Here is a 72,089-nt window from a genome sequence, read left to right on the forward strand (position 1 = left end):
CAGGGCATGTCATCTGCTGAAAGACACCCATGTTGTTCATTCCCTCTTCCTGAAGGTCTCAGCTGAAATAAAGTCACTCTGCTCCAGAGGCCTTCAGGACACACTCCCTTCCATGAAATAACCCCCTCTTCTCCACCCTTCTCACTATTTTTTTTCTTCCAAGATGCTGGAACTTTCTGGAAATTTTGATGCTGACACTTTCCTTCCCCCCTTCCTTCCTTCCTTCCCCCTCTCCCTCCCTCGCTCTTGCCTTTGTTCCTTCCTTTCCTTCTTCTCTCTCTTTCCCTCTCTCTCTTTGTAACAGCTTTATGGATGTATAATTCACATACCGTACAATCCCCAACTCAGTATTTTTTTAGTATAGTCACAGAGTTGTGCAATGAGCACCGCATTCAGTTACAGAACACTTCATCACCTCAAGAAGAAACCCTGTGTCTCCTTCAGCTATAACTCTCAAATCCTCTCCATCCACTCCAGCCCTAAGCCCACTCCTAACCAACCACTAATTTGCTTTACGTCTCTCTGTATTGTTTATTCTTGCCATTTCATATAAGCAAAGTCATATAATATGTGCTCTTTTGTTACTGGCTTCTTTCACTTAGCATGTTTTCACGGCTTCTCCATGTTGTAACATGTCCCAGTACTTCATTCCTTTGTATACCTGAATAAATATTCCAGTATATGAATATACTACATTTTGTTTATTCATTCATCATTTGATGGGCATTTGGGTTGTTTCCATCATTTGGCTATTAGGAATGTTACTGCTATGAACGTTCATGTGTAAGTTTTTATGCAGACATGTTTTCATTTTTCTTGGGTACATATCTAGGAATGGAATTGCTGGGTCAAACGTAACTCTACGTTCAATCATTTGAGAAACTGACAGGCTGTTTTTTGAAGTGCTGCAATAGAAGCTTCTGATTTTTCCATATCCTTGTCAATATTTACTAATGAGACAGGCTGGGACCTGGGACCTGGGACCCTTTGCTGCAGTGCTTACAGCTGGACAAACGTTTCCTCAAGCAACAGAATACAAAGAAACTATAAGGGACTAAAAATAACTGCACGCATGTGCAGTTGGGGCAAATTATGAACAACAAATACAATGAGACCAAAAAAAAAACCCCACCCAACTGCCACTTCTGAAGAGCCAGGAGCAAAAACAGGGTGCTGGGAGCAAAAGCGGCACACTGCACATGCCCCCTGCACTCAACACCACCAAGGGGGTGGGCAGACCACCTAAGCCACGCCTCTGTCCCTATCCACTGAGCTGCCCCTACCGTAAACCCCATTTAAGGGACCAGCTCACACACACCCCCACCCCCACCCCCCCACCCACCTCTTCTTGCTTGTTCTCTCTCCCTCCTGCTACAGCTCGAACCCTAGTAAAGCCTTGCCTGAATTTCTTGTCTGGCATCTTATCAGTTTCTATTGATTGGGGAAGGCCAAGAACGCTGGTTGGTAACACTATTATCTGACTTTTTGATGATAGCTATACGGATGGGTGTGAAGTGGGATATCTTTGTGGAAAACCAAAGATTGGGAAAGCAAAAGATTTGCACTTCCCTGATGGCTAAGGATGCTGAGCCACTTTTCATTTATTGTCCATTTGGATATATTTTTTGGAGAAATGCCTATTCAGATCCTTTGTCATCTTTTAACTGGGTTATTTGTCTTCTTATTATTCATTTGTAAGAGTTCTTTATATATTCTAGATGTAAGTCCCTTAACAAATATTCGATTTGCCATGCGTTCTCACATTCGGTGAGTATCTTTTCACTTTCTTGATGGTGTCCTTTGAAGTCCAAAAGTTTTAAATTTTAATGAAGTATCAATACAATTGATGTATTTTTGTTGTTGTTGTTGCTTGTGTTTTTGGTGTCATATCTAAGAATCTAATGCCAAATCCAAGATCAAGAAGATTTACCCCTATGTTTTCTTCTAGAGTTTTATAGTTTTGGCTTTACATTTAAGTCTCTGCTTTATTTTGAGTTAATTATTGTATATGGTGGGAAGAAAAGATTCAAATTCGTTCTCTTCCATATGGCTATCCAGTTGACCTTAAGTTTATCTTAAGCCAGTACCACGCTGTCCCAATTACTGTTGCTTTATAGTAAGTTTTGAAATTAGGAAGTGAGTCCTCCAACTTTATTCTTCTTTTTCAATTAACTTGACTATTCAGGGCTCATGCAATTCCATATGAACTTTAGGATCAGCTGGCAAATTTCTACAAAGAAGCCGATTAGGATTCTGATAAGGATTGCACTGAGTCCATAGTATTGAGTATTGCGTCCATAGCATTGAGTCCAAGGAAGTATTGCCTTCTTAACAATATTAAGTCTTCTAATCCATGAACATGAGATGTCTCTCCACTTATTTGGATCTTTCATTTCTTTCAACAATGTTTTATAATTTCTAGAGCATATGTTTTGAAATTCTCTTGTTAAATTTATTCCTAAGTATTCCATTCTATTTGATGCTGTTATAAATGGCATTGTTTTCTTAAATTTTCAGGTTGTTTCTTGCAAGTGTATACAAATACAATTGATTTTTTCATATCTTATATTCTACAATGTTCCTAAACTCCTGTATTAGTTCTTACCATGTTTTAGTGGATTCTGCAGGATTTTCTATGTACAAGATCATGTCATCTACAAATAGTTTTATTTAATTATTTCTAATATGACATCTTTTATTTCATGTTCTTGCTTCTGTCATTCTTGACCTTTCTTACCTCTATTATTTTTCACCGGGCTGACCATTACCAAACATATTGTTTGTCTGTTTATATCTGCACTTTCTGGTATATAAGCTCCCAGAAAGGAGGTGCTTCCTCTTTTCTGCTCACTGCCTTCCCAGGTTTTCTAGAAGAGAGCCTGTTAGCTTGCAGGGTAAATCCTCCAAAGGGACCTCCTCCTGATCTCAGCATGCTCTCAAGACCTAGCACCACCTGTAGTTAAGGCCATAGCTGAGTGGGCACAGTTCAGGGCATCCAGGGCCACTGTACCAGGATGCATACCTTTTCAGGGATCAGTACAGCCATTGCAAAAACAAACAATAAAATCCCTTTCCATGTCTATCTATTCACAGCAAATCAGCTTGCATCGCAGGCTCCAAGATGGGGGTCTACAAGATCCTTTACCGTTTCCCTGACCATAGTGACTGTGTCTCCTTCTACTACCTGACAACCTAGGGCAGAGGGACCTCTTGTGGCCGCAAAGCAGTGGCAGGAGCTAAGAGGCCTTTTGAATATTACACCGTGGTAAGAGTCTCTAGAATGAAGACTTATTCAAGAGTTTCTACAGACACTGCATTGGACAAATTCCACGTGTACAAAGACCTGTCCACATGCCTCCCTATCATATTTCCTGCCAACAACCTCTTCCTGGCCAGTGTTTCTGTGGCATCCGTTATTATTAACAAAAGATCATTAATCAGAGCCATGAAGAGTGAGAAGAGGAGGTTTCTGTAAAGCTAAAAAGAGGAAGAGCTAGTCTGGAGCAAAGAGTGTGTGCTCTGGGCTCCACGACACAAAGTAAGATCTTTGGAATCTGGGCAGGCAGCCAGCGGCGACCTAGGGAGATGGGCTTTTGGTGAAACTGTATCCCTCCCCCTCCCACCCACCCAAGTCAGGCAACCTAGGGAGAAGGCACTACAGGGATTCTTTTGACTCTATTTCATTTATTAAAGGAAAATAAGTCATTTTAGGTAACCTGACAAAGCAAAGTCAAGATTATGAAGCAAAGTACAGGAGACATTTGCAGACATTTAGAGTGTGTAAATAGTTGTTCTCTCAAAAGTTTGTCCCCAGGCTCTGGCTTTATTTGACCCAGATTAAGTTCAGGAAAAGTAAGTGCAATTTTCATGTCAAATGTAAGAAAGAAAAAAAGGGAAATCCAAAGTATTCCTAAGGAAATGGAGGAAAACAAGAATTGATTGGTTACAGATGATAAGGTCTTTCATAAAGTAGTTTTTGTATGTTGATAGGTTTTGTCTGTTCTACCCATACTTTGGCAATTGAATTATAGAATAAAATGTTGGGATTTTTAAATCTTAAGATTGAAAATATCTTGTAAGCTATTATGTTTAAAATGTCAGGCTCAAATTTTATAATTAAGAGAAGAAACCTAAAATAATAACTAATACATGGAGTGCTTGATATGCACCATGTACTATGCATTTAGTTCTCCACCAACCCTCAGAAGCAGTTACTTACTATTAACCCATTTTCTAGACAAGCAAGTTGAGACGAGTGATGGTATGAGCAAATTGCCCAAGGTTTCACAATCAATCTGGCAGGGCCTAAATTTGGACTTAGTCATCAAATTTCAGAGTCTGGGTCACTGCTGCAATTTATTTTCTATGCCATTATAGTTTATGATAAGTATTCTACCCAATCTAAATACTCTTGGTATGTAAATGACCACGTATCTGTTTTCAGATAGAAGAGTGTCAACCAGCCAAATGTCTCGGTTTGTGGGCTACTGAGAATTTGCCCACAAGATATACTTGTACGTTGGCCAAACACCAGTATGTATACCAAATATGTTCATTATAGGATTATTTTCTTTTTGGTAATAGCCAAAGATCTATCTTTGTATCCAATGGATACAAAGAACCTAAGTATCCATTAATAATTATTTAGGTAAATTATCCATAAAAATGGAATATTCAGCAACCATTAAAAAGAACAAGCAAGACTGCCCTATGCTGATGTAGAAACTTTAAAAGATGTGAAAAGATGCGTTTGTATTAATAACAAAGAAGGTGCATATAATTTTCTGAAAGGACATAGAAGAATATAACTGTGGTTAACACTAGGGTTAAGATAAGGAAGAAAACACAGTCATGTGAATATACTTAACACTATCAAACTGAACACTTAAAAGTAAAGATGGTAAATTTTATGTTATGTATATTTTACCAAAATAAAAATAAAATAACAGAGAAGAGACATTTACTTCTCACTTTAGATCTTTCTACTCTTTGATATTTGCACGTATTACTTTTATTTGCATAATTAGTCCAGTAAAAAATAAAAGAAATGCATAAAAGAAAATTGTGAGTAGTCAGAAGGACTAAAAATCACTTAGCATTTCCATCCAGCTGTATTTTTATTAATGTCCCATACGAAGAGCTCTGAGTCAACAATACTTAAAATTTATGTGTGATTTCAAGCGACCATGTGGTCAACTTAAATTTCTCAAATAAACAGCCCAGGGCTTCCCTGGTGGCGCAGTAGAGAGTCCGCCTGCCGATGCAGGGGACACGGGTTCATGCCCCGGTCCGGGAAGATCCCACATGCCGCGGAGCGGCTGGGCCCGTGAGCCATGGCCGCTGAGCCTGCGCGTCCGGAGCCTGTGCTCTGCAACGGGAGAGGCCACAACAGTGAGAAGCCCGCGTACCACAACAAACAAACAAACAAACAAAAAAACAGCCCAGCTCCCTGAGAACTTCACATCCCATCAAGAGAAGAGGGTTTTATTGAATGTGGTCTGTGTAAAACAACATCAGACTCAGCACCCACCTGACATACTGTACTGGAATTTGTTTCACATTATCTTGTTTTGAAGAACAGGTAGCTCCTCTGTAATTTCAGACTGTCCTTCTGAGAACACATTATCCTGTGTCCTCTCTCTTCTTGACCATGCAATTTCTTCATAACCTTTTATGGCTTTTGTTTTGTCTCTGCTTCTGCCTTCAAAGATGAGCCAGAATATAAAAATGCACAGGGAGTGTGCTGCACATCGTGAATATATGTGTCAGGGCGAAAGGCAAAACAGAGGCAAGCATCTCACAGAGAGCTGTGCCCTTTATTAGTTTTACTTTGATCGTCCCTATCTTTATATGAAAATATTGACTGAGCCTGAATCTCTTTATCTTTGCCTCACAGGTTTTAAGACGCTATGAGTCGCAGGTTTTAAGATGCTATGAGTCAAGGAGTCTCAACTTCTGGAGGAGACTTTGGAGATCACCTGGTTTCCGGGTGAAACTTGCAGAGGCCGGAAGGTAAGTCAACAGTGATGATGGCCAGTGGGAGATGGGAAAGCCTGAGGACTGGGAGACCCGTCTAAAGAGAGGGCCGTCCCTCAATTCCAGCCCACGGTTACCTATGGGACCCGGTAGGGCAAGACTGTCTCTTCCAATTATTCAAGAGAAGCTGGAAATCTAGACTTTATGTAAAATGATTCCAATATTTAAATGTTGGCAATTAATTCAAAAAATGTGAAAGTGAGGGCCAAGCAAAACATGTCTCTTGGCTAAACTGAGATGTGACCTCAGATGGGATCCAACTCTCTTCATTTTACGGAAGAGGCTCAGAGGGGAGTGAAATCGCTCGCCAGAGTCTTCGGGCTGGTTTGGGGAAGGGGTCGGGACCAGACACAGTGTGCCTTCCCATCCCGTTCTCTTTCTTCAACTTTTTGGTCCAGCTAAGAGCAGCAGACTAATTTTAGACAAGCATATGACAAGTCTCCACCCCAGCACACCTGTCCGTAAGCCTTTCCGCCTGATGGGCTGGACCTTGACCACAAATAGAAGATACGACTGACAAACTACACCCCCTCTCCACTTAATTCCGGCTGGAGTCTAGCTCCCGACCTTTTGGGGTGGCTATGGGGAAGAAAAGGAAAGGTTGAAAATTCTCCCCTCAGACAGTCTGTGGGAGGAATGGGAAAGTCTGCATGTTCTGCTAGAATTTTTTTTGCATTACTAATTATAAATGTGGCATTGCTTGGGAAGATCTTTTACTCAGCTTCCCAGAAAGCAGCTACAGGGTCTCCATCCCCAGCTCTGTGGCCACTTTACAGTACGGGGCTTTGCCAAGAACTTATGTTTCCCACGTCACACAAGGAAATGAACCTGCTGGCTAAGAGCATGGGCTCTGGAGCCAGATGGCCTGGATTCAGATCCACATCCTGCAGATTACCAACCGTATGAACTTGGACAGAGCATGGAACTCTGCAGTGTCTCCATCTCCTTGTCCGTAAAATGGGAACAGAATCTGCACGCCTCTCCTAAGATAGCTACAAGGATTCAATGTGCGAATATGCATAAAGCGCACGGCAAGCACCGTGTATGTCAGCTGCACCATGCAAGCACCTGGATGCTTGGGTCTCGCCCCCAGAGATTCTGGTTTAACTGATCTGACGTGTGCCTGGGCATCAGAGCTTGTCAAGGGTCCCCAGTTGACTCCAACGTGCAGCCAAGATGCAGAACCTCTGATGTAAGTGCTTATTAGATGAATGATGACCCTCTTAGTGATTAATTAACAATAGTAATTTATTGTCACACAAATCTGGAGGCTAGAAGTGCAAAATCATGTGTCAGCAGAGCCACGCTCCCTCTGAAACCTCTAAGGAAGACCCCTCCCCTGCCTAATCCTAGTGACGGTGTGGGCCGTCAATCCTTACCATTCTTTGCTTGGCAGCTGCATCTCTGAGGGATCGACCTTAAAGACACTAAAATCCTCTCCTTCATTTAAGCACATATTTTGTAACCTCTTTATGACGTTTGCCAAGTGGTCGTCTCAGTAGCATTCAGCATGGAGGGCCACAAGGTCCCAGGCAAATTTGCAAAGAAGGTGAAGTTCCTCTGGGAGCCTGCCCATCTCCTCTGTCTTCCTTTCCCACTTCTGCCCCTGGCTTCAGGGTATTCAGGCAGCCCCTGGAGGTCCTGATGCAGCTGGGTGGTAGAAGATATACTGCCATGAATTCTCATAAGCTGAATAGGCATGCATTTTTTTAAACATCTTATTTATTTGTTTGTTTATTTTATTTTTTTCTTTTCTGGCTGCACCCTGCAGCTTGTGGGAAAATTAGTTCCCCAACCAGGGATTGAACCCAGGCCCTCGGTAGTGAAAGCATGGAGTCCTAACCACTGGACTGCCAGGGAATTCCCTAGGCATGCATCCTTTTTTTTTTTTTTTAATGTATTTATTTATTTTTGGCTGTGTTGGGTCTTCGTTGATGCGCGCGGGCTTTCTCTAGCTGCGGCGAGCGGGGGTTACTCTTCATTGCGATGTGTGGGCTTCTCATTGCGGTGGCTTCTCTTGCTGTGGAGCACGGGCTCTAGGTGCACAGGCTTCAGTAGTTGTGGCACATGGGCTCAGTAGTTGTGGCTCGCGGGCTCTAGAGCGCAGGCTCAGGAGTTGTGGCGCACGGGCTTAGTTGCTCTGCAGCATGTGGGATCTTCCCAGACCAGGGATTGAACCTGTGTCCCCTGCACTGGCAGGCAGATTCTTAACCACTGTGCCACCAGGGAAGTCCAAGGCATGCATTCTTAAAAGGAGGATCTACAAATCCAAGTAATCTTCAATGAGTGAAATAAGCCTGTGGAGGCACGGGGTATGGGGGCGTTCACTGGAGAGTCGGGGGGCATGTCTTTTCCCACATCCCTGAACTTTCCAATTCCAATGACCCAGGCCAATAGGAGAGCAGAGGCCTCCAACATGGCTCTCCAGCCTTAAAAGATAGCACCTTTGAAATTTTCATCTGACAGATGCTGACAGATTGACTCAGGAATACTGCTGATATAGCAAACTATTACCAGTTGACTGAGTTACATCCTAAAAATGCAGTATGCTCTCAAATTAAAATGCAATCATTACGACTTGACTCCATCACGGAGGCTTGTTTCTAAGTTTCCTGTCCCAATATCTTCAGTGTTGTACGTGATTGGAAATTCTAATGCCACTGGATTGGGGTGGCAGGGGAGACAGAGAAGGGGAAGATTTTCATGTGACAGTACATCTGCCCTGAAATGGGAAATTTGGGGGGAAGCTTTTAAACAGACTGAAACCTTGATGAGGGGGTGGCAGCATCTGCGGTCTGAAGCACAGATTAACCAAGTTCCTCTATAAGTACGTCTGGTGTTTTTTATCAGCCTCCTTCCCTGGGCTTGCTATCTTATTAGTAACCCCTCTGTTGCACACACTTGTTCTCACGATAGGAATTTGAAGATTTCCGTGGTGATTCCAGAATGTGCCGCTAGAAAAACGAGGAAGTTAGTTGACCAAAGGGAGATTCATTTTTTCACATCTCCAAACAGAAGCATCATGAATATCTCTGTGCTCCAGCCACTGGACTGTGGGGCTCAGCCTAGAGAGGCCTAGACCACTGGTTACTACCATACCCTTTCTCTGTCCTCGGCTGTCAAGATTTCTGGGATTTCAGGAAAACTAACAACAATTATAATAGCTAATACTTGAATAGTGTTGATTATCCTAACCCCAAGCCCTCTCCATAACCTAACAGCCCTATGAGGTAGGTAACGCTATTTGTCAAATGAGGAAACTGAGACACAGAGAGGGTAAGTGACCTACCCAAAGTCACACAGCTAGAATTGGCAGAGCTTGGACTAGGATCCAGCCAGTCCAATTTCAGCTACACTGCCTTCCCAGAGAGTGTGTAGCCTGACTCGACAAAACTTTTATTAGATTGTGTGGTCAGGGACACTGTTTCAAAAACCAGCTTCTTCTTTATGAGCCCCTAACAAGTACTACCCCTCTGCCACCTGCCTCTCAACTCTTCCACGAGTGAGAACATCTACACTATTTCCCAGGAGATCCCTCAACTGCCCTCATCTCCCTGCCCCCTTATACTCATAGGTCCTCTTTCTCTCCTGTTTCAGAGAACGAGTTCCCCCAACCCAAGACAAACACTCTGGCTGTGCTTTAAATCCCCTCTTCCATCATTTCTTTTTGCAGCAGCGTCATTTCTCACGTTCTGTATATTGTTTCTCCCCATCCTTCCCGAATGCCCACAAAGCATCTCGAAAAGTGTATAGAACAGACTCAGAGCCAAGTTGTTGGGGTTTGAATACTGGACCTGGACTTTTTCTCTGTGTCATCCTGGGCAAGTGACTTAACCTCTCTGTGCCATCTGTAACTGGAAGGTAACAAGAGTACCCATCCAAGCCGATTGCTATGAAAATTAAAAAGAGTTAATCCAAGGAAGCACTTAGGATAGTGCCAGGCACATAGTAAGTGCTCTAAATGTCAATATATTATTTTTATCTCCTCTATTGGAGATACATTTTTGGTCCCATTGCTCTTTGCAGTTACCCACTTTTGTCTTTTTTTAAAAAAAAGATTTATTTATTTATTTTTGGCTGTGTCGGGTCATAGTTGCGGCACGCGGGATCGTCACTGAGGCATGCAGGATCTTTCATTTCGGTGCACGGGCTTCTCTCTAGTTGTGGTGTGTGGGTTTTCTCTCTCTAGCTGCGGCATGCAGGCTCCACAGCACATGGGGCTCTGTAGTTTTGGGCACGCAGGCTCACTCGTTGAGGCGCGCGAGCTCAGTAGTTGTGGTGAGTGGGCTTAGTTGCCCCGTGGCATGTGGGATCTTAGTTCCCCGACCAGGGATTGAACCCACGTCCCCTGAATTGTAAGGTGGATTCTTAACCACTGGACCACCAGGGAAGTACCCCAGTTTTGTCTTTGATCCCAGTGACCAGGTCACTCTTCAACTCAAAATCCTTCAATGGCTTCCTGTTGTCTACCCAGTAAGATATGCTGGTGTTCAGGGCCCGTCCCTTGCTCTACCTGGAATGCTTCATCCCTCCTTCCCTGCCTGATCAACTCCTACCTATCCTTCAAGGCCCAGGTTCCATGACACCTCCTACAAGAAGCATTCTGAGACTGTGCCCTCAGTCCCTGCTTCCGTCTTGGGAGCCTTGTTCCTGCCGCCCTCCAGCTCTTCTTGAGCAAAACCCTCTCCTACGTGCTTGCCTTCCGTCATCTTGCATCCACTCCTTTCCTTCTTCTCTCCCTACAATTACTTCTACAACCAGAACCTACTGAGCCTCGGGGCTAAACACTGAAGTCCATGCACTTCTCAGCCAGTCCCTATGAAAACCATCGAAGTCATTAGCCACATTTTACGCGTGACACCTGGAGAGCTTCCTAATGCACCCAAAGTCCCACAGCCGCTGAGTGACAGAGCCCAGACCTGAAGCCAGGCCACGAGCTCATCATATTCCCCACCAAGCTCCAGGCTGTTTGACTGACTGTGTGCCTTCCCAGCTGTAACCCAGAACACGAGTGCGGCTGAGCACTTCAGCAGGTACTTAGTAACGATAATGATAACACAACAGCTCGTCTGAGTGCTTACTGAGTGCCCAGCCCCTTTTCAAGAATTTTATGTCTAGTAACCAATGCAATCCTCACAACCACCATTTGAAGTAGGGACAGTTTTTACTCCCATTTTACAGATAAGGAAACTGAGGCACAGAGCATTATGTAACTTGTCCAGTGGCAGAGCTAGGATGCAAACCCAGGAAGCCTGGCCCCGGAGCCCAGGCACTTAACCAATGTGTTGCCTCCTTGTATATCTATTTTGAATAAATAGATTTAAATGAGGAAAAAAATAAAGAAAAAGATATGTCATTTAAAAATAGAACTTAGGGGCTTCCCTGGTGGCGCAGTGGTTGAGAGTCCGCCTGCCGATGCAGGGGACGCAGGTTCGTGCCCCGGTCCGGGAAGATCCCACGTGCCGCGGAGCGGCTGGGCCCGTGAGCCATGGCCGCTGCGCCTGCGCGTCCGGAGCCTGTGCTCCGCGACGGGAGAGGCCACAACAGTGAGAGGCCCACGTACCGCAAAAAATAAATAAATAAATATAAAATAAATAAATAAATAAATAGAATTTAATGAATTTGCACTTTGTAGACATCCCCTAAACCAGAAGATGGGGACTGAGAGGGACATTTTAGCCACACGCCCTATTCTGAGGCCAGCATCCAAGAGCAGGGTGCTCACAGCCACAGAGCACCTGGAGCACAGCACGGAGCACCGGGCGGCACCCCTCCTCCACCACCACCACAGCTCCCTGCTTCCTCCACCCTCAAGGCCACGGACACTCACTCGGGTGGCCTGTGGCGGATCCTATTTGGCCTCTTCAGGGGGAAGTCCAGAAGGCCTGCCGCCCAGCTCCAGCTCTGTGCCGGGAACACCAGTGCCGAGTGCTGCGGTGACTCTGTGAGCGTGAGCCAGCGTGCCCACAGAGGCAAATCCCATGCAACCTCCGGGCACCCGCCCAGGGTTTGTGGTGTCAAGGTTGCCACTCGGCAGGGGCTAGCTCAACACCTCCCTTGGGTTTCATTCAGGATGGGCCAAATGTGCAAATGGAAGGGAAGGGAGGCATAAATCCTATCTTAGTGACTGTTCTGGACTCAACTCGGCCACATATTGACAGTACCAGCGACATCTCGTTGATATGCATGAAAACTGCTTGCTTTGCTGATACTGAAGCACCTTGTTCTTTCAGGATATTTATCCCCCTTCACTGTAACTACTCTTTAATTGTCATTTACTAGCAAATGGGAAGTAAGCTCTGTAAGGGCAAAAATCATGCCTATATCCCCAGGCTCTCTGCCCTCAGGCTCACCACCATGCCCAGCAGAGGTTCAAATATCTGTTGAATAGATGCCCAAGTAAGTAAAAGAGAAAGTGATCGTATCAACAGACCTGCTCCCTGATATCCACTTTTCCTCTCTGAAATTACTGTTCCTTGACAGCTGGGGGGATTACATGACTTTTTGTGAATGGAAAGGGCATGTCATTTCTGGTTGGGGCATCAGTCGTTGGTACAATTGACAATGTTCCAGAGGGTGTTTTTTTTCTCAACCCGGATCCTGGGTGGGATATGTAGGTTGAATAACAAATAAACCTATGTTGTTTGAAGCCATCAAGCCTTGAGGGTCATTTGTTATTTCAGCAAAGCCTAGTCTAACCTGACTAATAGATATTCAGCCCATACAAGTTTGTCAGGGGCCTACAGAACTGAACATACCCAGCCAACTATCTTCTAGAATTGCTCAATAAAACTGTCTGCAATGACAGAAATGTTCTATATCTAATCTGTCCAGTACAATAGCCACTAGCCATATGTGGTTACTAAGCACTTGAAATGTGGCTATTGTGACTAAGACTCTGAATTTTAAATTTTAATTAATTTAAATGTGGCTAGTCAGGGACTTTCAAGATGTCAGAGGAGTAAGACGTGGAGATCACCTTCCTCCCCACAAATACATCAAAAATATATCTACACATGGAATAACTCCTACAGAACACCTACTGAACGCTGGCAGAAGACCTCAGACCTCCCAAAAGGCAAGAAACTCCCCACGTACCTGAGTAAGGCAAAAGAAAAAAAGAAAAAGAAAAAACAGAGACAAAAGAATAGGAATGGGACCTGCACCAGTAGGAGGGAGCTGTGAGGGAGGAAAAGTTTCCACACACTAGGAAGCCTCTTCATTGGCAGAGACGGGGGGTGGACTGGGGGGAAGCTTTGGAGCCATGGAGGAGAGTGCAGCAACAGGGGTGCGGAGGGCAAAGCGGAGAGATTCCCGCACAGAGGATCGGTGCCGACTAGCACTCACCAGCCCGAGAGGCTTGTCTGCTCACCTGCCAGGGGGCTGGGGGCTGGGGCTTCAGGCTCGGGCTTCAGGCTTCAGAGGTCAGACCCCAGGGAGAGGACTGGGGTTGGCTGCGCGAACACAGCCTGAAGGGGGCTAGTCCATCATAGCTAACAGGGAGGGAGTCCGGGAAAAAGTCTGGAGCTGCCGAAGAGGCTGGAGACCATTGTTCTGGGGTGCACAAGGAGAGGGAATTCAGAGCACCGCCTAAACCAGCTCCAGAGACGGGTGTGAGCCAAGGCTATCAGCATGGACCCCAGAGACGGGCATGAAACGCTAAGGCTGCTGCTGCAGCAACCAAGAAGCCTATGTGCGAGCACAGATCACTATTCACACCTCCCCTCCTGGAAGCCTGTGCAGCCCACCACTGCCAGGGTCCCGTTATCCAGTGACAACTTCCTCGGGAGAATGCATGGCGCACCTCACACTGTTGCAATGTCAGGCCGGCCTCTGCCGCCAAAGGCTCGCCCCGATTATGACTACTGTACCCTTCCCTCCTCCCTAGTGTAAGTGAGCAAGAGAGCCCTAATCAGCTGCTGTTTTAACCCCCTTCTGTCTGGGCAGGAACAGACTCCTGAGGGCAGCCTACACACAGAGGCGGGGCCAAATCCAAAGCTAAACCCCAGGAGCTGTGCGAACAAAGAAGAGAAAGGGAAATCTCTCCCAGCAGTCTCAGGAGCAGCAGATGAAACCCCACAGCAACTTGACGTACCCTGCATCTGTAGAATACCTGAATAGACAATGAATCATCCCAAAAATGAGGCAGTGGACTTTGGGAGCAACAGAAGACTCGGGGTTTGCTGTCTGTGACTGATTAGTTTCTGATTTTTATATTATCGTAGTTTAGTTTTTAGCACTTGTTATTATTGGTGGATTTGTTTATTGGATTGGTTACTCTCTTCTTTTTTTTTCTTATTATTTTTTAATTTTTATTTTATTTAATTAATTAATTTATTTTTTCTTTCTTTTTTTCTCCCTTTTATTCTGAGCCTTGTGGCTGAAAGTGTCTTGGTGCTCTGGCCTGGTGTCAGGCCTGAGCCTCCAAGGTGGGAAAGCCGAGTTCAGGACATTGGACCATCAGAGACCTCCCGGCCCCATGGAATATCAATCAGCAAGAGCTCTTGTCTCAACGGTAAGACCCAGCTCCACCCAATGGCCAGCAGGCACCAGTGCTGGACACCCCATGCCAAACAACAAGCAAGACAGGAACACGATCCCACACATTAGCAAAGAAGCTGCCTAAAATCATACTAAGTTCACAGACACCCCAAAACACACTGCCAGATGCAGCTCTGCTGACCAGAAAGGTAAGATCCAGCCCCACCCACCAGAGCACAGGCACAAGTCCCCTCCGCCAGGAAGCCTACACAAGCCACTGAACCAACCTCACTCACTGGGGGAAGACACTGAAAACAACAGGAACTATGAATCTGCAGCCTGTGAAAAGGAGACCCCATAGTAGCCTGGACTCCTTGCTTGGTGCCCTGCAATAAACGTTGCACTTTCCTTCACCACAAAAGAAAGAAAGAAAGAAAGAAAGAAAACGAAACCCCAAACAAAGTAAGTTAAACAAAATGAGAAGACAGAGAAATATGCAGCAGTTGAAGGAGCAAAGTAAAAACCCACCAGACCAAACAAATGAAGAGGAAATAGGCAGTCTACCTGAAAAAGAATTCAGAGTAATGATAGGAAAGATGATCCAAAATCTTGGAAATAGAATGGAGAAAATACAAGAAACATTTAACAAGGACCTAGAAGAACTAAAGAGCAAACAAACAATGATGAACAACACAATAAATGAAATTTCAAATTCTCTAGAAGGAATCAATAGCAGAATAACTGAGGCAGAAGAACAGATAAATGACCTGGTAGATAAAACAGTGGAAATAACTACCTCAGAGCAGAATAAAAATAAAGAATGAAAAGAATGGAGGAGAGTCTCAGAGACCTCTGGGGCAACATTAAATGCACCGACATTCGAATTATAGGGGTACCAGAAGAAGAAGAGAAAAAGAAAGGGTCTGAGAAAATATTTGCAGGTATTATAGTTGAAAACTTCCCTAATATGGAAAAGGAAATAGTCAATCAAGTCCAGGAAGCGCAGAGAGTCCCATATAGGATAAAGCCAAGGAGAAACACGTCAAGACACGTATTAATCAAACTACCAAAATTAAATACAAAGAAAATATATTAAAAGCAGCAAGGGAAAACCAACAAATAACATACAAGGGAATCCCCATAAGATTAACAGCTGATCTTTCCGCAGAAACTCTGCGAGCCAGAAGGGACTGGCAGGACATATTTAAAGTGATGAAAGGGAAAAACCTACAAACAAGACTACTCTACCTAGCAAGGGTCTCATTCAGATTCGATGGAGAAATTAAAACCTTTACAGACAAACAAAAGTTAAGAGAATTCAGCACCACCAAACCAGCTTTGCAACGAATGCTAAAGGAACTTCTCTAGGCAGGAAACACAAGAGAAGGAAAATACCTACAAAAACAAACCCAAAACAATTAAGAAAATGGTAATAGGAACATACGTATCAATAATTACCTTAAATGTAAATGGATTAAATGCTCCAACCAAAAGACACAGACTGCCTGAATGGATATAAAAATAAGACCCATATATATGCTGTCTACAAGAGACCCACTTCAGACCTAGGGACACATACAGACTGAAAGTGAGGGGATGGAAAAATATATTCCATGCAAATGGAAATCAAAAGAAAGCTGGAGTAGTAATTCTCATATCAGACAAAATAGACTTTAAAATAAAGACTATTACAGGAGACAAAGAAGGACACAACATAATGATCAAGGGATCACTCCAAGAAGAAGATATAACAATTGTAAATATTTATGCACCCAACATAGGAGCACCTCAATACATAAGGCAAATACTAACAGCCATAAAAAGGGAATTTGACAGTAACACAATAATAGCAGGAGACTTTAATACCCCACTTTCACCAATGGACAGATCATCCAAAATGAAAATAAATAAGGAAACACAAGCTTTAAATGACACAGTAGACAAGACAGACTTAACTCATATTTATAGGACATTCCATCCAAAATCAGCAGAATACACTTTCTACTCAAGTGCTCATGGAAGAGTCTCCAGGATAGATCATATCTTGGGTCACAAATAAAGCCTTTATAAATTTAAGAAAATTGAAATCATGTGAGGTATATTTTCTGACCGCAACGGTATGAGACTAGATCTCAATTACAGGAAAAAAAACTGTAACAAATACAAACACATGGAGGCTAAACAATACACTACTAAATAACCAAGAGATTACTGAAGAAATCAAAGACAAAATCAAAAAATACATAGAAAGAAATGACAATGAAAGCATGATGACCCAAAACCTATGGAATGCAGCAAAAGCAGTTCTAAGAGGGAAGTTTATAGCAATACAATCCTACCTCAAGAAACAAGAAACGTCTCAAATAAACAACCTAACCTTACACCTAAAGCAATTAGAGAAAGAAGAACAAAAAAACCCCAACGTTAGCAGAAGGAAAGAAATCATAAAGATCAGATCAGAAATAAATGAAAAGAAATGAAGAAACAATAGCAAAGATCATTAAAGTAAAAGCTGGTTCTCTGAGAAGATAAACAAAATTGATAAACCATTAGCCAGACTCATCAAGAAAAAAAGGGAGAAGACTCAAATCTACAGAATCAGAAAAGAAAATGAAGTAACAACTGACACTGCAGAAATACAAAGGATCATGAGCGACTACTACAAGCAACTATATGCCAATAAAATGGCAACAAAAAGAATAAAATACCCAGGAACAAACCTACCTAAATGAGACCAAAGACCTGTATGCAGAAAACTATAAGACACTGATGAAGGAAATTAAAGATGAGACAAACAGATGGAGAGATATACCATGTTCTTGGATTGGAAGAATCAACATTGTGAAAATGACTATACTACCCAAAGCAATCTACAGATTCAGTGCAATCCCTATCAAACTACCAGTGGCATTTTTCACAGAACTAGAACAAAAAATTTCACAATTTGTATAGAAATACAAAAGACCCTGAATTGCCAGAGCAATCTTGAGAAAGTAAGATGGAGCTGGAGGAATCAGGCTCCCTGACTTCAGACTATACTACAAAGCTACAGTAATCAAGACAGTATGGTACTGACACAAAAACAGAAATAATAGATCAATAGAACAGGATAGAAAGCCCAGAGATAAACCCATGCACATATGGTCACTTTATCTTTGATAAAGGAGGCAAGAGTATGCAGTGGAGAAAAGAAAGCCTTTTCAATAAGTGGTGCTGGGAAAACTGGACAGCTACATGTAAAAGAATAAAATTAGAACACTCCCTAACACCATACACAAAAATAAACTCAAAATGGATTAAAGTCCTAAATGTAAGGCCAGACACTATAAAACTCTTAGAGGAAAACATAGGCAGAACACTCTATGACATACATCACAGCAAGATCCTTTTTGACCCACCTCCTAAAGAAATGGAAATAAAAACAAAAATAAGCAAATGGGACCTAATGAAACTTAAAAGCTTTTGCACAGCAAAGGAAACCATAAACAAGATGAAAAGACAACCCTTAGAATGGGAGAAAATATTTACAAATGAAGCAACTGACAAAGGATTAATCTCCAAAATATACAAGCAGCTCATGCAGCTCAATATCAAAAAAACAACCCAATCCAAAAATGGGCAGAAGACCTAAATTGACATTTCTCCAAAGAAGATATACAGATTGCCAACAAACACATGAAAGGATGCTCAACATCACTAATCAGTAGAGAAATGCAAATAAAAACTACAATGAGGTATCACCTCACATCAGTCAGAATGGCCATCATCAAAAAATCTACAAACAATAAATGCTGGAGAGGGTGTGGAGAAAAGAGTACCCTCTTGCACTGTTGGTGGGAATGTAAACTGATACAGCCACTATGGAGAACAGTATGGAGGTTCCTTAAAAAAACTACAAATAGAACTATCATACAACCCAGCAATCCCACTACTGGGCATATACCCTAGAAAACCATAATTCAAAAGGAGATATGTACCACAACGCTCATTGCAGCACTAGTTACAATAGCCAGGGCATGGAAGCAACCTAAGTGTCCACTGACAGATGAATGGATAAAGAAGATGTGGCACATATATACAATGGAATATTACTCAGCCATAAAAAGAAATGAAATTGAGTTATTTGTAGTGAAGTGGATGGACCTAGAGTCTGTCATAGAGAGTGAAGTAAGTCAGAAAGAGAAAAACAAATACCATATGCTAACACATACGTATGGAATCTAAAAAAAATGGTCTGAAGAACCTAGAGGCAGGACAGGAATAAAGACGCAGACGTAGAGAATGGACTTGAGGACATGGGGAGGGGGAAGGGTACGCTGGGATGAAGTGAGAGAGTAGCATGGACATATATACACTATGAAATGTAAAATAGATAGCTAGTGGGAAGCAGCCGCATAGTACTGGGAGATCAGCCTGGTGCTTTGTGTTCACCTAGAGGGGTGGGATAGGGAGGGTGTGAGGGCGATGCAAGAGGGAGGAGATATGGGGATATATGTATGTGTATAAGTGACTCACTTTGTTATAAAGCAGAAACTAACACACCATTGTAAAGCAATTATACTCCAATAAAGATGTTAAAAATAAATAAATAAATGTGGCTAGTGATTATGGTATTCGAGAGCATAGTTCTAGAATCTACCATGGTAGCAGACACTATAATGCAGCCTGCCAAAGCCCCTCATTCCATGTGACCCAGTGAAGCTGTGGTGGACAGTTCCACGCCTAGGAGCTGAGTCCCCATCAAGGACACTAATTGTAACCCTCTCGTCTGCCGCCTTCTTTTTTTTTTTTTTTTTTGAATTTTTATTTAGTTTTTTAAATTAATTTTTATTAGAGTATAGTAGATTTACAGTGTTGTGTTAGTTTCTACTGGACAGCAAAGTGAATCAGCTATATATATACTCACTCTTCGTTGGATTTCCTTCCCTTTTAAGTCACCACAAAGCATTAAATAGAGCTCCCTGTGCTATACAATCTGTTCTCATTAGTTATCTATTTTATACATAGTCGTGGATATGTGTCAATCCCACTCTCCCAGTTCATCCCCCTACTTCCCCCCTTGGTATCCATACGTTTGTTCTCTATTTCTGCTTTGCAAATAAGTTCATCTGTACCATTGCCTTCTTTGAGGTTGTCAGGTCCACACAGCCGTACCCGGAAGCTCAGAGCTGTGATGACGAGGTGATGCTGCCAGAGGGAGTCTTCAACAGTGGAGGACAGAAGTCAGTGGGGCATTGCCCCAGCCTCCCTGTCATCCCATGGGAAAAATCTGAGACCTGTCTGACACGGTTTCTTAGAGAGATTCCAGAGAAATGAAACCGCTCATTCACACGCCTTTTAGTGGCCTTTCTCACGTTCTCTCCTCCTTGAGTTCTGCTGTCTGGGATCACCTCCCACAGAAGCCACCTGCACCCCAATCCTGGCGGCAGAGTGCTTTCAGCAGGAACCCAAACTAAGATGAGTGGTTCGCATTCCCTAAGAACCCCACAATGAAAGCTGCTAGTTCATTCCTTTTGAAAAATCTTTTAAACTTTGACTCATTGTCCCATAATGGTTTGTCTTTCCGCATTTCTGACCCTGCCTCTGTGACAGGGGAGGATGCTGGGGGCTGGCTACCAAAGGCAGGTCACAAGAGGACTCACAGTCTGCACCACCAGCCTTTGGCTTTAAAATGCAAACAAAAGACAGTGTATCCTTATTAAACGCCATCTGAAACACAGATCTTAGTTTTTATCAGCTTTGGGGGAAAGAGACAATTCAATCCCAATGTAATGTTTAGAGGCCAAGCTAAACATTTCAAAGCTCCGAATTCCATTTCTCCCAGCCTGCAATTTAAAAACTGTATCCTAATGGTGATGCCTTCGCTCAGGATGCTGTCTCCCAGGCCCCTGCGGGAGGGGGTTGTCCCTTGAACCCACGAACTAATTTGCCCTATAAAAGGGCAGTATTTCCCCACTTGCTAAGGGAGAACAATTTGTGGTGAGAGGGAAGGCCGGCAGAAGTGGCTGATTCCGTGGAGGAGCCCTGGTCAGGGAAATCTTCCATGGATATAATTATTACGCAATTCGTATGTGTTATTTTAGGGCCCGTGACATCCTGGCTGCTGCCATCGGTGTATACAAGCATATATCCCTGTGAAAGGAAACTCAATATTTGAGGACACATCATGGCCACAGACTCTGTACTCTGTTTATATCCAGGATCTCACTTAATCTGAGAGACAGAGATTATCAGAGCCATTTTGTAGCTGAGAACTGAGGTCCAGAAACAACAAGGAAGTTGGGATTCAGATCCAACTCAACTTGATCCCAAATTTCCCGTGTTCTCTCGCTGTCTTTTATACTATATTTAGGATAGTGGCGCTCCCATCACTCTTTGGACAAAACTGTAAAACCAAAGAATGGCAGTAACCAGAGGGGCTTTTGAATTAAGGAGAAAGGCTTAGGAAGAGGTAGGAGAACGAACACTGAGTTAGAAAATAGATGTGGGTTCCAAACTTGGTATTCGCAAGACCTGATGTGAATGCCTCCTTCCCTCTGGGCCTTGGTTTCTTCTGTAAAGTGAAATGGTTTGATGGTGCCCTCTCTATGGTTTCTACCAGCTCAGTATTTCCACCCATCCAGCTAGGCAGCCCTTGAGACTGCCAACATCAACCTCCCTGGAAAATCACCCCAAGTTAGATTTTGTTTGTTTCAGCTGCTTTTAGACTAATAACATTCAGGGTCAGTGTTGGGGGTACTATAGTCACAACCAGTCTAAATCAGGTGAGAATTTTATGGTTCAATTCGAATATTCGCCATTCATTTTTTTCTTAACAAACTTTTAACTTTAGATTTAAAGGAAACTTACAAGGCTAATACAGAGAGCTCCTGTATACCCCATACCCAGATTACTCTATTGTTAGCATCTTATATTAATTACTATGGTACATATTTCACAGCTAATGAGCCAATAGTGATTCACTACTGTTAACTAAATGCCATGCTTTATTATTATTTCCTTCATTTTTACCTATGCCCTTTCTCTGTTCAGGTTCCCATTCGTGATACCTTATTTCATTTAGCATCTATGTTTCTGTAGCCTCCTCTAGACTGTGACAGTTTCTCTAATTTTCTTGTTTTTGATAATCTTGACTGTTTTAAGGAGTACTGATTGGATGTTTTGTAGACCGTCCCTCAGTTTGGGTTTGTCTGGTGTCGTGGTTAGACTGTGGTTATCTATATGGCGGAGGAAGACCAGAGAAATAAAGTGCCCATCTCATCGCATCATCTCAAGGGTGCATGCTGTCATCATGACTTATCACTGTTGGTGTAACCCTTGATCCCATGACTGAGGTAGAGTTTGCCATGCTTCTCCACAGAAAGGTCATTTCCCTCCCTTCCATACTACACTCTTTGGAAGGAAGTCACTAGGTGCAGCCCACGTGTACTCCGCTTCCTTGATGGGGGAGCAGGCGTTTTTGTAAAGTACATCCAGACAGGCAATTTCTGCTAGGGAACAGATTCAGTGCTAAACCTTATTGCCCCAAAATGACCGAGCCAAGATGTGGGTGAAAGGTAATCCTTGTATCAAGCCTTTGAAAGAGGCATTCCCTAACAAAGGAGGTAAACTGCTCTCTCAAATTAGAACCCACAGAGCACCTTGCACAAAATATAGTACTGCTCAGTAGAGGGTCTATTCCTATTCCTGTTTACACAAGGCTTGTTTACTACTCATGACAGTCTCTCTCTCACCTACAAATCTAATGCAGCTAAGTCTTACATATAAAGAGCTCTTAGAAGTCAATATGAAAAAAGTACAATTTATCTTTTCAAATGAGCAAAGGAGATGAACAGTAAATTTACACAAGAGACACAAATGGATAATAAATATACATACGTGTCTACATGCCAAAGAGTCTAAGCTGGCTATCTCTGAGGTGGGTGTGGGGACGGAGACATGACAGAGTACTCTCACTCTCTACTTTATGATTTCTGAGTATTAAACAAAGAACATTTTGCAATCATTCTTGAAAAGCAACAAAATAATTTAAAAGTAATAATATTAAAATATATGTGGTGTGGTTTCTAATCCGATACTGGCTATAAAACCTAAAATTTGCTTTAGGCTTTCTCTTTCACTTAACTGTTTCTTGCAGTGAAGAGGAATCTGCAAGGCTTTGGGAACAGATGGCTGGTATTGTGAAACAGGATGGACTATTTGTTTGCATCTTTTCATTGGAAATTTAGCATGCAAGGTCACTTCACCTTATATGTTTATAATAAGAAATCACAGATACTTTTCTCTGCTAGGTTTACAAGATTCATCAATTAAGCCTATGATAGAGGAGGACCATTGTTCACTAGGCAATTCTAGGTCTACTTACCGTTAACTGGAAAAAAAAAGTAGTCATGCAATTTCTGAGGAAGGATTATTGTTATTATTATTCTGCACATTCTTGTTTTGGTTATATTATATAAGAATGTGTGTAGATGTCCTTCCGAATGAAGAAGATGTTAAACTAAGACCATTTAGATAGTCCAAAGGAATCAAATCTGTCAGCTCTATTTAACTTGTATCAAGAAGAAGAAAAATTTAGAATAACTGGATCCAAAATTTAAGTATAAATTTATGTTTCTGAAAAAAATGATCCCTAAATGAACACACTGATATTTGGGGGCATCCAAATAAGAGAAAAATGATGTGATGTTAAAACTCACCCTATCACGATGGAGTACTAAGCTTGCGCTGTGGGCTTGTGCTATTGAAATCTTGTAGCAGAAAGAAGTGTGTTGGACTTGTTGGCCAGGCAAGGGCAACACTACTTCTGCATTAGCCCCAGAGACAGAGCCGAAGATAAACACAGACGGGAGCAAGAGATGTCAATGCCCACTTATTTTAAGGTGTGATTTTATGTGCAGAAAAGATGCACACGGAAGTGCTATGCATTTGTTTGTCTGACAAGCCTTGACCTGTGAGGGATTGCATTAGCTTTGACGATACTGTTCTGGGCCTCTGAATACCTTCAAGTCTGCCATTCACTGATTAGCTGAAGAAAATACGTTCGCACCCATAAGGAAACCTCTTCTATCATCCAGTTTCTATTTAATGGTCAGGCCAAAATACTTGAGCAGCCAAAATAACTTGAGAAGCTATTGAGGGTGTGAGGCAGCTACACTTATTGAGGCTTAAGGGAGCCATGTGACTTAAGCCACCCTGGATACCTCCAGACCTTTTGAAGCGTTCCTTCAGGAAATCCTATTGGAAAATAGTTTGGGGTTTTTTGTTTTGTTTTTTGTACTCGGTGCTGACTCCATTTGGAACATTTAAATCTTTGGGATGTTATTTTGGAACAAAAATTTTCTCCTGCAAATTTTACTCAGAAAGAGTTGAGATGAAAGGAAGGAGCCCCAGCATTATTTTACCAATTCCAAACCTTCAAACAACATTGGACTATTTTTATTGGAGATCCACAGGGCAACATTACCCAATTTGGCTACAATCTTTCCACTGCAGCGGATTGTCAGGCTGGAAAACAACCAGGGCAGTGATGGGAAATTCTTTTTTTTTTTTTTAATGTGGCAGAGACCAAATACAAAATAATATTCTGTAAAGTGTCTAAATCAGATCTTCAACATCTCTGAAGTTCTGATTCATCATCAGAACCCAGCCTAAGACAAAGCCTCTTTAATTGTTGGGCAGTTTGTTTTGGAGAACGACCTCCTCGGATGTACATTCCGTATAACCAAATGTTCCAATGATTCGTTTTCCAATCTCTTGCACCAGCTCCAGCCAGAAAATAGTCTTAATGTCCCACGAGGCTTATGGGGTTTCTGTCGGTATATCTGCTAATGTGGAAAATACTCTTGCTGTTGGGAATCAAAGAGAACCAGACACGTTCTCCCTACAAAGACCAAAGTTCTGCCAGCTCTCCCAAGTGTCTGATTTGCAGCAAACCTGGAAGTCTATGATCCCTTGGGCCAAGGAATGTTGATGAATGGGTATGTTCAACAGACACCTGACATGTTGTAGCTCACATCAACCGTTTTCCAAACCACTTCCACCAATAACAAGACAAACTGTCCAAATAAGCGTCTTCCATATTTCGATCAAACAAAGACATGAAGAAATGAAAACACCAGAAGATAAAATACTTCAGTGAGATAGTTCCCAGTTATCAGCATATCACATTAGAAACTTTCACCATATTATAGAACCGCTATACTATTAGGTTAAACTATATAAAATTACCAAAATTTGGGCATGAGCTACAAAATCAGAGATATCGTATGGTTCAATCTAATATTTTTTCCCTAAGGTTTTTCGAACTTTAAAACCTTAAATTCTATCCAGCAACTGCACTCTTTGGTATTTACCCAGAGGAGTTGAAAACTTCTGTCCACACAAAAACCTGCACACAGGTGTTTATAGAAGCTTTATTCATAACTGCCAACACTTGAAAGCAACCAAGATGTCCTTCAGTAGGTGAATGGGTAAATAAACTGTGGTCCATCCAGACAATGGAATATTATTCAGTGCTAAACAGAAATGAGCTATCAAGCCAAGAAAAGACCTGGAGGAAACTTAAATGCATTTTACTAAGTGAAAGAAGCCAATCGGAAAAGGTTACATACTATATGATTCCAACTATATTCTGGAAAAGGAAAAACTATGAAGACAGTAAGATGATCAGTGATTGCCAGGGGTTGGGGGAGGAATGGATGAATAGGCAGAGCCTGGAGGATTTATGGGGGCAAAAGTACTCGCAATGATACTATAATGACGGATATGTGTCGTTATTCATTTGTCCAAACCCATAGAACTACACCGAGTGAACCCTAGTGTAAGCTATTGTCTGTGGGTGATTATGACGTGTCAGTGTAAGTTGATCAATTGTAACAAATGTACCACTCGGCACTCTGGGGGGCGTGGTGTATGTTGATAATGGGGGAGGCGATGTATTGGCAAGGGCAGGGGCTATATGGAAAATTTCTGTACCTTTCTCTCAATTTTGCTGTGAACCTAAAATGCTCTTTTAAAAAAACCCTGTCTATTTAAGAACAAAACAAAACCTTAAATTAGTGTTATTCTAGACTTTTTTTTTTTTTTTTTTTTTTTTTTTTTTTGCGGTACACGGGCCTCTCACTGTTGTGGCCTCTCCCGTTGCGGAGCACAGGCTCCGGACGCGCAGGCCTAGCAGCCATGGCTCACGGGCCCAGACGCTCTGCGGCATGTGGGATCTTCCCGGACTGGGGCACGAACCCACATCCCCTGCATCAGCAGGCAGACTCCCAACCACTGCGCCACCAGGGAAGCCCTTATTCTAGACTTTAAGCATACTGTGGTAGAAAGTATCCAAGTGTGGCCTCGATCAATTCCTTCCCTGCCTGCACCTTCATGCTGCTTCTCTCACCAAAAGTAGAGTCCGTTTCTCCTCCCCTTGAATCTAGACCGGTTTTGTGACTGTCTTTCACCAAGACAGTATGGCAGGGGTGAAATGGCTTCAGTTCTGAGGCTACCTTCCGAGAGGCCTGGCAGCTTCTGCCTCGCTCACTGAAGAGAAGTCAGCAAACGAGATGTAACAACTCTGGCCACCCTGAGACCACCAAGCTGTGAAGAAGCCCAGAAGTTAATCCCATGGGAGGTCACATGGGGAGAACAGAAGAACCCAGCAGATGGTTAGAACCACGCCCCCAGACCTATGACTCCAGCTGAACAATCCCAGCCAGCTCGCGGCAATTTGAGTCCTTCCAGCCAGGCCCTAGACACGGTGAAGTACGGATGAGCACCTCTCTGCTGTGACCTACCTAAATTCACAGCCCACAGAACCAACGAAGGCCCTGAGATATTTGTTGCTTTAAGTCGTTAAGTTTGGAGATAGATAAATGAAACGCTCTGCTTGAGGAGATTTTCCTGGCGGTTCAGACCACAGATTCTGGAGCCAGACTGCTCCAGATCCCGGTGCGGACACTTACTAGCTGTGAGGCCGTGGGTGTACCATGACTGTGGAAGATTGCTACACTGGTGGCCCCCAGTGGACCGTACCTTCCAGCATTCACACCCTCGTGCGGTCCCTCCCACACTGACTCTGGACTTGGCCACGTGACTTGCTTTGGTCAACGGGACACTAGCTAGTATGACGTAAGCAGAGAATTAACACCTGCACAATGGGACTTGTCCTTTTGGAACACTTGCTCTTGGAGCCCTGAGCCACCACGTAAAGAGGTCCAGCTGCCTGGATGAGATCATGCAGAAGGAGAGAGATTCCCAACGAGCCCCAGCTGTTCCAGCCATCCCAGCTCAGGTGGCAGACATGTGAATGAATACGAGGAGGACTGACTGGCTGAGCCTAGCCCAGTTCACAAACCCAAAGAAATAATAAGTTATCGTTGTCGAGAGCCACGAAGTTTAGGGATGGTGTGTTATACAGCAATAAATAAATAGAAATAATATCCATGAAATCATGAATGTGACAAAATAATATTTTTCCTAGCACGCATTAAAATTTTTTAAAAGTCAATCAATGTACCTCCTAAAATTACCTAAATAATCCACTTACTAGACTCTGGGAAATACTGGTTTAATGGGACAATAACAATGATATGAAGTATAATAGCAATCATTAATTGAATATCTACTCTTTTCTAGATTCTGGGCTAAATGGTTTATATGCATAATTTAATTTAACCTTCCCAACAACCCTATTGGGTAGGCACTGTCATTATTCCCATTCTGCGGATGAGGAAAGTGAAGCTCCAAAAGGTTAAGTAACGTGCCAAAGGTCACCGGAGACATTTGATGACATTTACAACTTTTTTTTTATAGAATAGAACCTTTCCTTGATCTGGAAGCAAATGAATGAGCCCTACTCTCTATATAAATGTGTTTTCTACCTTTTGGTTATGAATTGCCAATATCTTCCTTGTATATTCAGGGTCTACTTCAGAAATAGAGCTGCTCTACTTGACCAGAAGCTTGGGCTACAGATGGGCTTCCTCACCTGTCTCCACCCCTACTGGGGAGCTGTCAGGACCAACATATCATCCTCATCAGAGCACTCTGACTCTAAAAACCAACAGTATTTATTGGACATTTAGCATGTGCTCAGTTTGCAGAGTGTTGAGGTGGGAAGGGAGGATTAAGAAGAGATTCAGGGTAAAATACGACTCCAACCCTCGAAGAAGACTAGTTCACACACCCAAAATAATCACCCAAGTTAGGCCATTTAAATTGTATGCTACGCTGCACAGAACAGGTATGTTACAGAAATTGGGAGGAAAAGGAAAAACCAGGGGAGGCGGAATAGAAAAGGCAACTCTTGCAAACCTCAGAAGTGAGCACAGGTTTTGCAAAATTGGAGCTGAGAGGAGAGGGTACCCTGGGTGAAGAAAACACCATAGGAAGAGATGGTGGTGACAGTAGTCATGGGACAGAGAGACAGGTTGGGGATAGGAAATAAGTTTCGATCTATAGACCAGATAACTGAACAGAGCCCATGCTGGATTCACCTCAGGTGCCCAGCCCAGCACAGGGCCTGGCAGATTGTAAGGGTGGTACCCATTGAATAAACATGAGTCAGGGTCCTCTCCATGGGTACAAGGAAAGAGTGACCCATGGGGTATTTGTGGGTGGAGGGCTGGATAGGAGAGATGAAGACTGTCCGGCAAGGACGTACGTCCAAGGACTATGCAAGGAATGATGTCCGAGGCCACGTCCATGTCCTTCCAGGAGGGTCACTGGGGGCTGTGCAAGGAGCCCAGGTGGGTCAAAGGCCTAGCAGAGAGCATCCTGTCCTCCAATGGGACCCTGCTGGCCTGGGACAAGGTCTTCCCTGCCCTGTCCCAGCAGGTGTCTAAAACACAGAGGCTTACTCCACCTACAAGAGACGTGGGAAGCTCCATGGCCGCTTCCTTCACTGGCCTTGCACAGACAGAGTTCAGGAACCGCCCTCTCCCTTCAGAAACTGACCTTGGCTTCACAGGGACCCATTTCTTCCCTCCAGCAATGACCACCTCCTTCGCCCCCCATCTTCCTCCTGGGCATGACCAGTGCTTTCTGCCTGCAACCAGCCTGGAGAGGGTAGGCGATCCCACGGCTGCCTCGAGGGGTCTGAACACTCACTGCGCTTTGGGGGTCTCCAAGTCTCAATCAGCCCATGGGGTCTATGTGTCTTCTTCAAAGTCCTTTGACCTGGCAAAAGTACATGCCACACCCAACGCCCATCAAAGTGAGACCCTTCTGGTGCCAAGTCTGCAAAATCCAAACAGGCCTCCTGACTTCCTGACCATCTGAGCGCTCCCAGGCACGGGCACACTGTTCTTACCCTCTCTTTGTTCTTTAGGGAGCAGTGAGCTTTGGTTTGAGGTTACCTCAAAAGAAAAACCATCTGATGTGTGATAAGACTCTTTGGCCGCCGGCAGAACAAGGAAGGCCTATTGGAGGGACCTGGCTCCAATTAAACAAAGCTGGGCTTTTCCTTGTGGGTTAGGCTAAACCGTAGCCCTAGTTTTTGGTGAAAAGAAACCAGCTGAAACTCCAGCCAAAGGCTGACACCTGGGAAACCTGCTAGCAGAATTATAAATAAGCAAAGGAAGTAGTTGTTGGGGAACTAGAAAAGCAATTTCATAAGTGTACACATTTCCAACAGCACCTCTGCAAAAACAGCTCAATTTGAAATATTCATTTGCATCAGAATAGTCATGAATATTCAAAAGTCAGCCAGTGTTTTAGAACCATTGTCTATTCCTGGCGCTTTTGTCTTCCCCTTGAAAAGCAGATCACACGGGTTTTCAAGAAAGGTGGGTTTGGATGGTCTTTGCACTGCCTTGTTTGGCAGGAAAGGGGATGATTATTTTCTGTTTCTTAATATTAAAAAAAAAAAAAAAAAGGCTCAGCTGGTGTTACATCTCTGCTCTTTGTTCCGGCCAGGATACGAGTCGCGCCACAGACCTCGAATCTGGCCTAGGGTGCATTTTTCAAGTTGCTAGGCAGACCTTTCTGTTCAGAATCCTGGACATATTTTCCTACATGCAGGTTTCTCAAACAGCAAATCTTGCCAGGGTTGTATTCCAGATCCGGGGAATGTATACAGCCCTAAGATTCGGGAGACTCCTGTCAGAGAGCTCAGAACTCTCTGGGTTACTTTGGCCAAGCCACGTATGTATCTTCTGCACTTTAACATTCCCATTGGTCAAACAAAGACCCATATGTGTCCATCCTCCCTCTCTTCTTTTGCCTCCGTTTTACAAAGCTAAATAAGATGATACTGCCTAAGTGAAAGTGCTTTGAACTCCTTGGAGGAAAATCAAAAGCTATGGCCAAGTTAGTGGCTGTATGTCAAAACTTTCTTTGCCAGAAAGTGATACAATCTTATGATTCACAAGGGATTATCTAAACAGTTTTGATGTTAAGAAAACAAATGCCATTAGAAAAAAGGAAGATTCTCACCAGTCCGTCATTTGCTGAGATGACTGACAGCTATTTATCTCTTTCATGCTAAAATTTGATTTTCCCAACATGTCTTCCTTATGCCCCCAATTGATAAATGGTTCAATAACAGGTTTAAGCTAGATTATGAGAGAAGAAGATGAAGGAAGGTTGAATTGGCACAGACTTGATTTTTGAGAATTTGTTCCTCTGCCCCCACCCCGGTCCAGATGAAGTTCATTCTATTGTCACCTAAGTTCTGTCTAAATGGTTCAATGTATGTGACAAAGTCTTGATGGTATCTCTTGAAGGCTGTCAGCGAAGCCACTGCAGTGTCAATGCAGCAGTGAAGTCGTGGTTACGAAAGCGCCTTTAGTGAGAATTGACAGTGTGGGAAGGCTTCCCTGCTCTCTGGCATTGTTTCCATGTTCAATATGCAAGGCAAAGAATGAGCACCTCTCCACCCACCCCCCTACCTTGGATCAGGCTGTGCTCTATTCTATTCTTCAGCTTCCTCAGGGTCGGCCTCAGATCCCCAGGTAGAGTCCTTGAATGTTGGTGTTGGGAGGACTTTGGAAATTTCCTAGCCTAGCTACAGTAGAGCTGAACATCCAAAAGATAGAATTATTAAAAAAAAAAATACTTACATTAACCATGCATTAAAAAAAAAAAGATATGCCTTGCTGTCAAAAGGCTAAAAATGATCTGAATCAAAGGAAAAATCTGGGGATGGCGTGAGTCAGGCAAGGAGGCTGACACACCGCCCCTCGCACGGTGTGATGCACAATAAATACCGCAGCTTCGATGGGACCATTTGTAGGTGTGTTCTGCACAGTCCCGGAGGCCCCCCAGTGAGGCTGACCGCTGCCCAACCGGAGTAGTAGTAACACGTTCATTAGCACATTCTTTACTGGTTCTCCTCCCTCCCTGACTCACTTCCCCAACCCCTCACGATGTTTCCTGAGAGGACCCCCCCAATTAACTACCTGCACCCAGTTTTTTGTCTCAAGGACTGCTTCCGACAACACGAAAGTCCATCTATCCAGAGGCTGATTTTGCCCCCGGGGGACATCTGGCAAAATCTGGACACGTTTCTGGTTCTCACACCTGGGGGGAGGGGTGCTATTGGCATGGGATGGGTAGGAACCAGGGATGTTACTAAATATCTACAATGCATAGGAAAGTCCCCCACAATCAGGATTATCCAGCTCAAAATATCAGTAGTGTCAGGGCTGGGAGACTCTGCCCTAGAGAACCCGCTCCATGGGTCTCATACCATCAGCTCAACTTAGTACCCTAAAAATTGTGTAAATGTCCCCTCTTGGAGGATGAGCTCCTAGAAGGGAACTGTCCAGGCCATCTCAGCTCCTCCACTGCTTGTAATGATGGAAGTTATTTTCTGGGGGATGATGATGATGTGGCTCCGGCAGCTACAAACGCGAAAGGGCTCAGAGCTGGCACTTAGGGCAGCGTGGAGCACGATTGCCAACTTCAGGGATACTATTGAGGTCCTGTAGTCAAGGCGCCAATTGTGATGATTCTTGGGCAGGTCGCTTCTCTTTTAATTACCAAAGTGCAGTTGAACACACACCTATTATACACGCTAAAATCGTTTCGGGGTTAATTGTGCTATTTTGAACTCAGTTTATCTAAACTCCTAAAACAGTGTTAGATACACCTAAATAGGTTCCAGACATTCTAGGTAGATGTGATCTTCTAGTGCAGCTCATTGTACAGATGAAGAAACTAAGGTCCCGATCGAGGAAGCTGTTCTTCATCACACGGCTTGCTGGGCTGGGTGCCAAATCAGGACTACAACATGGATAACTGAACTCCCAGCCCATCACTCCTTCACCCAGGGCCCGAGAGGAGCATACGGAGAGCCTCGCGTTTTATTGCTGGGTGGATTATATAAGCCCAGCAGATGGCTAACACGGAAGCCAGCAGTTTTTCAAATTCCCCCAATCTTAGGAAGTAAGCATCAGTCTCATTATGGTGAACTGTGCCCATCTTCTAGTGAAACTTCAAAAGGGAAACCGCGACAATACAACACACACACACACACACAAACATACAACCTATACACACCCTATATGCCTTAGCCTAGAAAACAATATAAGAAATTCAACCTTAAAAAACTAAATTCCAGGTGAAGATCAAGAGAGAAAAGTGAAATCAAGTTGATGTGAAGAACCCTGAGGAATTTTGTCTTTGATTTCTTAAGAAGATGTAGTCAGTAGCTAGAGAAAACAGCCAATAACCAACAAGAGCTCTTTCAAGAACCTCACAAATTCACATCTGGGGAAGATCGCAGTTATCATCTCATCCAACGGCCTTTACAAATAGGTAAACCGAGGCACAGAGAAGGCAAGGAACATGTCCAGCTTCACTCAGCAGGGGCTAGAACATCCCCTCCATCATTGTGAAACACTCCTCTGAAAGCAATTTTCTAATATGGTTCTTATTAAATAAATGATAGTCATCAAATACGGACATAGTTCTAAGCTAGATTTTTTCTGCACGATCCAAGAGGCAAAAAAACAAGAGGTTGAAGGAAACCTGTTGCCTTCCAGGAAATTTCGAATTATTTTCTTCTAGGTTCATCTATAATTTGAATCTTCTTTATGGTTCCATGAAGAGATAAGTTCCTACCAGGTTCTGGATTCCAGACTTTGGAGGGTAATTAACATTTACTGGAAATGAAATAAATGTGTGGTGTGTAATCACATAGGCATTGGTCATACAGGAGATCACAACTTAATTTTTGCAGCTCTATCACTTTAATTAGAAAATCAACTCAAAGCAACTTTTTCTTCACATCACTGATATTTTTTTAATTTGGGAAAAACAACTAGTAAATTCATATGCTGGGATTTTGTTTAATTTTCTGTTCTAACTAGACTACACAGTACTTGAGTGTTAGAAAAGATCATATTTGTCTTCCTGGAAATTAGCACAATGCCTGGCACTTAGTAATTACTCAACTTGTGTTGAATGCTTGTGTTGAATGAACGAACATCAGTCATTGCTTTAGAAGGCATTCTGCCTTGACAGGAATTATTAGTCAATGCAACTCTGTTTATTTTTCACAAGTCTGTTCGAATTTTCCCATCCTCATACTTCTTATAACCCAAGTCAATCTCAGAATATCCTTTTTTTTTTTTTTTTTTTTTTTGCGGTATGCGGGCCTCTCACTGTTGTGACCTCTCCCGTGCAGAGCACAGGCTCCGGACGCGCGGGCTCACCGGCCATGGCTCACGGGCCCAGCCGCTCTGCAGCATGTGGGATCTTCCCGGACCGGGGCACGAACCCGTGTCCCCTGCATCGGCAGGCGGACTCTCAACCACTGCGCCACCAGGGAAGCCCAGAATATCCATCTTTTATACAATAATAAGTCAAGGAAGGAATTATTGAAACAGAAGGAATGCATTCTGAATAGGAATGCACGTCATCATTTCAAAAATCATTCCTCCCTTCTTGCAGAAAGTAATCTTTAACTAGGAAATAAACACAGAAAGCAAGAGTTATAAAAGCTTGAGTGTTACTTCGTCGTCTCTGTTTATCCTTTATTACTTTGTGTTGGTTCATTCTAAGTGCTGGTGTCAGTGTGGCAGTGTGGTCTTGAGCAAAGACTTTGGAATCAGGCAGACACAAAGTCAAGCTTCAGACCTGCCACCTACCAACCACGTGACCTTGGGCAAGTTACGTCACCGCTCTGTGCCTTGTTTTCCCCAGCGGTACAGTAGTACCTATAGCATACCGGTGTTAGGAAGATTAAATGAGTTATATACATAAGGTGTCTGATAAATAAACTCTCCATCTACTTGTTACCTAACTTCTCAACCATCAGAGTGCCTTCAAGACCTTGATTATATCTATTTCAGTTGTCTATTGCAGCATAAAAAACGACTCCAAAACTTAGTGGCTCAGAGAAATAAAAATGCATTATTTTTTATGAACCTGGATTGAACCTGGGTGGTTTCTGCTGGGCTCACTCATGGAAAGTCAGCTGGGGACTAGACCCAGCAGGAATAGTTAGGCTGTTGGCCTCCCTCCCCACGTGGCCTTCCATCTGGGCTTCTCTGTGACACAGTAGCCACAGGGCAGCACTCCAGATGTCCAAAGGCCGAAGCTGCAAGGCCCCCTGAGGTCTAGGCTCTGCAGTTTGCATGACATTCCTTCCACTACATTCCATTAGTCAAAGCAAGTCACAGGGCCAGCCCAGTTTCTTTTTATCCTTTTTTTTTTTTTTTTTTGCTGTACGCTGGCCTCTCACTGTTGTGGCCTCTCCCGTTGCAGAGCACAGGCTCCGGACGCGCAGGCTCAGCGGCCATGGCTCACGGGCCCAGCCGCTCCACGGCATGTGGGATCTTCCCGGACCGGGGCATGAACCCGTGTCCCCCGCATCGGCAGGCAGACTCTCAACCACTGCACCACCAGGGAAGCCCTCTTTATATCCTTTTTTAAAAAAATTGAAGTACAGTTGACTAACAATGTTTCAGGTGTACAGCAAAGTGATTTGGTTATACATATACATATTCTTCTATATACATATATGATATGAATACATATTATACATACATATAGACACATATATATATAAACACATACATACTTATATACATACATATATATATTCTTTTTCAGATTCTTTTCCATTGTAGAGTTATTACAAAATACTGAGTATAGTTCCCTGTGCTACACAGTAGGACCTTGTCATTTATTTATTTTATATATAGTAGTGTGTATCAGCTAATCTCAAACTCCTAATTTATCCCTCCCCAACCTTTCCCTTTTGGTAACCATAAATATGTTTTCTATGACTGTGAGTCTATTTGTTTTGTATATAAGTTCATTTGTATCACTTTTTAGTTTCCACATATAAGTGATATCGTATGGTATTTGTCTTTCTCTGCCTGGCTTACTTCACTTAGTATGATAATCTCTAGGTCCATCCATGTTGCTGCAAATGGCATTACTTCATGCTTTTTTATAGCTGAGTAATATTCCATCTTTATCCATTCATCTGTCAATGGACATTAAGGTTGCTTCCATGTCTTGGCTATTGTAGATAGTGCTGCTAGGAACATAGGGGTGCATGTGTCTTTTTGAATTATGGTTTTCTCCAGATATATGCCCAGGAGTGGGGTTGCAGGATCATATGGTAGCTCTACTTTTAGTTTTTTATGGAACCTCCATACTGTTCTCCATAGCGGCTGCACCAATTTACATTCCCACCAACAGTGCAGGAGGGTTCCAGGGCCAGCCGGGTTTTAAGAGGGTATAGACTCCACCTCTGGATGGAGGAGCAGCAAAGTCACATTGCAAAGAGCCATGCAGCAGGAACGGGATGACTCTGTGCTGGTAACACAACCTGCCACGTCATCCCTTCAACTGGCCTCAGGTACCTCTTCTTGGACTGTACTTTCCCAATCCTCCACGCTCACTTCTCAAATCTCCCGATCACTGCTTGAAGTAAAGTAACCTTGTCATGTAGCCAGCTCCTGCTGGAGACTCATGCGGCAAGGCAGTGAACAAAGAGCTTGTATCCCAGAGTAGGGTGGAATCTAGGGACACTCAAATCTAGGGACAAATTCAGAGAGCGCCAAGAACCCGTGTGCCATGATCGGGGCCATCTAGTCTCCCTGAAGTAATCCAGACTTGGGATTTCAGAGTTGTTTTACTTATGGCGTCACACAGTGCTCTTGGTATGAAAAGTACTGCAAAACTGCAGTTATTAAAAAATAATCTATACATTTGCAGATTGAACCTGGCATGAAAGTTTGTAGAAATAAAAAGGGAGAGATGAGGTGGTGACAAATAAGGCAGAAATTGCTTTCTCAGCCTCCTTTGAGCTGGGCCAGGCATGGGACCCAGGCTTCCCTCATCAGAGGCCCCCGTGGAGACTTCACGGTGTAGGCTGGTGATGCTGAGGAGGTAGAACCACCCAGAAGTGTTGCTGGTGAAGATATCCAGCTTCCAGAGCCCGCAGGCGTGGAAACTCTAGAAACAAGTGGGGTGGCATGTGGTATCTGTGCCTGCTGTGATTTCCACTGCAGCAATCCTGAGGGTTGGTCTGGGGGCTGTGCAGACTGCATGGCCACTGCATGAGACTCTCTGGTCCTCCTAGCCATTCGGTGAGCTGCCTCTATCTCCTTGAAGAAATGCCGTGCCTGCTTAACGGGCTTACAAGCGTTCTGTACTCTGTGAAGAAAACCCTTCCTGGTACGTCTGTCTAACTAGGGAGTTTGGTCGGGACAGTGGCCCGCTCAGGACATTTTATTGGACTTTTTCAGAGTTCACATGAAACCGGGTCAGGTCAGCCCTGGCAGGTGGCAGCCACGGGAACGTGCCACTCAGATCGCCCCATAGAGAGAACCTCGCGGGGTGAACGTGCCACGTGTCCTCGCCGAGGCTGTGCTCCCCCCGGGGCTGCTTCCAGGCAGAGACTGAGCGTGGAAGGGGCGCCAGAACCGGGGCGTTCCGGTGCCGGGCTTTCCCGTAGGCCTGGCTGAGATGTCCTCAGATCTGTCCTTCCCATGCCTTATTTAAGAAGTCCTTTCTTTCCCTGAAGGTCAGAAAAATACATTAACCTATATTTCTTGCTAATAACTTTAAAGTTTTGCTCTTATAATTACAGACTTCAATTCATCTGGCGGTATTCTGGGCTCTGGTATGCGTGGAGGCCAGTTTCGTCTTTATACATGTGGACAAGCACGTTTTTAGCTCCACTTACTAGAGTCCCTCCTTTTCCCGCCGCCAGGCTGATCCTATCACACACATCAAAGTTCCACAGGTACACGGGTCTGTTCCAGAGCTCTGTACTGTAGCCTATCGGTCAGTCTATCTACTATGGTACCAGCGCCACATTGTCTTAATTACCATAGCTTCATAATAAGTCTGGTTATCTGTAAGGTAAGCCTCCCCTTCTTCTTCTCCTTCTTCAGAAATGCCTTCACTCTTCTGGCCTCTTACTCTTCCAGATAACTTTTAGCATCAGCCTGCTAATTCTATGAAAAACCTACTGGAGTTTGTGGGCTTGGAATTGCATTGAATCTATAGACCAATGTGGGGAAATGTGACTTTTTTTCTTTCACTTTCTTGGGAGGGTGGATGGGTGGTCCTGGGATTAAACGCCTGGCTGCCTGCTGTTCTGTATCCAGATGTGGGGAATCCATGACTCCTTATACACACCCTCAAATAATTTCTGTTTTTAGCCTCCTTTCTCAGTCCCAGGTCATCTGATTCTGAGTTCGGAGACCCAGAATCAGTTCCAGGGATCACTTCTTTTCTTTGCTGTAGAGGCAATTTTAATTTTCTCATTTATATTTCTCATTGTAGAGTTTTTCTACAATGAATATGCATTATTATTGCAATAAAACAAACAAAATAATTATCGCATTCCTGTGGTGATGACTCCCAAGTCCAGCAGTCAGCTTTCTCAGTTCCTTCAACAGAATTAATACCCACACGGCCAACACGCTCTCCCAGGTCAATGGTGCACACTGATCATCAATCACACCCATGGCCTGATGCACCCTGTCATCAGAATCCTTGTTAACACAGCCCCACAGACAGCCACTGCTAATTTATCAAAGTGGCGAGAGAAAACCTGTTTGCCATCCTAGGCTGGGATGAAGATTCACTCTTCCTTCTAGATCTATAATCTATGAATAATTCTGAAGGAGACAGTCCAGGGAGATGGAAAGAGCACTGTACATGGAGCCAGATGCCCCAGTGCAGGTCTGCCTTTGCCACCCTCTAACAGAGGATTTTGTTTTCCCTTGAGACAGCCATGTTCCTCATCCTCAAGCTTCCTCTTCTGTGAAATGGAGATGTTGACCTAAGTGCTAGCTGAGGTCCCAATGTGCTGTAACACGCTGGGATTCTCAGTGCCATGCTTTCTCCAGGCACTTGACACAGGTAAAGACAACGATAATGGCAACACTACCATATATCAAGGGCCTCCTGTGTACCAAGCATTGTGCCAAGCACTTCACCCGTGTTATCATCTCATTTACGACTCACAGGGTCTCGTGATGGTATTGTTCTCCAAGTCACAGAGGAAGAACCTGAGGATTAGACAGGGAAAGTAACTTGTCTGAGCTCATCGAGCAAGTCAATGGATTCCGATTTGAACCCAAACCTGACCATTTGCTGCTATGCTCTGCCCATAACCCCCATAGCAGGTGTTGTTCTGATGTATCTATTGCAACAATAGGTCACTCTCCACTTGAGGCCTTTCTCTTGCCCCAGTGGCAGAAGTTCCAGATGTATGGAGAAGTCAATACCCCTGGAAGCAGCTCTCGCATAGAGTAACAGATCAGAGTCGGAGGATACACACCCCAACTCCCTCGCCTCTTCGTTGGGATACTCTGAGGCATGCCTTTTCCCTTCCCTGCCTCACTTTCTCTCTCCTCTCTCTTCACTTCACGCGATTACCTCTCAAGAAAACTCCTTGCACTCAGATTCTTGTCTTGGGGTCTGTTTCCTAGAACTTAAACCAAGATAACCTTGCACCATGCTATATTGCCATGAAAAACTGAACTGGAATGTTGTAGAAAAATACATTTAAAACTTGTTTCTCAGGTCTTACTGAGTTCCCTTTGAGTTCAAACTCTATAAACCAGTTATTTTAAGGTCTGCACCCCTTGAGTGAGAGAGGGGAGTTAGGGGCACTTGGGGTTTGTAGAGCCCTTAGGTCCACGTGGCTTCTTGTTTTGTCTTCAGCCACTTCTGTGTCCTCAGACAAGTGTGGAAACTCCAGAGGCCTACTTCTTCCTCAGTAAAGAGAAAGCTCTGTGACTCTGACTGAGATTTTAGATCTCGGACTCAAGGTAATCCAGCATAGATGGACAGACCCACAGTTAAGGCCGGAAGGCCTCACTTCACACAGCTGCCAACTTTGCATAAAGGAAATAAAGGCTCTGGACACAGGCAGGCAGGAAAAGGCACAATAGTAAACAAGGAAACAAGATGGGTAGAGATAAAGGGCTGTGCAGTCAGTCCCAGGTGAAAATGTTAATTACAGTGCAGCCTCTTGGATCAAGACGGAATGAAAAATCCCACAAGCTACAGTGTGCCGAGGGCTAAATATGTAGCCATTATGATGATTTTTTTTCCCACAGGGCCATCATACTCAGTTATAGCTCTGAGATGCTTCTTTTCATCCGCATAATACCTTTACACATTTAATAACTTCTTTTTAGTCTCAACCTCAGTTTTTAGTGGCAGTGGCACTACTGAATGCCATGCCTTCCAACCTTGCGTGGATGGTGGTGGTTGTGGGATCGGCTGAAGTCATGCTTGCTATTTTATTAGAGGAATTTGTGAAGAGGACAAGGTCCCCAGTGGACTTGAAAATAAGGCAAAGAAAGCATCCCACATGACCAAAGTTCTCTGCGACTCCCTGCCTGCCGTCAAGCTTGGGCTGTGATGTTAATTTTTCCATCTGCTTTGGCTGCAGGTAATTTAGAGACACCAACGTCATCAGACCATCTGTTCAGTAGAACCGCAGCAATGCTTTTCCTCCTGCGTCATTTATGCCTTGACAGTGACTTTGGGCTATTTTCAATATATGCTGGGCAGAGACGAAATTGTGTACCGAGTAGTCCCTTAGCATCGCACCAAAGGGTAAGGACTGAATACTAATTCCATTTGCAATTATTTGTATAAGACTCAGGTATAAACAGAGTTATTAAAACTCATGGTTAAGCCCAAGACAAGGGAATGCAGGTAGTTGGCATGTGAGTGGTCACACAACATGGTTTGCTTTCTTTCTGATGATTTCCTGACAGACTCAGTTTGTACGGTCTGATCATTCCGGCATTGTTGAATATTGAAAAGCTGTTCTCAGAATGACATTGTTCAATGCGAGGCATGTCTTTCCACTTTCCGCTGTGACTTTGAATCTTCTGAATAATCTGATCCAAGTGACATTTATTGAGTACCTACTATATGCCAGTCAGTGGGTTGGAAGTGAGTGTACAAACAGCATAACACAAAGGCCACGCCCTTCAGGGGCTCACGGTCTGGAAGCAGAGATAGGCACATAAACACAAAATTAGTTAATCTCTCTGTGACTCAGTTTTCTTGTTATTAAATGGGAGTAATTATAGTACCTGCCCCTTGAGCTGTTCTGAGGGTTGAAATGTAAAGCAGAAACATAAAATGCGCTTCCTAGATGTCAGAAAACAAACAAATATGGAGCCAGTAAGGCTACTGTGAAGGGCTTCACCAACTGCCACGTGGGTACTGGCAAGGGAGGGGTTCGTGGAAGAGGTCAGGTGGAGGATGCAGTGTGGGTCAGTCCACCTTGAGTCCACCTGATACCATGGTGGATGTTTTCTATGCACGCGGACAACTTCTCTCCTCAAACCCTGAGCCCTTCTGCTTCTATGCTTGAGAAAGAGCTTTCTGTGGCATCAGTGTGGGTCTCACTGAGGCTGTGCTTAGCGTAGCTGCGAAGCTCTGGGATTGACTGCCCCCAGGGGCAACCTTCAGCCAAGGAGGGATGGAGTCGGCAGATACGTATCCAGCCTCCCTGATCCATGGCGGGCCAGTTCCAAGGCACACAGACAGTCCCTCAGAGGCCCCAGCAGGACTGAGCCCAGGTACCCACAGCGGGGACCCTTCACTGGTTTGTTTACCCACCTTCAATGGTTTTGCACCCACCCTTCCCCATCTCACATCTCCACTCCTTTACTTGTGCAAATAAACTATGTGTACCCAGGTCTTGTCACAAGTTTTGCTTTTGAGGACACTCAAACTTCAAGGAATTGGAGATGGGGAAGGAAGCTCTGGAAAAGAAGTGACGTTTGAGGGAGGCCTTGAAAGACAGTTACGAGTCCAGCAGGTGGGGAGATGGAAAAGCCTGAACCAGGAACACAAAGAGGCAAAGGCATGGAGGCCTGTGAACACGTGGAGTCTGGACTATGCCAGGGTTGCTGGAGCCCCAGGTTCACAGAGGGCAGGGACAGCCAGCAGCACTGAGAGGTTGTCCAGGGGCGCTGAAGTACAGCCCTGCCTGCAGAGTGGGTCAAAGGATAAAAAACATTCCTTCGTTGCACAATAAGATCTATTTAAGAACAACAGGCACATGAAAAGACGTTCAGTGTCGTTAATCATTAGAGAAATGCAAATCAAAACTACATTGAGGTGTCACCTCACACCGATCAGAATGGCCATCATTTAAAAGTCTACAAATAAATGCTGGAGAAGGTGTGGAGAAAAGGGAACCCTCCTACACCGTTAGAGGGAATGTAAATTGGTGCAGCCACTATGGAGAACAGTATGGAGGTTCCTCAAAACACTAAAATTAGAGTTGCCATATGATCCAGCAATCCCACTCCTGGGCATATATCTGGAGAAAACTCTAATTCCAAAAGATACATGCACCCCTATGTTAATAGCAGCACTATTTACAATAGCCAAGACATGGAAACAACCTGGATGTCCATTGACAGATGAATGGATAAAGAAGATGTGGTACATATATACAATGGAATATTACTCAGCTATAAAAAAGAATGAAATAATGCCATTTGCAGCAACATGGATGGACCTAGGGATTATCATACTAAGTGAAGCAAGTCAGAAAGAGAAAGACAAATACCATATGATATCACTTATATGTGGAATCTAAAGACACAAGTGAACATATCTACAAAACAAAAACAGACTCACAGACATAGAGAACAGACTTGTGGTTGCCAAGGGAGAGAGAGGTTTACGGAATGGATGGATTGGGAGTTTGGGATTAGCAGATGCAAACTGGTATATATAGAATGGATACACAACAAGGTCCTACTGTATAGCACAGGGAACTATATTCAGTACCCTGGTAAAAACTATAATGGAAAAGAATATGAAAAAGAATATATATATATATATATATATAAAAACTGAGTCACTTTGCTGTACAGCAGAAATTAACACAACATTGTAAATCAACTATACTTCAATAAAATTTTAAAAAAGAAAGAAAAGAAACACAATGCCTTATCAAGATCTATTCCTTTGAGTCCTGCTCCTGGGACAAACCAATTCAGTCCTAATGATCCCAGGATTCCAGAGACATCTTGCCTCTCTTAAGGGCTGGAACAACCCAGCAAACGGTGACAGAAAGCTTTTGGCTTTTTAGTCAACAACCACTGTCTTCTGTGAATCACCAGAAATAAAAATGTGTTTATTTAGTGCAGATTAAACACCAATGCCCTTTACCTTAGCTGGATTCATGGTTCTCATCTGATTCCATGAGTGGATCTTTGGGCCAGGCAGTCCGTGGACTGGTGTCCTGACTGTGGGGAGTATTGGATGATATCTTCTACTCTTGAGGTCTTAGGAAACTCTGAAGATCCCAAAATGGCAGCCAATGCTCAATGATTCTGTTTCCAGATGTTTCAAGCTCTTCTGCTTTTCCACTCCTTTCAGTAGTTGCTTATGGTTCTACCTTCATTTCCAATGAGCAGTGGGACTTGAGTACACCTACAGCAGCTGCTGTCAATGACCTGCCCATATACCCTTTTCCTTGCCATTATCGTGTACAACTGCCTGACCTCCAATTACCTGAGGGCTTACTTGGGTGGTTGGAGCCCACTGTGCCCAAACCTAGGAGGCTACAAGTACCGGGAATTGATGCCCATGTCCTGTAGCAGCCCTCAGCCAACAACAAGTGAAAGTAGAAGTGTAAATACCCCAGCTCCCTCTCCCTTAATGTGTGACAGCTCAGAGATGCTTGTTCTACACTGAGTCCTGGGGGTTCGATTAAGCTCTGTTTGCCCGGAAAGCCCTGGCTTCATTTTGTAGCTTCATCAGAGCCATCCCCTTCCTCTCCCACCTTCCATTCACCTACCAATGTTGTTTGTGATCATCTCCTTAATAAATTACTTGCATTCAATTCCTGGTCCCACTGTTTCTTAAGAACCCAAATTTAGACAATATTCACCAATCATTTTTTCATTTTAGTGCCAGCTCTCACAATGCTTTGTTTTGTGAGGGCGAAAATTAGTGTTGTGTTTTTTATCATTTTGATGTTTCATTGGTTACATCTGAGTTTCTCTTTTGCCCCCACTTTTGTGTATTATTACCTTTGTAATAAAAATGTGTTGAATAGCTGGACGTGAGTGGGGAGGGCAGAGTTCCTGCAGGACTGATTGGGAAGAGAGTCCCCAGAAACGCATATGGGAAGACAGATGTAAAGGGAATTAGATGTGGCTCACTGGCTAGCTAAAACACGGCAGATAAAAGAAGGTGACAGACAGAGATAAGTAAAGATGGATTTTCACTGAGAGAAGAACAGTCTCTCAGTTATCTCTTCTCTAGAAGCATGGCAGAAATGTTAGTTACTTTTACTTGCTGACAAAATTTCATCTTTGTTACAGGGGTGATATGTCCAGCCACAGGTGATGAATCTTGATTGATTTAAGTCAACTGTGACAATCCTGTTTCCTTATTACTCACCTTGTGCAGCCAAAAGTTGCCATGTGACTAGTTCTAACCAGTGACATGTCAGGAAAAGATCACTGAAGGATTTGAGACAGGCTTTGCTTTCCCAATAAAAAGAGACAGAATAGGTTGTCTCTGTTCTTTCCTACTTTTCTGTGAGTTAAATGCAGACGTGATGCTTGGAACTGCAGCAGGCACAGTGCAACCATGAGGCAACAAGCCAACACACTTAAGAATGACGGAGTAGATAGAAAAGAAAGTCAGAAGGATCTTGTCTGCATTAAGAATTATCCTGGGCTGCTGATATATGCAACATCTGCTACAGAGAAAAATAAACCTCTATTTGTTTAAGCAACTTGTAGTTGACTTTTTGGCTTCTTGTAGCCTAAAGCATTCCTAAATCCTAAAAATTTTCTCTGTCAGGTTAAATCCCCAAGTCCTTTAAAAAATACTCTTACATGTGATTTTGTGACAGTGACAACTAATTAGAAGTATCATTAGATCAATAAAATCTTGGTTAATTAGAATTTAACTCAGTTTTGAGAAGATCCACTGATCAAAGTTAAGTGGCAGAAAGTATGGCAATTAGCTGATTCATTAATTAGGAAGAACTAAAGGTTGAAGGACAGGTATTAGAAGTCAGTAATCCAATGTGAAAATAGTCCATTTTCAGGGACTATTTGAAGGTAATACTACATGTATACATATATAAGCATGTACGTATTTTTCCTACATAACACAGAGTATTTTGCACCCTGCTCTTTATCAGTTAAGAATACATCTTGGGGCTTCCCTGGTGGCTCAGTGGTTGGGAGTCCGCCTGCCAATGCAGGGGACACGGGTTCGTGCCCCGGTCCGGGAGGATCCCACATGCCGCGGAGCGGCTGGGCCCGTGAGCCATGGCCGCTGAGCCTGTGTGTCTGGAGCCTGTGCTCCACAACGGGAGAGGCCACAACAGTGAGAGGCCCGTGTACCACAAAGAAAAAAAAAGAATACATCTTGGATATTGCCCCACATCAGTTCAGAGACAGTATCCTTGTACTTTTTCTTTTCACAGATGCATGGTACTCCAACACGTGGCTATCTCATGGTCTATTCAAACACTCTCCTATGGATGGGCATAATGGGCTTAGCTGTGTCTCCCCAAAACTCGTCTGTTGAAGCCCTAACCCCCAGTACCTTAGAATGTGACTGTATTTGGAGATAGGGACTTCAAAGAAGTAATTAAGCTTAAGTGAAGTCATAAGTGTGGGGCTCTAATCCAATAGGACTGGTGTCTTAGAAGAAGAGGAAGAGAAACCAAAGAGGTGAGCACACAGAGAAAAGGCCATGTGAGGACATAGCCAGGATGTGATCCTGGGATCTGGTTACTGCTGAGAATCCCCTCAAAATGCCAGCATCACAATGAGGTACCTCCTCATGCTGGTCAGAATGGCTATCATTAAGAAACCTATAAATAACAAATGCTGGAGAGGGTGTGGAGAAAAGAGAACCCTCCTACACTGTTGGTAGGAATGTAAATTGGTACAGCCACTGTGGAACACCATGTGGAGGTTCCTCAGAAAACTAAAAATAGAATTACCGTATATCCCACTCCTGGACATATATCCAGACAAAACTATAATTCAAAACGATACATGCACCCTTATGCTCATAGCAGCACTATTCACAATAGCCAAGACATGGAAACAACCTAAATGTCCATCGACAGATGAGCGGATAAAGAAAATGTGGTACATATATACAATGGAATATTACTCAGCCATAGAAAAGAATAAAATAATGCCATTTGCAGCAACATGGATGCATCTAGAGATTATCATACTAAGTGAAGTCAGAAAGAGAAAGACAAATGCCATATGATATCACTTATATGTGGACTCTAAAATATGACACAAATGAACCTATCTATGAAAAAGAAACAGAATCACGGACATAGAGAATAGACTGGTGGTTGCCAAGGGGGAGGGAAAGACTGGGAGTTTGGGATTAGCAGATGCAAACTGGTATATATAGAATGGATAAAAAAACAAGGTCCTACTGTAGAACACAGGGAGCTATATTCAATATCCTGTGATAAACCACAGTGGAAAAGAATATGAAAAAGAATGTGTATATATATATATATATATACACACACACACACATATATAACTGAGTCACTTTGCTGTACAGCAGTAATTAATACAATATTGTAAATCAACTATACTATAATTTCTTTTAAAATGGAAAAAGAAAAAACCACGCCAGCATCAAGAGGCTTTGGGACTCCAGCCCTCCACCTGGTAAGCCCTCGCTCTCTCCCCAGGCAGCTCTTGTGACAGGTGTAGCTGATCATGCTTCCAGGTTTGGCCCAGGGATGAACCCATGACTGCTGGCTCTCCTGCAGCTCCACGGGCGGGTGAGGGGAGCACAGATGCCTGAGAGTGGTGAAGGGGGGCAATTGGCACAGCTCTGCCACAGGCTGTCTCCCTCCACCATTTACTATCCCACCTCCCAGACTAACTCTCTCTACGTGGTGACTGCAGGCGTCCAGCATCCCCGGGGCTCCTGGGGAGAAGGGCTCCAGGCTGAGATGCAGTCTTCAGCCCAGCAGTGGTGGGTTCCTCTATATACTCACCTGTCAATGTGCTCCCCGTTTGCCATCTGCCATCCAGACAGTCATTAGTAACTCTCACGGGATGATTAACCTGCTCCCAGTCTCCACACTTTCGGAGGTTTATTTCCTCTGGAACTTCTGCGTCAACATTCCAATGGCACTTGGAGAGAGAATGGAGAGACAACTGCATGTGGGCCCCTCACCTTGACCTAGAAACCTGCATTATTATAACATAATGTAGTGTCAAGGGCACTTGACCAGGAGGTTAGAGATGAGAGTCCTTGTCCTAATTGGATCATCATCTCTGTCACCATGTACCTACTCTTCTTTTCCTTATCAGCCCCTTACAGCTCCAATATCCGAGATTCTTTAGGGAACACATTCCCATACAGCTGACCCCTACCAGCTGACTCTATGAGCCTTATACCCTTGACATTTCTTCCTGTCACCCCAATGCGTCACAAATGAATATATCTGTCACTTGCCTTTTTCCCGTTGTCCAAGAACCTTGAAAGATTTCAACCAGAAACAAAATCAGAAGCAAATTACTCAGTGAGAACTGAAAGCTTAGGAGTCTCCAAATGAGGCAGAATCCTTTTTCTCCTTTCTTATTGAACAATTCCCCGCTAACAGTAGGCTCTCTTCTTTCTTAAGACCTAACCTCTCCAGGAATGAGGAGACACTGAAAGGGCTTAAGTGAAAATATTAGGCAAGGGAAGTAGCAGAAGTAAAGCTAACTACTGCTGCCAGAGTGGTGAGAATGTATTCATCCATCCAGAGAGAAACTGTTGGGACCCAAGGACACTTAAAACACAATGCTTGCCCTCCAGGAATCTATAGTTTCATCAGTCAGATTTTCCATCATGGAGCTAAATTGGAAAGGAGCAGTCAAGTGTTTGCTGCTCTAGATAAATGTGAGGCTGCGTGAGAATTCACCTGGTGGAGTCTGCAGCCTACAGGGGTGGAGTCTGCAGCCTACAAGGGTGCATTCTGTTATTGCTAACGACATGCCAAAGACTGAAATGAAAGATGTAATTCTCATCGGGAAGGAGTCTTTGGAGTATAGGGCACAGAGATGGGCCAGCTCAGAGGGAAGGAAGTGTGTCCACACGGCATTGCCAAGGTGATGCAGGGAGAGCGGATGCAGGGATTCAGAGGCAGCATCTCAGCTCACCTTGCACTGTTTGCCCATCCAGAAGAGGCCTGCTGACACTAGGCAAGGGTGGCATAGATCTTGTGTGGAACACTTATTTGGTGATGGGCTACTGTTTAGAGTGGTGAGTGAAAAGATTAGGATGGTTTATTTAGGTCAGTTTCGACATTCACCTCAGATAGCTCTAGCCTCATAACAAACTACCCCAAATGCAGCAGCTTGAGGACACAACCATTTCCTTATTATACCTTAGAATTTTGTGGGCCAGGAATTTGAATGTGACTCAGCTGGGCAATTCTCCTGTTCAATATGGACTCAACTAAGATCACTCAGTGATTTCAGCGATGGAATTCAGTTGGCGCATGAGCTGGTCTGGAGGATCCAAGACAGCTTCACTTACACGTCTGGTGCCATGGTGACGGAAAGAAGGCTGTGTCCAGCTGTTGACAAGAGTGGCCACGTGTGAACTCTTCAGCGTGGCAGTCACAGAGACTTCTTACTTGGTGGCTCAGTTCCCCAAGAGAAAGTGTTCTAAGAGATGGCAAGTGGAAGCTTCCAGTGTCTTAAGGCCTGAGCTGGGAAACTGCTACAGCATCACTTCCGCCGTATTCTATATAGTCACAGAACTGCCCAGGTTCAAGGGTAGGGAATACAGACCCCACTTCTCAATAGGAAAGGGGTCAAAGAATCTGTGGCCATCGTTACTCCACTGCAGCATTAAAGAGGAGACTGGAGAGCAGAAGGCTGCAATATACTAGTCATAGGGTGACCAACCATATGGTTTTCCCAGGACTGAGTGATTTCCCGGGACCATCCCAGGCAAATGCAGTCAGTTGATCAACCCGCCTATTCAGCTCATTCCTATCACTATAACCTTAACAGCCACAGCAGTTTCTTCCCATCTTTGTATGCTATTGTCTTCTTGCAGGAGACTTGTGTTCATGTGGGTTGTAGCTAAGGAGACAGCTCAGGAAACAGCTTTCTGAAGCTGAGGTTGGAAAACATACAGGCATTTGCAAGTAAGGAGAAAAAGATACACAGTGGTATGAAGTGGAGGTTAAGCAAAAAATGTCTTGTGCTATCTTTCCCACAAGTCACTGTCAGATCTCATTTTTCTCAATCTATTGTCATTGTATTTAGTCACAACTTATTTTTTGTTTGCTCTTCCCTCGACCCCTCCTTAGGCAAGTGTCCAGGGCTGGATGAATATCTCAGCATAGCAGAAAGAGCAGAGAGCACAGGTTCAAGTTCCTCCTTTGTCACATCTCTTATAATGTGACTTTGAGTACCTCCCTGGACCTCTCTCAGTCCTGGTTCCCTCATCTCAAATGATTTTGCCCGATTTTCTGATGGCCAGTGTCCACAGCAAATGAAAAATCACATGTTTATTCAACATTTTATATCAACGACTTGGATGTGAGCTCTGAGGGTGTAACAGAAATTTTCAGGCCACGTGCAACTTTGGAGGGAGAGCTACTACACCAGATAATACTCAACATCCAAAAAAGATTTAACAGGCTGGAATGATGAGATAAATTTAATGAGATGAAGTTGAACAGAGAAAATGTAGAAGTTTGAACTTTGGTCTATTAAAGCCCAACTCGAGTACAGAATGAGGAATAGGGATTAGTAGCAACACATATGAAATTATTTGGGAGTTTTCGTTGACTGTAGGCTGGGTATGAGTCAACACTACCATGCGACTATGAAAAATAAAAGCTGATTAAATGGAATCAAGATCTCAGTTGAGAGGGGTGCTCATCCTTTTCTAAACTGAAATGGAGGAATCACATCTGAGGTATATATTCATTGATTTGGGATCCCAACACTTTAAAGGGGTTAAAAAAACAACTTAAGCTTGTTCAGAGAAGAATGTACAAGATTGAATGAGAACCCCAAAAGTGGAATGGTTAGCCTGAGGGGCCAAAACCCCCTGGAGTACTAAACAGATTTCCTTAATGCACTGGAATTAACAGACTGCCCCAAGTACAGAGAATTAAGGTCTAAGTGTAAGAGTTCCAGGGAAATCAGTTTTATTCATGAGAAAGGAATATTGACTACAGAACTGTGTCCATGATGTTGTCCATGTCACAGGGCTTCCCTGGGGGCAGAGCATAGGAGGATAGCCGTTGCGCATTTAGGAGGATGTATTTTCCTAAGACAGTCATGCCAATACACATCCTACCCCATATGTTCTTACAACGTGATGTTGCCACTCCTGCATCCAGGGATGGGGGCCTATATTCTCTCCCCTTGAACGGAGGCATATGTTTGTAACTATGTTGACCAGTAGAGAAAATAATCTTATGTGACCTCTGAGGATAGGTCATCTGCCTGGCGCTCTCTCTCTCTGTCTCTGTCTCTCTAGGTACTCTCGTCCTGGGAACCCAGTCACCACGCTGTGGGAAAGCCAAGCAGCCACATGCAGATGTTCTAGCCATTTCCTAGCTGTTTAAGTCTACTCAGGCAAGAGCCAGCATTAACCGCTACACATGTGAGTAAATGAAACTTGAGATGATAATCTCCCATCCTTTTAGACTTTTCAGCGGAGGCCCCAGGCATTATGCAGCAGGGCTCAGCCAGTTCTGCTATGCGCTGTCTGAATTCCTGACCCTTGAGGATCCATGAGCAGATAATGATGTTTATGTTACTCTACTTTGGGATAATTTGTTATAGCAACCAAAGTGCCTGTAATAGAGGGGTCCTACCCAAGGACTACTATCTATGGTCCCCTATCCAGGAAGAGGGAGAGGGAGTCTGAATGATGGTTTGGACTGGAAGGATGGGGCTAGGGGGTATTAAGAGACAGGCAAGGGTGTTGGGAGAGTAGAGAACAAGGTATTGAACAGATGGGATCAAGGGCTTGGGGAACTAAATCTGAGAACTGGGGACTCTAGGCATGCAGTTAAGTAGGCATTTAGTTTACAAAGGTTTGCTTTGCAGCAGAGAGTGACTCCAGATCAGCAAAGTGGGGGAGCTATCTTAGCAGGCAGTGGGGGGCTTCAGCATATGCTATAGAGAGGATGTGGACATCAGACGGGTGGGTGGCTGGACTAGATGACGACCTTTAACGTTCCTTTCAATCCTGAAATTCTATGAAGTTCTTAGAAAAGTGTAAAACACTAGGTAGAGGTATGTACTATTATTAATGCATATGTTATGGGCCCAATAAGAAGAGGCTTAATACGAACTGGTGGGAAGCTGAAAGTCGAGGCAGGAAGCTAAATTATTCTCATAGGTTTAACAGAGGCACAACTGGAATCCCCTGGTGGGGCAAGATAAATGCCCATTACTCCATCCACCCTGCTCTAACCTTCAGTCACGCATCAGATTCCAGGCCTCAAGGAATTAGCTCCTAGCAAAGATGAGGAAAAGTGTGGAAGAAGAAATAAAGCCATGTGGAAGCAGGTGATACCACAGCCAAGCATTTACCCGCGGGGAAGAGGTAAACCCCACTCCAGGAGCCATGCTTGTGAACAAATGATACATTGTTGAAGAACGGGGGGTAAAGGCAACCAGCAGAAAGTACCTGCTTCTGCCCAAGTTCTCCAATAGTTAATAATATCTCTACTGATGCATTTCTTGCAATAGCTTTTAATGTTTTTTTCAATCGGACTAACTTTTAACTTCTAAAGGGCAGGGATCAGATATCTTCATGTCTCCAGTGATTAGCATAATACCTCAAAGAGAACAGGAACTCAATAATTTTTTGATGAATGGGTAGATAGAGGGAATGGCTGGCTGGCTGGCTGAGATATTTGAAGGCTGGTAACCTTACCACCCAAGTGTGGGCTTTGCTATTCTGTTACTGAGTAACTTTGGCCCAGAGCCTTTGGAGACGGTTAGGTGAGGAGTGCAAAGAAATCTGGACTTTTATCAGTGATCACCTCTGCCTCTACTCCTCCCTACAGCTGCTCTATAAACCACCGTGGAGCCCTAGGATGGGTCCTTTACCTTTTAAGCATATTGTTCATTTAATAAATATTTATTGAGCACCCCATCCCTGTGCTAGGCACTGGAGGTAAGGATATAAATAAGCTGTGACCCTGACCTCTCATAATTAAATAAGCAATCATATACTATTTCATATGTGCAATGATGGTGGAGGAACAGGGCACTGAGGGAACATAATAACAGCAGATATCGACCTCGATCTAGGGGAGATCAGGGAAGTTTTCCCATAGGAAATGACATGGGGAGTGGGAACCAGGCACAATGAACAGGATGAGTATTCCAGGCAGAAAGAAGAGCATGTTCAAAAGTCCAGAAACAAGCTAAAGCTAAAAGAGTTTCAGAAGCTGAGAGACATACTCTGGGACCAAAGCTTGAGCCATCAACAAGTGTGAAGACTCCACGAAGATCCCTTTTGATTAGAACTGAAAGAAAGGACTATTAGCTAAAAAGCCTTTTCGCTGTCCTGAAAGAACCAAATGACGAGCCCCCGGCCAGGTAGGACTGTGCTTTTCTCATCCTGGTGGCCACAGAGGAGTAGCTTTCTTGCACAGAGAAGGAACTCAGCACCTACTGCACACCTAAAACTTCCCCTGACACATGAGCAAGGTCCAATTTTCTTCTAGAAGATGCTGTGCTCCAGGGTGGTCAGACTGAATGAAGGGAATTTCCTTGTGGTCGTGAGTGTTGGTCCTGTGTAAGCCTTTGTCTCTCTCCTAATGACTGCATAATCATGTGGTTTTGTCTTCTTCTGAGCTTCCCAAGAGGCAGACCCTGAGACAAAAAGCTGGGTATCAGTAGCTCATTGGAGAGATGATCCCAGGAATTACTGGTAAGAGAGAGGGGAAGCGAGACAGACAAGGAATGAAGCCAATAAAGGATGTGTTGATGAGCTTCTTGCTGTGGGAACCGAGGGCTCCATCCTGTGTGAACCTCTGGGAAACAGTGCAGAAAACAACTCAGAGTTGGCTCACCCGAGAAAAGAGAGAGCACAAGTATTGACTGACCACCTCCCATCTCTCACAGGTTGGGGGAAGCTCCTGCGAAGTTAACTGTCAGCATTTCTGGCCTGCCCCACATGCAGGCAAAGGAAGGGAGGGGTTATGGGCTGGCAATGATAACATCTGCTACTGGTTCCCTCCCACTCAGGCCCTAAGCTCTGCTCACATGCTCAGGGAGAGAGGAGATCAGGCCCCTGAGTTCCAGACCACCATCTGGTCTTGGGCTGAGGGGGGGATTCCCTGATGGCAGGGAGGTTGAGGTCAATCCTGTATCATCTTCGGTCTGTTTGATCTCCTGGGGCACTGAAGAAGTCACCCAATTCTTTGTTGTCTTTTTTTAAGCTTTATACTATCTTCTTCCTAGCCATACTCAGATTGTACTTACACTTTAATTTTTCACCTTAGGTACTGCTATAATTTTTGTTTTCAATCAAAATGTTCATTAAAATCCTTTCACTCTCGCAAGCTTCCTTGTCATCTGCCTTACTCTTCCAAATGGCATAGAATTGAACAGACCTGGGAGGGTCCCATGGTGATAGAAAAACTAGAAATAACGAGGTCACCTGGCGACATAAAAACAGAGCTAGGACTTGAATTCAAGTCTCTCGTCTCCTAGCTCAGAGGCTGATGAACTTTGACCCTTGGGCCAATTCAGCCCACTGCCTGCCTAGTTTTATAAGTAAACGTACATTAGGACATTAAATTACATATTATTATATGGTTTTTTTCAAGCTACAATACCAGAGTTGAGTAGTTGCAACAGAGACAGTCCCAAAGACAAAATGTTTACTCTCTGGCCCTTTACATTTTCTGCTCTCCCCCAGGCCTAACTCTCCCATCATCTGTAGTCACAATACAATCTGTCATTCAGACTGCACAAGAACCCAGAAAAGTGGGGACTTGTTGTTTAATAGGTACAGAGTTTCAGTTTTGCAAGATGAAAAGAGTTCTGTGCGTGGATGGTGGTGATGGTAGCCAACAATGTGAATGTACTTAATGCCACTGAACTGTACACTTAAAGATGATTAAGATGGTAAATTTTATGTTATGTGTATTTCAGCACAATTAAAATAAAAAAGAAACAGAAAAAAAGGAACCCAGAAAAGTATGTCATGTTTCCCACTTTATAGATGAGAAAATCAAGGCACAGGAGGTTAAGTGACTTGCCCAAGATTACGCAGCTGGTTAAGAGGCAGAGGCAAGACTCAAATCCACATCTCCTGACTGTGTGTCTATGTGTTTTTTCTACCCAGCCTCTGCTGCCCTGAGCTCCATCATGCCTGTCCTTGGTTTAACTCCTAAATAGCTCTCCATTCAGGCAACGGCCTCCCTCAATTGCTGTGCAGCTTTCTGTAGAGTGTGAGTAGTCTAGGTGTATATCTTCATGTTTTTCTTGTTGCCTTCAACCCAAACAAACATAGCTCTGGTACATGATAAGTTACAAGAATCCAGGAACAGGACATACATTTTGATAATGTAGGTGTTTTTTTTTTCTTTTTTTTATAAACTGTAATTTACTGACGTGGAAATGTAAGCCTTTCAAATGCAGAGGACTGGAAAGGTTTGTAGCATACCCCGCGAGAACTCAGTCTCACTGGTTTGAGAAATACTCCAGAAGGTTTGGCACACCCAGTTGTAGCCATTCTAAGCAACAGCATTTTGTCTGATATTCCAGTGGGGCCCTATGATTCAGATAACTGTCTAACAAATATATCAATGATAAAAGAAAAGAATTATGAAAATTGTACACATGCTTCATCAGAAGTATGTGTGTAGGTGATTAATATCAAGAATCACTCTTACACTCAAAAACTTTTGTTGTCCCATCATAATTCATCTGTAGCCAGTCTTAACATTTAACCATTTAAATAATAACTTCAAATTATCTTATGATGAACAGTGGGTTCTCGATTTTATATAGTTTTGGGTTAAAATTGGCAAACTAAACTATCACACCACACATGTCTTACCATGTGAATTTGCTCAAAGTGGTCCATACCCCATTCAATGAGATAAGCCTGCTGTTGCTTCTGTCCCACCTCTGCTCCCCTGGTCTCAGGCCTGTCTTTAGTATCATTCCTAAGATAGCTAGTGGGAAGCAGCCGCATAGCACAGGGAGATCAGCTGGGTGCTTGTGACCACCTAGAGGGGTGGGATAGGGAGGGTGGGAGGGAGGGAGACACAAGAGGGAAGAGATATGGGGATATATGTATATGTATAGCTGATTCACTTTGTTATAAAGCAGAAACTAACACCATGGTAAAGCAATTATACTCCAATAAAGATGCTAAAAAAATAACAAAAATAAAATAAAAATAAATACCCACCCATTCCTCATGCCTTTCTCTGTGTCTTAAGTGATCTTAGGTGTATGTCTCCCATGTTACCTTATTGCTTCCAACCCAGAAAAAAAGACAGCTCTGGGGCTTCCCCGGTGGCGCAGTGGTTGAGAGTCCGCCTGCCGATGCAGGGGACACGGGTTCGTGCGCTGGTCTGGGAAGATCCCACATGCTGCAGAGCGGCTGGGCCCGTGAGCCATGGCCGCTGAGCCTGCGCGTCCGGAGCCTGTGCTCCGCAACGGGAGAGGCCACAACAGTGAGAGGCCCGCGTACCGCAAAAAAAAAAAAAAAAAAAAGACAGCTCTGGTACAAGATAAATTACAAGAGTCCAGGACCACACTTGGACATTGCGGCAATATCAAATTCTTACCATCTTTTCTAAATGCTTTCTCTAAATCTCTGTGTTTCTCACATTGCAGACGAGTAGCCAACAGTCCGCAGACCAGCACCAACCCTCAGTCCGGGAGGCATTCACAGAGATCCTCCTTCTCTGTTTTCCAAGGCATGCTGGTTCCCTCTTGTGTGCTCCATTCTGTGTTCCTCTCGCATCCTTTCGGTACTGGCCCTGATTCCTTCCTTATTTCTAGGTGCGAAGCAGAACTGAGCTCTCATCAGAATATTGTTAAGGAGGTTTTGACTTCTCTGATAAGCTCTGCCTACCAAAAATACTAAGTCCCTAACGTTAACTACTTTCCCAAGAGTGGCAGCACCGTACTAGACTTTTTTCTGAGCACTCCGCCTACGTTTGGGTGGTATCTGCCACTTAGCCAAGGCGCAGGGAGGGACTGTTTAACATCTGTGTGACAGGAAGCATCACTTCCTCATTGGCATCCAAGCCGAAAATAGATTTCCCCACTGGGCAGACACGCGATAGCCACGACACTACCTGTATCCTGTCATTGCCCTGGAAACGCCTTCTCCCCACCCCTCACTCTGCCCCCAGCTGGAGCCCCATTTGATTGACTGCATCCCTACTTGATCACATCATACTGAATATTAAGTAGCCAGAACATTCATTGACTGACAGTTAGCCTGCCTGAATCCCCATCAATTCAAACCTCCCTTAAAGCTACTAAGATTAGGTCCACAGGCTTTCTCTTAGCTAGAATAGATGGGTGCATATTTTAAACTACACCAACCCCATCTGAAGTGTTAATTGCTGATACACACTGTGAAGTAGCATTTTTAAATGGGTAACATTTTAGCCTTTACTCCTGGTTGGTGTTTAGACTTTGATGACTAAATTTCTCTAGAAGATAAATTATTTTGAGAACAGTTTGGGACTCTAGAACCAGCTTCTGTTCAAATTAACGTTTGTCACCATCATACACTTTGCTTCCACGCCCTTTCATCCCCTCCTTTTAGCTCCTTGATTGGTTTATTCTTCTGCATTTCACAGGTGAGAGGTGCCAGCATTGAGGAAGGCAGTGAGGTGCTGGGGAAGGGAAAGGAGCCTCTGACCTCGGGGTAAATACAGAGCAGGTAGAAGCTCTTTTAAACGCTTAGAAAGAAAACGTCCATCTTTAGTTACAGGGAATCAGAGGAAAAGATTAAAAGTACAAACTTTTTAAAATGAAAGACATACCTTATTAAATTAAAATCTGGGACAAATGTCATAAATATACTGGAGTTTGAGGAAAGGTTCTGTTTCTGCCATCTATCGAAGTCCCATATCCCAGGACAACTGAGACTCACAGCTTTCCAAACAACTTACCTTCTTAAATCATGACATTCTGTGACAACTCTGGGCCATCACCGGGATTCAGGGTATTCCAAAGATCGGCTTCCTTCTTCCTGGCCTCCCTCCTTCGTGTTGATTCTAGCAATTGATGTTTAAAGATCAGGATGACAAGAAATACTGCCATTTTCCTCCGCTGCTTTAAAATAAGAATTGTTGAACTCACACGTGACCGTCACTCAGAGCCCCAATATGCGACTGACACTTTTTACAAAGTTATTTTTTCTTTCAAAACAAGGGTGACAATTCCTGCATAAAATAAATTCTTCATCAACTGGGAAACACAATCACTAGAATTTTTTGGCACACTACATTTGGGAGAAAGAAGTGACTGAGAAGAAAAGAGTTGAATGTCGAGCACATTTGTGTAAAGCAACTCTCCAAGCTGTATCCCAGAGTCAGGCAGACCCCATGCAATTTCTTTCTTATTCGGCATCTGTGGTTTCGGTCAGTGTTGATCAATGGTTATAGTGTTGACCCTTGGGCACACTAAGACCCTGACTGTCAAAGGAAGAATAAATACTGTTTGATGCACTGTCCTTACCAAAGGAAGAAATTAGAGTGGAACACTTCAGGAAGATTTGCAACATTAGCTGAAACCTTCATTTTAACCAACTGATCAAAGAAATTAGAATCCAGACTCCTTAATTCATGTTTAAACTATTACCTCATCTGTAAAGTGAGAACATTCCATTAGAAAGTTTATGAATTTATTTAACAAAGACTTATTAAGTGCCTAATCTGTGCCAAATGCTTTTAGGATTCTGGAAATAGAGCCATGAACAAAGTCCCTGCACTCAGGTGAATTACAGTTAGCAGGAGAGATGGAGATAAAACAAATAATTACATACATAATTTATAATTGTAAATGTGGTAGGCGTTACAAAGAGCTAGTACAAGATGTTATGAGAAAGTACCATGGGGACAGAGAAACCCAATCTAGGATTCTTAAATCCCAGCAATGAGAGCATGTGCAAAGGTGCTGAGGTGGAGTGAAGCCCAGTCCTTCACAGAAAATGAAAGTAGGAAAACAGAGCTAAAATAGTATAAATAAGTAACCAGGGATGAGGCCAGAGACCAAGCAGTGATGATCAGAAAGGTCAGAACGATGAGTTTATACTTTATCCAAATAGCAATGGGAAATTGTGGCTAAGAAACCTATTTGTCCCACAATATCTGTTCAAGCCTTCTTATTTCAGCAACAGAGCCCCAGAATCTAGCCAGACGCACAGCTGCCCAAAATAAAGACATTTCCTAGGCTCCCATGTGACTGAATTCTGGCCAATGAGGTGTAAGCAGAAGTGGTAGAAGCAACTTCTGGGAAGTAAGTGTCTTGAAAGAAGAGGGTGGGGCTTCCCTGGTGGTGCAGTGGTTGAGAGTCCGCCTGCCGATGCGGGGGACACGGGTTCGTGCCCCGGTCTGGGAAGATCCCACATGCCGTGGAGCGGCTGTGGCTGCTGAGCCTGCGCGTCTGGAGCCTCTGCTCCGCAACGGGAGAGGCCGCAGCAGTGAGAGGCCCGCAAAAGAGAAAAAAAAAAAAAAAAAGATAACCGTAAAGGACCTACTGTATAGCACAGGGAACTCTGCTCAATATCCTGTACGAACCTAAGTGGGAAAAGAATTTGAAAAAGACTAAATAAATAAATATTTTTAAAAATTTAAAAGAAGAAAGGTCTTTCTTTCATGGTGAGATTATGAGCTCTTAAGTTCACAAATTTCTATGACTTTTATGAGGAACCTGAATATTTAGTATAAGAAACAAAACTGTAATAAAACTTTTGTTTGCTTATTCATTCATTGTTTTATTCATTCACTTAATCATTTTGGCCCCTGCTATGTACAAAGTACTTGTCTTAGGTGTTGCAGAAGACAAAATCGTAAATAATTTGATGCCTACCCTAAAAGGATTTATAATTTGGAAATACAGGAAGTGGTCACTGGTAAGCTGCAGATGACCAAAGAAGAGAGTTAAGGAAAAGCTGATGTTAAGAACATGGACAATTCATAGAGAGAAGAAAACCATCACACACTGAGTGTAAGAGCACTTATAAAGCTATCACATAGCTAAAGCTCGTGTAACGCCTCCACTCCAATTCAGAAACTATCTAAACTAATACTCTAAGGCATGAAGTCTCAGAACAGCAGGAAACTTTAGAGGAACCCAATGTTTGTCGAATTCAATAATTAATAGGATTCTACTGACCTCAGCAGACCACTCAGGCAAAGTAAACAGGCAAAAAACCATTTCCTTCTTTGAAACCAGCGATTAACAAAGAAAACTCAGCCCAACACTGGGCTTCAAACACCTATTGACAAAATCTGTTTTGTCATTGTCATGGCCCAAAGCTAGTCCCCAATCATATCATAGTTGCTGAGATCTTAAGAGTTAATGCTGTGGATTTACAAGAGAGAAACCTGATCCCGTGTTTAGAAATAGAGTTGAAGAGCCATATGCCTAAGCAAACAGTCCTTTTGGACCAGTTATGAGCCCACACCAGCTGAAGGAGGAAGCACACGGAGGATGGCGTGTTATGGAATCTTGGGTGAACGGGAAATAAAGGGAGGGAAGGACTATTTCTGAGCACCTCTGTGCCAGGAACTGTGTAAAGCACTTTATATAGAAGCTTGTTTAATGTTTATACCAGCTCTGTGGGATATGAATGCTATCTCCTTTTACAGGTAAGGAAACTGAGGCTGAAGAAGATCTGATTTACCCAGGACGTGAAACCAGGGCACAACCAGACTGCAATCCAGATGTATTCTGTCCATTAAGTCACGCTCCATGAAGCTCTCTGGGAGATGGTGTCTTCAGCTGTAAGTTGGAAGTGAGGGCTGTTAGCAGAGAACCTCCAAGGGCATTTTCCTTGTAAAAGTCAAGCTATAGTTCTCCACCTAATAGCCAATAAGACCGTTTCTAAATCTCAGGGATGCCTTCCAGTCCCAGTAATAACAATCTTCCCTTTGTACTAAATTGATAAATTTAGCATAATAAACCAACTGTCTCTACAGCTATTATTCATCCTAAGACTTGAAAACATCTTAAGATACATGGAAACTGGCACTTTCAAACTTTTATGAGGAAAACAAACAAAATAAGAAAAATTCGACAATATCAACATTTAAAACTTTGGATTCCAGGTAGCTCTTTGCAGCTGGGGTATTTCTCTCTTGGGTAAAAGTCTGGAGGTAGGCATTTAAGCTAGTGTAACAGCTCTGTTTCATGAAGTCTTCAGGTACACAGGGTTCTCCCAGGCCAGGGCCCTGTCATCCCCATGATGTGGCCCTTGTCTTTGTGGTCTGAGATATGTGCTAGAGCTCCAGACACCACATTGGCATAAACCACATTTTTATTTTTAAACCTATGTAACTGCTGAGGGTTGGCATTCACGTGGTGAAATACATGCTCTTACACACCGCTGGGGGGGCTGGTTGTATATTGGTAGAACCTTCCTGGGGGAAAATTTGATAATTTGTATTATGAATAGTAAATATATATACAATCCTTCACCCAGCCTTTCCATTTCTAGGGGTATATTTATCCCTCTCTCCCCTTGAATCTCGCTGGCCCTGTGACTTGCTTTGACTAACAGAAAGAAGCACAAGTAATGGATTGGGACATCCAAGCTCGGACCTTAAGAGACTTAACGGATAGTTTCCATTTCTCCCTCTTGGGAGCCAGCTAATGTGCTGTAAAGAAGCCCAGGTTTCACTGCGGAATGATAAGAGGCCACGTGGAGAGGGGCCTTGGAGGAGCAGACACTTGTCTTTTTTCTTCCCTTTCCTTTTTTTTTTTTAAATTGAAGTAGAGTTGATTTACAGTGTTGTGTTAGCTTCAGGTGTACAGCAGCGTGGTTCAGTTATACATATCTATCTAATCTTTAAGATTCTTTTCCATTATAGGTTATTACATGATACTGAGTAGAGTCCCCTGTGCCATAGAGTAGGTCCTTGTTGGTTATCCATTTTATATATAGCAGTGTGGACATGTTACTGCCACCCTCCTAATTTAAGGAGAGACTATCTTTGATGATACAGTCTCAGCAAAGCACTCAGCCACATGCAGCCACATGTGTGGCTCCAGTTACAGCACGTGGACCAGAACTTCCCAGCTGAGCCCAATCTACCCACAGAATCATGAGAAATAGATCACTGTTGTTGTTTCAAGCCACTAAGCTATTTTGAGGTGGTCTGTCATGCAGCAACAGAACTGAAACCGTATCTTAAAGAAATAATGAGAGATAGCAACAGATATTTGTGTACAAGGGTGTTCACATAAGTAACAATGGAACATTAGAATTCATCTAAATGCCTGTGTTGGTCTTCTGTTTTTTTCTTTGGCTACTCAGAATCCATTCCTAATTTTATTTCATAAGAGAACACAGAATTTCCTTTATGAAAACCTTCCTCCTCATTTTCAGGCAGTGTGATTCCAGTGAGGTTTTTCCCCACACGAGGAGTGGACATATGACTCAGACCCGTCACCAGATCCCCCTGGGATTGGTTGAGGGATGCGACATGACTCACACAATATGGTCACAATCAGTGGATCCCAGACTTGTACAGGAGCTACAGGAAAGAGTTCTTTCTTTCTTTTGAGACTGTTGACAGAATGATTGAAGACAAGAATTCCTAACAGGCTGGGAATTAAATGAACTCCCCATGAGGTAGAGCTGAAAGATGGAGCGAACCAGTTCTAGATGACGTTTTTGAATCCCAAGGTCAAGCTATACACTAGACTTTCTGGGTATAGGATAACCAGTAAAAGTCAGTGGGTATCTTCCATAAGTAATTTTTATAAAAGTTCCCATCCGGATAAAAGTCACAGCAAACTTGTAGATGTCTCTTCAAGTACTGTGGTGGGTATCAGCTGTTTTGATCTGCCCACTTCCATTCCCTCAACTTCTTGTAACAGATCCCATTTTTCTTTGGGGAATTGCCTTTCTCTATTCCATATGGCTTTGGTGGGGCTACAAATCGGAGTATTCTGTTACGCTGGCCACGGTAATCGGTCCAGGAGGAGAGCCTCTGATCGAAGCAGAGCTAATCAGATTCCTTGCATGTGATTTTATACACGGATCATGGGAAAGAGATCTTTCTTTGCCTGGAGGTAGTTCCCCGAGACACAGGAACCTGGACTTCCCTGAAAGCAGACTACCCCTTCCCTACCACCAGCAGGGAGCCCCCTTAGGGACAGAAAAATAAAATCAGTGAGAATGAGACCACTGCACAGAGAGCGAGCGAGAGAGAGAGCAAGTTTGTGACATCACTCAAGTCACTGGATTCAGCCCTGCCCAAAGCAATAGCCACCCCTGGACTTCCCAGTTATATAATAAATTTCCTATTGGAATTGGGTTTCTGTCTCTAGTCATGGAAAGACTTACTATGTTAGTACATTATCCAGCTTGTTTTTACATCTGATATCAGAGCCAGATTTCTGACTGGAGGGCTGGCTGCTCCAGTGTTCTAGTCAGTGCTAACAGAGAAATGCCCCCTCCCCCGCCCCATGCTCACATACGTGCAGTCAGCACAATTCACACAGTCCCTAAACACCTAGGGGCTGTTGAACTAAACTGGCTCCCTGGTTTCCTAGCAACCAAGCTCCCTTTCCCCTTCTTCACACACTAACACCCTTTGTGACATCTCCTTTTCAAGGCTGCCCTTAACGTGTGTGTTTGGGAGGTGGAAAAGGAGAACGCAAGAAAATACACACATATATTTCACCCCAAAACTCGAGACCTGAGACCACACGTGAGGTGGTCTAGCTTACAGATTCAGCACATTCACTGGCAGACGAAAAATAGCAAGAGATTTTGCCTTGCTGTTTATTTCTTGCTTGCTTGTACCTAATTACTTTTGTAAAATTAATAGTACCTATTTTAATCAGCTTAGAATGTCATAAGTGGCATAGACCGGGTGGCTTTCACAACAGAAATCTATTTCTCACAGTCTGTAGTCTGGAAGACTGAGATCAGGGGAACAGCATGTTCAGGTTCTGGTGAGAACTCTCTTCCTGGCTTGCAGACGGCCACCTTCTCACTGTGTCCTCACATGGCCTTTCCAATGTACATGTGTGAAGAGAGACAGAGAAAGAGAGAGAGAGAGATCTTCCTCTTCTTATAAGGCCACCAATCTCATCATGAGGGCCCCACCCTCATGACTTAATCTAACCCTAATTACTTCTCAAAGGCCCCTTCTCCAAATACCATCACATTGAGGGTTAGGACTTCAAGATGCGAATTTTTGGAGGCTGCGAACATTCTGTCCATAATAGAATCTGAATATTATTAAAGTATTTTTCATATTTGTAATTCACACAATATTCATAACAGCAACATAATAGGACAGGCTATGTTTATATCACATGTTACACAATCAAGGAGTCATTAAGGGAGTTGTCCAGAGTCACACAGTCAGAAGACCAGAACACAGTAATCCTCTTGCTGGTGGATTAATTTCATTGTCTTCTGAATTTAGAGGCTTTTAATAATTTTCTCAGTGATATGCAATGTCATCCTAGGCACAGTGATGCTAGGACTGCACAGTGTTCATGCCACTTTTATTTGGCAGTGCCCAAGACCCTTTCCCTGTGTCTCAGGTTCCACACCATATTATATTGAAATTGGTTATTAAAGAGGTAAATATTGGGACTTCCATGGTGGTGCAGTGGTTAAGAATCCACCTGCCAATGCAGGGTACATGGGTTCGATCTCTGGTCCAGGAAGATCCCACATGCCACAGGGCAACTAAGCCCATGCACCACAACTACTGAGCCCAAGTGATGCAACTACTGAAGCCCGCTCATCGAGCCCATGCTCTGCAACAAGAGAAGCCACTGCAATGAAGAGCAGCCCCCGCTTACCGCAACTAGAGAAAGCCTGTGCACAGCAACGAAGACCTAACGCAGCCAAAAATTTTTTTAAATAAAATAAATTAAAAAGTAATAAAATCTCCAAAAAAATAAAAATAAAGAGGTAAATATTGTAATAAGCATGGCTACATAGGGTGCACAGCTTTACAAGAGGGTAGCAGACTGGAATGTCAAAACTAATGTTATTCCCATTCTGTGACGTTGGCTGGACTGGCAATTCTGTCCATCCAAAAGCTCCCCTGGAATCTGAGTCATGCTTGACCCCAGACAATCTCCCTCACCCACCACATCAATCCATCACCAAGAGTCTACCTCCACAGCAGGACTGGTATCTACCTCGTCCCTCCACCTGCACCATCACCAGTTCCTGCCATGGCATCCTAGCTGGGTTCTCTACTTCTCCTCTTGCGAGCGTTGCCAAATAACATGCTGAACACCCAGTTAAAGTTGGGCGAACAGATAAGCGATGATTTCAGATAAACAAAGAACGATTCTTTTAAGCATAAGTATGTCCCATATGATATTTGGGACATGCTTATTTGTTGCTAATTTGAATTTCAAATTCAACTGGGCATCCTGTATTTTTATTTGCTAATTCTGGCAACCCTGCCTCTTATCTCCCACCACTCCTGTGGCTGGCAGAGTAAGCTTCTGAAAACGCTAAACTGCTCTGTCATTCCCCTGCCTAAACTCTTCAGTATTGTGCCATTGTTCTTAAGAAAAACCCCAACATCTTAACATTAGGTCCTGCAGGATCTAGTCCCTGAAGGTAAATAGTTTGGGTTCTGAAACCAAATTGCTTGGGGGCTTGTTTTTAGTGTTGCACTCAAAGGAGCCTTCCTAGTATCCAGGTCCTAATTGAGTCATCCTCCTATATCCCTCGTTGATCCTTTACTTTCCTATTATAGCCCTTGTGTGTATGTGGGAGGGGGGAAACATTTGTGCCACATGCCTCAGGTTTCCAAGTAAGGGGACCGCCACTACAGTAGCACGCCGGACCTCCTGCCCCGCCCCTAACAGAGGAGCAGCGACTCCTCTGATTGGTGGATTTGAGAGAAGGAACATCTGCTTGGCCAGTCCCTCCACCTGCAGGGGTTGCTGGTCTGGACGTTTTCTACACCAGGAAGGTAGGCTTGATGGGACAGGCTTAGCCCCTGTGGCCTGAGGTTTTCAGGAGGGGGGGGTGATAAATCCTATTCAGGACATTAACAAGCCCAGCTGGCCATACCCCAGACATACCCTTCTCAGCAATGAAGATGATACTTTTATCTGCATCTCCTTCTCTGCCTTTTCAGTTTCTAAACCAAGGGGAGAGGGGGGTAGTGATGGCGGGGGTCGGGGTGGGGGCTGGGGGAAACATGTTAATTGTTAGCCTTCCAAATCTTCAGTAGCATTCATTACAATTTGTATTTATATGTTTAGGTTTATTTATGGCTATTTAATGTGTAGGGGCCATGTCTGTTTGATTCACTGTTGTATCCCCATGCTTTACTACAATGCTAGGCACAGATTTCTATCTTTTCAATCTTGTCAATATCAGGACGACTAAATAAATAAACGGGACCTTGTTGCCTACACAGTGCTGCCACCCACAACACTCTGAACATAATTAAGCCCAGGCCTGGGATGGTAATTGAGCGCTACCTCTGATCCCCTGGCGGTAGCTCTTGGACGCTCTGTGTTGTGAAGCGCCCTGAGGCCGTGCCCAAGCTCATAAAATTGCACCATGATTGATTAGTGATGTCTGGCCACACTTGCCGGTGTCATTAGTGTAGGATGGCTGGCATAGGTTTGTCCACCTTGGCTTAGAAACATCTGGGGCTATGATGTCCCCAGCACATGCACTCACTCGCCACAAAGATAATCTGGGTGGGACTGAGCTACTCTTCTCTTATGGATACAGGTTTGGCTATTTGGTTCCCTCCTGCTGGGCTTATCCTACAGCTGAGCAGTCCTGCAAGTACAGCCTCCTCTTTCTTACTGAGTCCAATGGAGGCCAGCAGGCAGTGCCCCCAGGACTTATGTGAGGGTTTCATGGCCCATAAACCTCGCTGCAGTGGGAGGAAACAGGGTGCACACAGGCTTCAGCTGAGGCAAATTGCAAACAGGATCTCTCGTGAGACAATTAACTGTAATCCAAAGACCTTCTTTTTTAACACTTGGAGTTCTAAGGGAAGTCTCCTTGGTGTGACCTTGATCTTGAAGTTGGGGCTCTTCTAGCTAATATGGTCTGCTTCCGTCAATTCAGGCCAGGCTACTTGCTTTTGTTTCTGAGATTTTTATTTGTGTGTGTGTTTGTGCGCGGTCTTTAGGGAGGTATGAACTTCACTGGTTGCGGTCCCAAGGACACATATGTATGTAGCTCCCACCTGTGATGGTCACACCATCCTCCATCACCTCTCAGCCTGTCTCTGCTCTCACACAGCTTTCCCCCAGGCTCTCTAGGGTCCTTATCATCACCCGTCCCAGCTGAGGAATCGTCTCCTAGCCCAGTGATTCTCAACCATGGCTGCACGTTAGCATCCCTTGGGGAGCTTTTAGATGCTAAACTTAATGCCCAGGTGGCACCCAGACCAACTAGATTAGAATCTCTGGGGATGCAGCCTGTGGTTCAGAATTTTTTAAATTTCCCCAGGTGATTCCAATGTACAGGCAAAGATGAGAACCCAGCCCTAGTGTGGACATTCACCAATCACCATTCAGGGATTCAAACTATATAATTCCATGTGAAAAGCAACCTCCATCCTACTGACCTTCATTAGACACGGGTGGAAGGAACCTCAGAGGCATCCACCATTTATAGAACAGCATTTAGTGAAGATGCTCCCCAGCAAGGGAAAAAAAGATTCTGCTGTCAAATTTGGAAAATACGTCATCCTATATATTCCTTCAGAATTACAACACAAGTGAACTCCAGAGGTTCTGATAAATGCAGCAGGGAGAAAAGAGATAGCAGGAATCTATTTAACTTGACCTTAGGTTTCCCAAATTTATTTAAGGACAGCTATTAACACTTCTAGGAACCCACTTGCAAAACACTTAGTCCAGCTCTTTCATTTGACCAAGGCATGGAAGGGTTAAATGATTCAAATATCCGAATACTTAGACAGACCACCCTGGGATGAATATTTGTATTACCAAGGATTGGATTCAGTTTTCCTTTAAATATCTCCCATCAGGAAGCATTAAAGGAGATATTTCCTTTAAATATCTCCCCACCTGCATTTCTGCATTTCTTTACCTAAGAAAAGATAATTAAGATTCAAAGGTCCTAAAGGTCCTAAGATGACAGCGTTAGGAACCACTGCTGTTTGAATATTAATCTGGCATATAAATACTTTAAATATTAGACTTTATTAATTCAACAAATACATAATGAATGCCTTTCACTGGGGAGTAGCTCCTACACGCATTTAACAGGAGTTAGTACAGCTATGGAGTAACGACAATAATAACAGCTAAACCTTCCATAGCACTTATCATGGGCCGACCACTCACAGCCTTTACCTGTATTAACTCGTTTAACTCTCATCACAACCTCGCTAAGGGTGGGGCCGCTATTATCCCCATTTCACAGCTGAGAAACTGAGCCACAGAGAGATTATATACAATAATTTGCCCACGGTCATAGAACTAACTAGTCAGTGATGGAGCAGGCCTTCAAACCCAGGCAGTCTGGTTCCGGAGGTCAGGCTCCTAACCATTTCTCTAGACCATATACTTCATCGTGTTTGGATGATTATTTAAATAGTGAGTACCTTTCTACCCACCAGTTTATTAATGAGTTTGGCGTGAGGGGTTCCCTGTGTCTCTCACAGTAAAAGTATCTTGCTGCACGGAACGTGATCTATTACTTAAGGATCCTACTCTTGAAACACTGCAGACCCTAATGCAACCTAGCTAATTCATCTGCTGGAGCAGTGATCTCTTCCAATGTTGGGATAAAGACAGTGTGGGCTTCTAAAGAGATGGCATGTCGGCCTCCAACCTAGCAAAATTCCAAGGAAGTGTTCAAGGGCAATTTTAACTATATGCAATTTACACCTTAAATCCTGGCTTTAGAACTGAATTCCTATTTGAGATGTGTGTAGTGCTGCGTATTGGATGTAGAAACCCGTCATTATCCCGGTTCACTTACACCCTTAGTGATTCCCTTCTTCCCTGCTGACACCACCCTGGTTTTTGTTCAGGGCAGCAATGTAGCCAGTCACCACTGATGAATCATTGCTGGTCTCTGACAATCAAGACAATTCTCTTCCTCCCCTCCCAGCCTCCCTCCGCAGCAAGGCTGCGTGAGGTAGTTCTAGCCAATGAGCTGTGAGGGGAAGTCTTCTGGAGGAATTCTGGACGAGCCAAGACTTTCCTAATAAGGGGAACTAGGACAGACACAGCCTGAGCCATACCTTCCCTTTCTTTCTCCCTTGAATGCAGATATCATGGCTGGAGTAGTGGTACCCATGAGGGAAAACAACAGAGACACCATCCCTGATATCACGGAGCTGTGAACCTGTCAGCAACTGCCCTCTACTGAACTTCTTATGTGAAAAACACAAACCTCAAATTCTTCACATTTCTGTGGTCATATTTCCTTTTAATTGTAGCCAAAAACATACCTTTACTGATACACCTGCTCCGATGGAGCTCATCATTCAGTTGAGCAGATAGACATTAATTATGTAGCATATACAGAGAGAGCTCTAGCTATATATCTGTTATAATTATATTCAGTTTACAAAGTGAAGCGTGCAAGATAGTCTCTCCATAGTCTTCGTAATTCACTTTAACTTTTTATTAAAAGGCCTTCTTTTGCCAGGCGGTGGAAACTTAGTTTCATCAATTCAGGTAGGTCTCCTGCTTTTCCCTGCAGTTGTTTCTAAGGGAAATGGAGGGAGGGTAGGTCATACTGGGGTCAAGATATTGGTGAACATGGGCATCTAATCTCAGCCATCATCTTTCCACGCTAGTTTCCATGGAGACATATTTATCCCATCTGGGCCCCGCATTCCTGACTACAGGCTCCTCTGGGCTCAGCTGTCAGTAACCTCCAGGAACTTCTTAGGTACATAGGGACCACCTGCAGTTCTCATGGCATACGGGGCCTCAGGAAACTGTGGAGCTGCCTAAATCTTCTACTTCTCTGCTCCACCTGGGACTGTGCTCTCCAGTGCAGTAACCAGTGACTGCGTGGGGTTATTTAAATTTAAATTAACTAAAATTTTTTTTTTTTTTTTTTTTTTTTTGCGTTACGAGGGCCTCTCACTGTTGTGGCCTCTCCCGTTGTGGAGCACAGGCTCTGGACGCGCAGGCTCAGCGGCCATGGCTCACGGGCCCAGCCGCTCCGCGGCATGTGGGATCTTCCCGGACTGGGGCACGAACCCGTGTCCTCTGCATTGGCAGGCGGACTCTCAACCACTGCGCCACCAGGGAAGCCCAAGTAAAATTTTTTAAAACTTAAAAATTCAGTTCCTCAGTCACACTAGCCGTATTTCAAGTGCTCTAGAGCCACGGTGGCTAGTGTCTACCATATTAGACAGGACAGATATAGAACATTTCCATCATGCTGTAGACAAATAGGACTCTGCACTGCTCCCGGGCCCTGCCAGGCCTTTGTGAGGCCCAAAGACCTCGAGATCTTGCCCCAGGCCAAGTTTCCAAAGGGAGACTCTGCTCCCTCCCTTGCCCCAGGCCTTGGTTTAGGAGGAAAGGGGCACAAGCCTGGTCTAAGGGGCCCACTTGGACCATCGCTCTCTTCCTTTCTCTCCTCACCCATGAGCTGCTAACCTAGGCAATCCCAGCTCATTCTGAAGGTAGGAGGTCTTGCTGATTCTCATCACATATTCTTCCAAACCTATTGCCTTTGCCAGGCCCTTCCAGACAGGGCCTAAACTTTAAAATCTCAAAATCAAGAAAAAAAAAAGATACAAATAAACTTATTTACAAAACAGAAATAGATTCACAGACATAGAAAACAAATTTATGGTTACTAAAGGGGAAAGGGGTGGGGAGGGATAAATTAGAAGTTTGGGATTAACAGAAACACATGACTGTATATAAAATAGATAAACAACAAGGACCTACTGTACAGCACAGGGAACTGTATTCAATATTTTGTAACAACCTATGAGGGAAAAGAGGCTGAAAAAGAATAAATATATATATATATGATATATATAATACACGTATGTATAACTGAATCACTGTGTTGTACACCTGAAACTAACGCAACACTGTAAATCAACTATACTTCAATTTTAAAAAGGAAGAAAATAAATAAGTAAACAAACAAATAAATAAATAAATCTCAAAATCCAGGAAAAGACTCCTTTTCTTCAGAGGTCCACTCTCCCTGAGGCAGAAAGTCCACAGGAACAGTTGCAAATGTTACCCCACCACATAATGACACAAAAACTATAGAATTACCAACTGAATGAGGGCCACGTCAATGGTTCAATGAGAAAATATGACACGGGGATCTGACCCGGTTTTGAGGGTGGGGTTCAGAGAAGGCTGTCTGCTCTCCCTTTGAAATACATGTAGAATCTGATTACTTCACTGCACCCCCAGCACCTCAGCCCCACGCACCTCCACCTCTCACCTGTGCATGTCCTGTAGGCTTCCCACTGGCTCCCAACTTCTACTCTTGTCTATGCTCCACACAGAAGCCACGGGAATCCTTCAAAGGCAGAAGTCAAATCACGTGACTTGTGTGCCGAACACCTACAGCAGCTCCCCTTATCACCTGGGGGACGAGAGTCCTTACCCTGGCCTGCCAGGCCCTCATGATCTGCAGCCCCTTCCCCGTTTCCTTGAGGACCTCATCTCCCTCACTCTCCCGGCCGTTCGCACTGCTCCAGCCACCCAGCCCTCCTTGCTCATCCTTGAACAAACCAAGGGCACTCCCGCTTCCAGGGCCTTTGCACCTGCTGTTCATGGCCTCACTTCCTTCCGGTCTCTGCTCCGATGTCGCCCAGCAGAGAAACCTTCCCTGCCCACCGGTCTAAAGTAACAATCCCATCCCCACCTCGGCTTCTCCCTCCTTACTGTGCTTTAGTTTTCTTCTTAGCACGTCTAGCCTTGTGACATATTGCATATTTCCACACGTGTTCATTTTATGCTTCCCCCAACTAGGATATCCACTCATTAAGAAGGAACATTTCCTCTTCGCCCAGAAGATTGTCTGGCACATAGTAAGTGACAGACACAGGAAGGAAGTGACGTTTGGGTTGAGAACTAAAGGGTGAGCAGGAAGGTGAGAGTTGGGGCTGGGGACACTGTTTCAGGAAGAAGGCAACACTTGTGTAAAGGCCCTGAGGTGGAGGAAGCGTGGATGAATTAAGAGACGGTTGTGGCTGGAGTACAGAGTGATTAGGACCACAGAGCGCAGTGAAGGGTGGCAGGAGGCAGCGACTAGGTCACAAGGACCTCCCAGGTCATGGCTAAGAGCAAGGTGAGGCCAGTAAAGGATATTAAGGTGGACAGGTGGTATATACGCAGATCTGCTTGTTGAAGGCTCCTTCTGAACCTGCAGGGGAAGGGGCAAGATTCCATAATATCCTAGCGAGGGAAGATGGCGGCGGAGAACATTTGATTCGCATTGCTAACATACTGTTTAAGCACAACTTTCTAGGAACACATATTTCACAAGCATCCTTGCATTGAAAAACAGAAGATAAATATCTACATAGGTATCAGATATTACAGTCATCTTCATAGCAGTGCATTTACATTTTATGACTAAAAGTGTGTCTAAGGGATTCAAATAATATGCTAAGGATATGTTTCACGTGAATGTACATATTCATAAAAATTGCTACACCTTGGGCAACCCCTGCCTGGAGATGGATTTTTCTTGATTTGTACCTTTGATCTTCCAGTTAAGATGTCTAGTCATGCTGACTTCTAAAACCCACCTGAAGATCACATATTCATTATCCACAAACACAGACCCTACATTTCTACATAATTGTGCATCCCAGGACCAGCTTATCTCTGATAGTTCTAGTTATATCTGCCAATTACATGACCATTAAACTGCTTCCTTTGCTTTTTCAGATAAAAGATGATTAAAATTAAAAAGGGCATCTGTTTTCTTAAGGATTATTCTGTCTTTGGGTTATGGAGAGACACTTGAAAACAGTGCTTTTTTTTCAAAACTATGTTTTCAAGGTGATGAAACAGTAAGCCTACTTGATGCGTAACATTTTTTATTTTAGTAAAAAAAGCTGTACAGTTGACCCTCAAACAGCATGGGTTTGAACTGCACAGGTCCACTTATATCCAGAAATTTTTCAATAGTAAATATTAATAACACTACGCTGTCCACAGTTGGTTGAATCTGAGGATGCAGAACCATGGATGCAGAGGACCCACTTATAGAGAGGGCTGACCATAAGTTATACATGGATTTTCAACTGCACGGGCATTGGCACCCTTAAATCCCTGCCTTGTTCAAGGGTCAACTGTAATTACATACAAAGAATACGTGTCCCTCCTTCTTAGGTTGGGCCCCTACATTCCTTACCTGGTAGTACTTTGTACACTCAGTTAATTACCTGTGTTAGTTAATTACCTGTGTCCGTCTTTTTCACCATATTGAGCCCAGAGCCAAGCTGAGCCCAATGCCTAGCACACAGTAGGACAACAATACAAACTTGTGGCCCGATTGGCTACCCCATTGGTCCCTTCCTGTTCCATCTCACCGGCAGCATGCTTGTCAGTTCCCTGTCAGCTCACACTGACATCAGCACACTCTCCTCCTCACAGACTGCCTACAGTCTCTGCCCCCAGCAAGCCATTCTGCACATGTCTGGTAAATCCACCTGGCTAAAATCCCATGTCCATTACGTTGCTCACTGAAGGAGTTTTAGTGCAGTAGTTAAAAGGTGGGAGGTAAAACAAACTTATCGTTACCAAGGGGGAAAAGGGGGAGGGATAAACTGGGAGATTGGGATTGACATAAACACACTACTATATATAAAATAGATAACTAATAAGGGTCTACTGCATAGCACAGGGATCTCTACTCAATACTCTGTAATGGCCTATAGGGGAAAAGAATCTAAAGAAGAGTGG

Source organism: Lagenorhynchus albirostris, chromosome 5 (genome assembly GCF_949774975.1).
Source record: "Lagenorhynchus albirostris chromosome 5, mLagAlb1.1, whole genome shotgun sequence".
Classification (NCBI taxonomy): domain Eukaryota; kingdom Metazoa; phylum Chordata; class Mammalia; order Artiodactyla; family Delphinidae; genus Lagenorhynchus; species Lagenorhynchus albirostris.